The sequence below is a fragment of the Mixophyes fleayi genome, chromosome 12 (assembly GCF_038048845.1).
Source record: "Mixophyes fleayi isolate aMixFle1 chromosome 12, aMixFle1.hap1, whole genome shotgun sequence".
Classification (NCBI taxonomy): Eukaryota; Metazoa; Chordata; class Amphibia; order Anura; family Limnodynastidae; genus Mixophyes; species Mixophyes fleayi.
In genome coordinates, this window is record NC_134413.1 from 45,678,371 (window position 1) to 45,750,459 (window position 72,089).

The following is a 72,089-nucleotide window of genomic DNA, read 5'->3' on the forward strand; positions in this document are numbered from 1 at the left end:
TAGGATGTCTCAGAACTGGGGCAGACACAAAAGCACGTTTCAAGGTTTCAAAGGCAGAAACTGCAGTAGGCGGCCAGACTTTAGGATCAGTACCCTTACGGGTCAAGGCTGTGATGGAAGCGACAAGGATGGAAAAAGCACGGATGAACTTCCTGTAATAATTAGCGAATCCCAGGAACCTTTAGATGGCCTTTAAATTAGAGGGTTGTAACCAGTCGAGAATAGCTTGCACTTTTGTGGGATCCATGGCGAAGCCTTCAGGAGAAATGACATATCCTAGAAAAGTGACTTTGGAGACTTTGAAGTCACATTTTTCTAGTTTTGCATACAGATGATGATGACAGAGCTTCAGAAGCAGTTGTCGAACGTGTTCCCGGTATTGTTCTAATGAGCGGGAATAAATCAATATGTCATCTAAATAGACCACTACGAAGGAACCCAGGAATTTGCGAAGGACATTGTTGATTAAGTCTTGAAAAACAGCTGGAGCATTGCTGAGGCCGAAGGGCATAACGAGGTATTCGTAATGACCCGTTTGAGTACTAAAGGCGGTCTTCCATTCGTCGCCACTTTCGATACGTATCAGATTGTAGGCCCCCCGCAGATCAATTTTGGAATAAATTTTGGCTCCTTTTAGTTGATCGAAGATGGCTGAGATAAGTGGCAAAGGATAAGTATTTTTAATGGTTATTTTATTTAACCCTCTGTAGTCGATACAAGGCCTAAAGCACACCATCTTTTTTAGCCACAAAGAAGAAGCCTGCTCCGGCGGGAGATTTGGAAGGCCGAATAAAGCCTTTTTGCAGGTTCTCCTTTACATAGGATTCCATGGCTTGGGTCTCTGGAATAGATAAGGCATATAATCTTCCCTTAGGTAACCTGGAACCAGGGACAAGGTCAATAGCACAATCGTACTCCCGGTGAGGAGGAAAAACATCTGCTTCTTTCTTAGAAAAAACGTCAGAGAATTCACGGTAAGGAAAAGGCAAATGTTCAGGGCAGATCAGAGTAATTCTGAGTGGTAGAGACAAGCATGAGGAAGAACATCAAGGACCCCACTTGATGATCTCACCCTTGGTCCAGTCGATACAAGGATTGTGAAGAACAAGCCAGGAGTGGCTCAGAATTAAAGGAACCGAAGGGCAATTAATTAAATACAGAGAGATGGTCTCAGAGTGAAGGGCACCCAATTTTAACTACAGGGGAAGTGAGCGATAATGTATTTCACCCTTATCTAGGCGGTTCCCATCCAAACCAAAAACAGTGATGACGGATTCCAGTGGAACGGCTGAGAAACCCAAGGATTGGGGCGAGGGCAAGTCCAAAAACGTTTCCGGCAGCTCCACTGTTCAGAAAGGCTGGAACGGAAATATCCCGTCCGTTAAAAGTGAGCTGAGCAGGTACAAGCAGGAAATTTTTAGGAGAGATGACTTGTAGGCCTAAGTGGACACTCTCCATGTTCACCTGGCCTGGTCTTTTCCCGGTTTAACGGGGCAGAACCAGATCAGATGTCCCTTCTCTCCACAGTACAAGCAGAGACCCAAAGTACGCCTCCGGGTGCGTTCCTCAGACGACAGTCGATATATACTCCCAGCTGCATAGGCTCGACCTGGTCAGTGGATGTAGTTTGGGAAGGAATAGGAGAATAGGATGAAGAATTTTCCTTCTCAGCTTTCCTTTCTCGAAATCTTCAGTCGATCCGAATGGCTAACTGCATGAGCTCCTCGAGAAATCCAGCAGTGGGATACTGGACAAGAGAATCTTTAATTTGTTCTGAGAGCCCCAGCCAGAACTGACTACGGAGCGCTGGGTCATTTCATTCACAATCTGAGACCAACATCTGAAATTGGAGCAGTATTCCTCCATGGACCGCCGTCCTTGTACTAAAGATCGCAGCTGTGCTTCTGCAGAAGCCACTCGGTCCGGGTCGTCATAAATCAACCCAAGAGCAGAAAACAATGCATCCACTGATTGTAATTGGGGACTGTTGGAATCCAAGCTGAAAGCCCAGGATTGAGGGTCCCCTTGTAACAGAGAAATCACTATCCCCACTCTTTGTTGTGGTGATCCGGACGAGCGTGGTCTCAATTTGAAATAGAGCTTGCAGCTTTCACAGAGTTTGCGGAAGAGTCTACGGTCCCCAGAGAAGCGATCTGGCAAATTCATTTTTGGTTCTATCACAGAAGGCTGAGCAACTTGCGAAGCTCTTGAAGCCTGTTCTTGGGCAGTCTGCCGCTGAGACAGTTCTTGAACCATTTGGGACAAGGTTTGGATTAGTCCTGCCAACACTTGCGCCGGGCTTGGTTCCATAAGACCGAATACAATGCAATTCACTCACTCCTAGAGTATATATATATATATTTTTTTAGGCCGGTTATAATATTAGGAACCCCTCCAGCCAGTACATCAACACCCGGAGTCTGCTCTGAAGTCTGGTGTTCGCTGGAGCCCCTAGTAGTGGGGACAGACTTGGCCGCAGACAACAGAGGGTCGTGAGTTGTGCACTGACTGGGGAGAACCGAGCGATAGAGTATAGGAGCAACCAGCAGAGTGAAGTCCAAGCAAGGGTCGAGGGCCAGTAGCAAACAGAGTATCCAGTAGACAAGCCGAGGTCAGAGGTCACAGGCAAAACATCAGCGTCAAAGTCCAGGCAATAAATTAAGGGGCACAGGCAGACAATCGTAGTCAAATATTCAGGGAAGGGTTGGCAATGGTAAACAGGATCAAGGATAAGCAGGTACAGAGAGAGAGCAGGCTACAGCACTGGAGCAGGAACTATAACCGGCAGGGAGGGCTTGTTCTGTTCCAGCCTTATAAACAAGTAGTGGACAATGAGAGGTGTCCTGCACAGCAGGAGGAATTAGCTCAGCTGGGCTTAAACTAAACTACTTTGGCGCACGCGCCCGGCTGCCTAGATGCCGGGACGCGGCACTAACAGCTGAGAGCGTCCCGACCATTGCCTAGGCAACGGCCGGGACCCGGGGGAAATGACGTCCCGGTCGTCATGACGACGGCCGGGATGCAGAGCCTGCAGGGGAAGTGAGTCGCAGCGGTGCCCGGAGCCGCCGCGGCTCATAACAGTGGGAACTGTGAATATATAATATTATTAACTAATGGTTAATGGTGGATATAATTATTTATATTGCACAATTTGTCATTACATATTGTCCGAATAATATAATAATTAAATAATTTTATCCCGTTAATATAATGATTTTTTTTTCCCCTTCATAAGTTATTATTTAATTCATTCATCCCCTTAATCAATAAATAATTATTGCCAACCTAATTTAACTGTCACTGGTGCTTCTCTTATGTTCTGAATGGCAAAATAGTTCAAACAGCATGTTTAAGCTATCCAGCCATTCTGAAGCAGATATTAAAACTATCCTGTGCTGTCTTTTGCAGGGGCACGCGCAGGATTTTTAGGTTTCCCCCCACCCAAAAAAAAAAAAAAACAGCGAGAGAGCTGCTTCGGCAGCACTGTACTATACAGCAGCCGTGGCGCTGTCAAAGAAGCGTATACAATACAGCACCGCAGAAGACGTTTCTTTGACAGTGCCTCGGCTGCTGTAAAGTACAGTGCCGCTATGTGGGGCACTTCGATAGCGGAGGGGAGGGGTTTCTGGAGACCCAGAACTCCCCCCCCCTGCGTGCGTCCGTTTTGGATGGCGGTTTTGACGGTGGTTTCATCCAAACCGCCGGCAGTTTAGCTTTTTCAATCCACCATACATCGCCAGTCATTTTAAATTAAAGCCTCAAGCCGCCCTATAGTAAATGCGGCAGTTTGAACCACTAAACCACCAGCAATGGGTGGTGGTTTCAAACAACCACCAAACTCGATTCTTAGTAAGTCTAACCCTTGAAATTAGTTAGGACTCTATAGTGTGTTTTTCTGCTGTGGCTTTGTATAGTGCATACTTACCAACTCCTGGAAACTTGTTTCCGGGAGAGGGGGCATGACTGGAGGGCGGGAGGGGCCGGGACGAGGCCAATCGCGTCATTTTGGCCAAAATGACGCGATTGGCCTCGCCCCGCCCCCTCCCATCCTCCAAAATGGTGTGATTCACAGAGAATCGCGTCAAATGACGCGATTCTCGGTGAGATTGGGATGCGGGAGAAATGGCAGCTTGCCTGGGAGCCCGGGAGACTGACCCGAATTTCGTGAGTCTCCCGGACTTTCCGGGAGAGTTGGCATGTATGGTATAGTGGTCTTTTACTTCTATTGACAGGTATATGTTTGCTTACTCTTTTATAGACACTTTACATATTTGTAAGGTATGTTATGTTATGCAATAACAGTGCAACTTTATTGTCATATGTAATGTGCATTTTAATGTGTGTTGTTTGTCTTTTAAATTTTAAACCAATTTTTATTTTATTGTATTTTTTTTTGGGGGGGGGGGGGGTGTGAAGCTTTTCAATCGAATATCTATTAATATAATTCTTATGTGGTTTTTGAACTTTTTCATGTTGCATGTTTATCCAACAGATCCCCATCCCTCCAGGAACTGTGGAGGCAGGACACTTCAGGTTCAACACTGATTTGCAAGGTAAAATATATTAGAATATGGTTTATATCACACTTTTTAAATTCTGACATCCTAAAAAAAAACAATTGTTTTGTGATGAAAGTAAAGGCCTGTTTCATTTTTCTAAACATATACAAATGCAGGCACCAGATAGTTTGGAATTAAACAAATGTTTACCTTTGAAATAGTGCTGTAATGGCTGCCTTTGCCCCTGCTGAGATTATCAGATGTGACTTTTATAGCCATAGCACTTAGAAAATTAATGATGAAGCTTGATTGGTAGAGTTTTGTTTAAAATAGACATAACTCAAGGCTTTCATTTATGTACTACCAGGCCTTAACTGGGACATGTCTGCCCACCTGAAAAATAATCAGTAATCAAGGAGGTTTTGCAAGGTTCTTTTCATGCAGAAAGATCAAGACATGGAGGAGTTGCCCTTTGCAGCATGTAAGTATCTAATTAACAATGTTATTCCTTTTAGGTTTTTGGGGACATGTGTTACAGTGAAGGGAACAAATATTAGATTTTACTGCTTGAAAGTACAGATGTGTACAAAGTATACAGTCAACTAATATTTTTTTTCAAAATGGCCTAAGCTTGATTGTTTTTTCTATTTAATTTTAAACAGAGAAAGAAGACAGGCATTATAGGTTCCAGCATGACCTGCCTTGCAACACTTCTAACCAATGGGATGAAACCAACACGCATATGTTTATATGTTTTAGTTTACAAAGGAGTTGGCATTTTCAGTTTGTTTTCATGTTGTTTCATTTGATTAGTGTAACTGTGTCTATAAATAAATATTAATATTTTATTTTTGAAAAACTCAATCTCCTGTAACTCTTTGCTGCTTTGGACACTGATTAACACCCTCTTCTCCTATACATCCTTCACTCCATTGTTCATCTAGACACAGTTCTCTCCTGGGTCACTTGCTACCTCTCTAACCGCTCCTGTAGTGTACCCACCTCTGGAACATTCTCCCTTCCACTCTCACTCTCTATTGAGGTGTCGTAAGGCTCCTTTTAGTGCTAAATGGTGTACTTTAACATTGTACATCTCTTGTCTTGGGTACTAATTTGGTCATTTGCCCTCCAATTCCACCTCTACGCCGAGGAGACCCAAATGTACATAGCTTTCCCTGACCTATTTCTTTCTGCACTATCTGTTGAACAACACTTTCTTTCTGCATTCGCCCCATGGATGTCACAACGATAGCTAAATCAAATCATGTTCTATACAGAGCTCATTATTGTCCCTCATCCCAGAGTCACAAATTGCCCTCCAATCTCACTCACTGTCAATAACACCACTATACCCTCTGTGTTGGCTTAAATTAAATTCATCAATAAGTTTGTGAGGTATATTTGGGTACCAAAAATGTATTACTTTGAATCCTGTCAAAACCATATCACAAAGTTATGTTTAAAATTATACATATTTTAAACTGTAAGTAAACTACTGTCTGCTTTTTGAGGTAGTTACCTCAAAAAGTTACACTTTATTTCTACACTTAAATTTACAACTCAGCTATGCAAAAAGCTATCACACTTATAAATCTAGTGCCGGTTATCAGGTGCCTGCAATTAAAGGTTCCTGTTATAAAAGTGCCAGTAATTGCGAATAGCGGAGTACATTTACCATCAATCCGCCCCCTCTTTGCTAGGATACGATGAATGAATGACAGGCAGACATTTTGCACACAGGTGTAGAAAAGATCTGCGAGTGACGTGAGCTCGCCCACACGTGCTCTGAGAACCAATCACAAAGCAGAGTACTGAATTGTGACTGATAAGCAATTGCATCTGATGAGCAAGCACGTTTGCAAAACAGGAGCTCAGGGTGCTGACCGAGGGCATGGACAGCATGCCCTCCGGTCGGTACATTTCTATTGAGGTCAAGATGTGGGCCTACCAAAGGGTCCGCAGTTAAACCGCTGCCGCTCGGTTGTTCAACTATAGCGTCTCTGGAGCGACCTACGGCGGCGCCAGCCCCAGCTCTTAGCGGAACTTAGAGAAGAGATTAGGAGATGTGCGTTCTCTATTATTCCGATAAAATACTGAAATACACATACTTGGTTTACTTTTAGAAATCATTTCAAAGTTTTATAAAGACATGGCCTATCCTAAGTATAAATGAGCCTCCAGATTAGAAATGTAACTCCCCCTCCAATGCCACATGCTTTGGCCCCTGTATCATACAATTTTGGGGGAACATTTACTTTCCTTAATGATTGAGGCCCAAACTCCAGACCAATAAGGCATGTTTGGAATTCAAACTCATGAGCCCAGGGCTGTGAGGCAGAAATGCTAACCACTAATACAACATACTAACATAAATTTCCTGACATTTCTGTTACAACAATATCAGATGTGTTATATTGCAAAAATAGATGGACGCCATCTTTGGGGACAACACTCACAGGTGTCCTAAGCTGATTTTCACACATTACAAGGCCTTACCAAAATACCTCCTGTAATATGTCTCCTTAATCTGTCACTAATTAGATGTTATAATTAGTTTGCAAGAAAATAATTAATACTTTAGTACTAATTCAAACAGTAATAATGACATTTACACATCCCTAATCCCAAACCAAACATTGTTACAGGCCATCTGAAAGTGGTGTGCGTCTGTCAATTTTATTTCCTTTTGTTAAAGATTATCTTTATATCTGTTTAAGTTTGCATGTTTCACAATGTCAGTTCAGTTTTATCTGGCTAGATGTTTATTATTGAGAAGCAAGTTGAAGTTTATACAATAAGCTTAGGTGTAATATTTATTCCAACAGATCATAAACATTGTAGCCGACAACAACAGGCGTTGGAGGAGGCACCTGAAGAGGTAGAGGAGTTGGTGGAGGAGCCGGGCGAGGATCTGCAGGAGGAGCCAGCGTTAGAAGTGGACAGGCAGTTTTGGAGGTGGCGATGGTTGAATGTAAGTTTTGAAATTAAACCCTTTTCCTAATTTTATTCCTTTTGAGGCACATTGTAGTTGAGCAAAAGTCATGATTACACACATGCCATTTTCACAATAGCTAGTTATCCATTCCACAGTTTTGCTTGAAGCCGCCATGCATCGCGGCGGTTTTCCGGCGGGTTTGCATTGCAAACAGCCGGATTTACTAATGGGCGCATTTCATCTTCAATTTGAAGCCTCCGGCGATGTAACGGCGGGATGTAATGCTCAAAGCCTTAGATTGTACGCTCCTCTGAGCAGGGCCATCTCTCCTCCTGTTTCCACCACTTCTAACTCTGCTCTCCAGCTACTTAGCCCTCCTCCTCAAAGGTCCTCCACCCCACGTCCACTTTCGCTCCCTCGTCCCCCCTGGGGGTCTCCCTGTCTTCCGTGCCCCCCTTCTTGGGCCCCGTCGTTTTCGGATCCTCCCTCCCCTTTCCCCGCCCTCTCTAGCTGTGCATTGAGCGTACTGAGTTGCTGTGTTTACTGTACTGTGCTGTCTCCCATTGTATTGTGATTTTGTTTGTCTCTGTACGGCGCTGCGGATGCCTTGTAGCGCCTTATAAATAAATATTAATAATAATAATAATAATAAAGCCGCTAGCGGCTTTGAATAGAACATGGCGCTTTTGCTTGAAATGACGGCGCTTTCGTGTAAAGGCTGTTTTTTTGAAATTTACACCTGTCTCCTGGCCTGTTACTATTAGCTATTTTCAAAGTCAGGAAATTTGACATCACAAGCCCTATATAACCCACTGGCCTGACACTTTTTTCTCTGATAGGGTTTTGAGGAGTTTTGTGAGAGGAGTTTGGAGGATAGTGCTTTGTGAGAGTTGGTGAGAGTTGGAGTTTGGTGGATTGGTGGAGCGATATCTGATTGAAGTGTGAGTAGTCCTGTGGTATTTTTCTGTTTTGTACATTTATTTTCTCATTTCTTTTCTGTCTTGTATTTTTTGTATTTGACTTGTCCTTTGTCTGTGTTGTGTGTGCCTGTGTTGAGAGTGTGTCTGTAGTTAGTCTAGTTTGTCCTTTGTGTTTGTAAGTCTTTCTGTGTTTTGTGTTTCTCTGTGTGAAAATGTCCAGAGATAGGAGGGGAGAACAGGCTGAGGAGAGGGAGATGGAGGTTGAGGGGTCAGAGGAGGGAGAGGGAGAGTTTGACAGGACAGGGCAGGAAGACAAAAGACAGGGAGGGATGTGCGTTTCTCACATGATGAGAATTGTGTGCTGGTGCACAATATCGTTCCCTGTTATGAGGTCATCCTAGGCAACCTGGCAGCCCGGACTCCTCTAAGGCGGCGTCACCAATTGTGGGGGCGTGTCTGTGATTCCGTGAACGTGGTGGGCCCACTAAAGAGGACAGTGGCGCACTGCCGCAAGTGGTTTTCTGATATTAAAAGGAGGCTGAGAGAAGATGGCCCAGAAAAAGAGGGCAACCAGGCGCACTGGTGGTGGCCCCCCTCTTCGTATAGAGTACACAACGTACGAGGAGGAGCTGCGCCAGATAATGCCGGCAGGGATTGTCGAGGGGATAAACGTCCAAAACACGCATTCGCCCTCTTTTGGCCAAGTAGTTGGTGAGTTATTTGCATATTTTACTCTAACAGTATTTAAAAGGTTTTTTTCTTTTTAAAAATGCTTTTTTCTTTTTTGAAATGCTTTGTGCTTTTTAAAAGTGACTTTTTTCTTTTTCAAGTCTATTTTTTACTCTAGTAGTTTGTAAAGGTTTTTTTTTTAAAAAAAAAAACCTGTTTTTTTATTTGCAAACACATTTTTGAACTAAACTGTATATTTTGAAATTGTTTTTTGCTGCAAATACATTGTGTGCTTTTTCAAATACATCCAGATTCGCCAGGACCGCAGTACAGTCCCAGTCTGAGACCTACACCTCCACTTTCAGTGAGAGATTCGGGCACAGACGAGCAAGCAGGTGCGTGATTTCTGTTTAGGAGAAAAATAATGGCGTTAATTGGTTTTCTGTGCAAATGTTGCTGTCAATGTTTTTTGTTTTGTTTTTTTTGGTTTGCAATGTGAACGTAGGGCTACATTTACTTAACTGACATGTTGCCTATAGCAACCATTCTGAATATACCTTTACTTTATTTATTGCATCACACAAAATGACAGCTAAAATCTGATTGGTTGCTATAGGCAACATCTCCACTTTTTAAAGAACGCAGTTTAGTCACAATACCCCAGCATGTACTACACAGAGGGAGTACTAAAATAGTATTAGTTTACCCCAAAGCACAGTCTAGCAGCATTTGGATGACTACATTTTCATATTTGTAGGTTAAAAACACTTTGCTTATTTAGCCTCCTCAACCATACATAGTCCAAATGATAATGGGTATTAAAAGGATAATAAGTGCATCCTGAAGCAGGTAGCATAGGACAAGCAATCAGGAATGCAAACATTGTGAAACAATCTGTAGTTGCTAAAGATTATTCTTTCCTAGCCAGTGTTCAGAATGCAATATACACACATATTATATCCTATATACTTACCGTCATTTTTCATACACAGGGCCGTCTTCATACCAGGCACCTCACCCGGAGTCCCTGCAAATGTCCCCTGAGCCAGATGATCAAACCATCACACTGGACCCCTGTGTCTGGCCTTCAGGGTGTTTCACCTGGCCCTGCTGAACAACCAGAACACCAGCAACCTGCACCTCCAAGTATGGACCCAGCCAGAGAAATGTAATAAATGTAATAAATGCTGTTTAATTTCAATGCTCTCAGTCTTTCTTTTCATCAAATTAAACAAGAGTATACTGCCTAGGGGAAAAATGCACTAATTTCACTTACACATTGACATGTGCCTGTAACTTTCTAGGGACGTTCACATTTACTACATGATGAATACACACTATCCTCTGTTTAAAAGTTAACATTTGGGCTAAAAAAATAAAATAAAACTCACATCCAACACATTTTAGATCAATACATGTTTCTCATAGTATGCACTTACATGTAAAGTAAAGCTGCTTGTAATGAGACGGTCTGTATTGTGCCTCCACCCCTGTGTGCTCTGCACATCACCAGATGTGACACGGACTTGTTCACTGTCTACTGCAATAATCGGTGGGGTAAGTTGATGTAATGCTAGATTATGTATCAAACAGCCAGCCAGGATAATATCAGACCCCTTTTCAGGTGCATACATAGCCACCCCACCAGATTATTCTAGTAACCTGAACCTGGTTTGCTAGAGTACAAAGGTACGCTATAACACACCTCTACTAGTGGGTATGTGCCTCATTGAATTTGTGCTGTGCAGATGTCTGAGGATGCAGCAGAGGAGTCATTAGCCAGAAACCCATTCTTTATTTAGTAAATTTAGATTTGCTTTTACACTCTGTTAAGGGATTTGTTGCAATATTAAAATATAAAACAACAAATGTGGAAATCGGTTAATAAATTGCATGGTGGGCAAACACAAGAGAAAAAGAAACCCAAAAAACACTGCAATTACAAGACACTGGCCTTTTAACATATACAATCCCAAAGGAACAAACTTTGTACATGAAATGGCCCTTTCCCTTCTGTTCTGATTGACCAAATACCTCTAACAGCACACTGTTTGAACAATCTCACCGCTCACAAGCAGCGCTTTCATTTTGGTCTTTCGCATGGCGGTTTTCCGGCGGCTTTATAAACCCCCTAATAGTAAATCCTGCTGTTTGTATGTTGAACATTGTTGAAACCGTCATGGCGCTTTATACAGAGGCGGGTTTGAAAACATCATTTCTGGTCGTTTGGACAGCGGGTTTAGCGTTAGTAAATCCGGCGATGGCTAAACCGCCGCCAAACCCGCCAAAAGTCGGTGGGTTTACAAACACGCCTGTTAGTAAATCTAGCCCATAGTCTTAAAACGCCCTGTACGTTAAGTTATGCTCTCCCAAAAAAACAGAAACACGGTGACATTTTAACTTTAGATTATCCCTAAGTTGCAATTTTTTATTATTTTTTTCTGAAATTTGTCATGCAGCACTTATGGACGGTTCTCCTTTGGCATGCCAAATTGCAGCTCAATAGCTATAATACTCTCACAAATTTAACATGGCGGAATGCTGTTTATTAGATTCAACCTTAATAGGTCACAACTGTTCCCTTATAATATATGTATACACACATACATATATATATATATATATATATATATATATATATATATATATATATATATATATATATATATATATATATATATATATATATATACATACAAACACATACATACACACACACACACACACATATACATACATATGTACTTACACACACACACACCGATCAGACACAACATTAAAACCATCTGCAAGTGAAGTGAATAACATTGATGATCACGTTACAATGGCACCTTCCAAAGGATGGGATATATTAAGCAGCAAAAGAACATTCGGTTCTTGAAGTTGATGTGTCGGAAGCAAGAAAAATGGGCAAGCGTAAGGATCTGAGAGACTTTGACAAGGGCCAAATTGTGATGGGTAGATGACTGGGCCAGAACATCTCCAAATTGGTAGGTCTTTTGGGGGTTCCCGGTAGACAGTGGGTAGTACCTACCAAATGGGGTCCAAGGAAGGACAACTGGTAAACTGGCTTCAGGGTAATGGGCATGCAAGTCTCACTGATGCACGTGGGGAGCGTACTATAGTCTATCTGGTCCAACCCTACAGAAGAGTTACTACAGCAGAAAGTGATGAAAAAGTTAATGTTGGCTATAATTGAAAGGTGTCAGAACACACCGTGCATAACAGCTTGCTTCATATGGGGCTCCATAGCTGCAGACCGGTCTGAGTGCCCATGCTGACCCCTGTCCACTGACGAAAGTGCCTACAAAAGGCACGTAAGCACCAGAACTGGACCATGGAGTAATGGAAGAAGGTGGCCTGGTCTGATGAATCACGTGTTCTTTTACATCATGTGGTCAGCCGGGTGCCTGTGCGTTGATTACCTGGGGAAGAGATGGCACCAGGATTGACTATGGGAAAAGGGCAAGCCAGCGGAGGTAATGCGGAGGTTATGTGATGCTCTGAGCAGTGTTCTGCTCAGAAATCTTGGGTCCAGGCATTCATGATGATGTTACTTTCACACCCCTTCATGGAGACGGTATTCCCTGATGGCAGTGGCCTCTTTCAGCAGGGTAATGTGCTCTGCCACACTGAAAAAAATTGAATGGTTTTAGGAACATGACAAAGAGTTCAAAGTGTTGAATAAGCCTCCAAATTCCCCAGATCTCAATCCGATCGAGTATATGTGGAATGTGCAGGCAAAACAAGTCGAAGCCATGGATGCCCCACATTACAACTTCCAGGATCTGCTTCAACGCCTTGATGCCAGATGCCACAGGACACCTTCACAGGTCTTGGAGAGTTCATGCCTCGATGAGTCAGAGCTGTTTTGACAGCACAAGGGGGGCCTACTCAATAGTAGGCAGGTGGTTCTAATGTGACTTTTCGGTGTATATACACACACACACACACACACACTATAATTATATATATATATATATATATATATATATATATATATATATATATATATATATATATATATATATATATATATTTACTCTTTCAATCCAGCTGGCATGTGTAGCTAATCAATCCTTTTAAGTTAAGAAAAGATCCCGTCATGTATGTTACAGGGACCCGGATAAAATACAGACATTGTGAATGCCGACAGTAACAATGCCTGCATTAACAGCATTGAGAGCCGGTCCAATGGTACCCGCCGGCAGAAGACACTGATCAGATTGGGGCTGGGTGGCATCAAGGCAGGGGGACCCCCTGCTGTGGATTCCCCAGCTATAGTGCCACCAGCTACAGATGGGTAAGTCTAGGGCTGGTTGGTTGAGGGTCGGGGGGACCCCATGCTGTTTGTTCCCCTGATTTTCCTCTGACCAGCACTAGGCTGGCAGCACTAGGGTTAATATGATTTGGGAGGAGGAGGTGCGCTTTTTTTTTTTCTTTAGTATTTATTTTTATCACTGTTTACAACCCGTTAGCATCTTAGGCATTTTCACTGTCTGCAATCACAATCTTGGTATTTTATCTGTGTAAGAGTAATTTTACATGACTGTATTATTTCCATCAGTAACAGGACTACCACCGCTATAGATAAAAATATCTATGTAATCATGGCATAACACGGGGTCCATCACAGGAATCCATAAATATAACTGGCATATTAGGGAGTGATGGCTTAGGGCCTTACATTACCAAAAAAAGTTTAACATATATACCGTATATACTCGTGTATAAGCCGAGTTTTTCTGCATACTTTTGTATGCTGAAAAAGGGCACTCGGCTTATACACGGGTGAACTTACCTTGTGTCCGGTCCCTCGGCTGTCAACTTCTGCATATGCGTTCCAACAACAGGAAGTTCGGCGTTCCAAATGCCGAACTTCCTGGTGTTGGAACGCACTGCCTTGTTAGTGATCTCTCTCTCTCTCTCTCACACACACACTCTCTCTCTCTCTCTCTCTCTCTCTCTCTCACACACACACACACACACTCTCTCTCACACACACTCTCTCTCACACACACACTCTCACACACACACACTCTCACACACACACACTCTCACACACACACACTCTCACACACACACACTCTCACACACACACACTCACACACACACACACACACACACACACACACACACACACACACACACACAATGAACAAACAATACAGCCACCATGTTCATACATTTATATCCCTACCCCTTATATACCCCTTTATTTAGGTTAGGTTGTACCCAATGATTTTATAATCATTTATGAATGTTCCTTGTCATCTAGCTAAAAATGATTTCATAGATTGAACCTATCATTTTTATTTAGGTTTTTAAATTAGCGCTCTTTTCCACCCTAGGCTTATACTGGAGTCAATAACTTTTCCCAGTTTTATGTAGTAAAATTAGGTGCCTCGGCTTATATTCGGGACGACTTATACTCGAGTATATACGGTAACTTAGATAACTGATATTTAAGGGCACTTTCTACTTTTTAACTGTTAATTTAAATATCACTTTTTATTTGGTTTGCAGCGTGTTTTATATGATTTTCAGATATTGGATGTTGTTAGTCAGTATTTATTTTTTTTCCTCTTCCTTCATAGTCATAAAGAAAAAATTTGACCTTCAGACTACATAGATTTACTATTGATGTACATGCATTGTATATTTCTTTCACTGAATAAACAATTGTTATGGTACATTAAATATTAAAAAAAGGATAGGAATATATTTAATTGAAAGCAAGAAGGTGAGCGTTATCTTTAACACAATGATGAATATACCCGCGCATAAGGTAAATAATAGGAAACAATGCCTGTTTTAGTGATATTTATTGATATTATATATAGCTTACAATACTTGTGATATGAATGGAACTATAACAAAAATACACTATAAAATTAGGTTATAATGATATAAGGTTGAAGAACACTTTAATACACAAATCCTATACAAAATGAATACAAAAACGAGACAGGATTATAATATTCAATGGATTTATACTATAAAGTGAATAATTGGCAAATATTAATAATCAAATAATACAGTTGGCATAATTGGTTTGCAAATCTAAATTTCATTAACAAGAAACATTAAAGAGCCTGTTATTTTAAATACATATTATATGTAATGAACAGATTAGGTATCATATAATTGTAAATATAGAGCTCAAGCTTTTTTTTTTTAATTAGTGACATGTCAACATTTTTATTTTACCCATTTTATCAATGTAGACATTTAGTCCATACGGACATTTTGTTTGTAACCATTTTATCAATGTGGATATTTAGAGCATTTTGATTGTGCCCATTTTATCTTTTGCCATTATATACATGTTCCCATATTCCGTGTGAACAGATTTTGCATCTAAATTCTCATCTCGCAGAATGTGTATATTGACTGCGTTTAAACATTATCGTGTAGACATTTTCAGCGGCTATATTTCCCAAACTGTACAGAGATCTAGTAACTTGCCTTCTACTTTCCAATAAAGGTCCACCGATGCTAGGAGTGCCTTCCCAATAAATCTGAAGTTACCGGAGGCAACGGAGTCCATGGATCATCAACTCTCTTGGGTATCGCCCCCCTGCCCCCGGGTATTGTGACAACAGAGATCACTCTTGAAACATTTAATTACAATGAAGCAAAGTCAATTATTTCAATTCTGGAACAAGCAACTAAGAAAATAGCTTACTAAACAAAAGACTAAGCGTTATTTACAAAGGGTAGATAGCCACTACATATGACAATATGGATTTACAGAAAATTACAGAATATTAGAACCTGTTACCAGACCACTATAGGGAATAGTGTAAAAAAAAAAAAAAAAATAGATCACATATTGCCAACCAACATCTAGCACATGGGGCCAAATCCCAACCCCCACCCCACTCAATATTTTATTCAGGCTATTCCTTTACAAGATGCCCCTTCTTACATTTTCTTTTCTCTTCTTTAAATTATGCTAAAACAAGAAGTCTACTTGATTGGTAATAACAGATTTTATAACCCGATTTGTGCACTGACCACATATTTGCATGTCATGCACTCTTATTTCACCTACAGATTCAATATATAAAATAATTTAAAAAATTAGGTACAAAATAAAATCCAATTGGACCTAAACATATTCTATTAATCACTGTGCAAATCAACAGCACACAATATATAAGGTATCTGAAAACAGACCAGCAATGAACTTCAACTTGCATAGAAAGAGTGGCAGCTATAATACTTTTCTAATGTCTAAGCTATTACATATATTTTAATGTCAGATCAATCATGAAGTACCTCTGTGACGTCAATGGTTCCAAGGCCATTTTGTGATGCATTCCATAAAATGGCTGTTTCAACTGTTTTGAACTGGACATGCTAGAATAACCATCATACATTTAGTATTATAGCTATAGTAAAGTAAAATCACCACACACTTTTGTGAGATGTGTGCCTGTGTGACTTAACCCAAAGCTGAGTGTGATAGTGATTTACACTTCTAAAATGCTCATTGAATTTATTCTTTTGTACAATTTTTTAATAACATTAGAATCGTCCTCGTTTGGGCACAATGTCATTGTTTTTGTGCATCTAGTTTTGTGCCTTTCTTAATATGTATGCTGCCTGTCTTCATCCATGGCATAATGTAATAATAGTGTTCCAGACCACACATAATATATCCAGCCCATTGCCAGAATTATATATTATTCACCACCATATATAAGAACAATGTGGTCTCGTTATTCTATTAGATATCATCACTTTTACAAATGTGCTCTTTGTCCCAGTTTTTTGTTGGTGACACATATACTTATGTATGTTGATTGTAATTAAATTCTAACATGTTAATATATACTGTATGACTGGAGATTTGAACTGCCCTCCGTAAGTCAGTGATGTCAAATTACCTTTCAACATAAACTATGTAAATATATTTTAAAATGTACATTAATAAAATTAACTGCTTTTCACAATACTTAAGGAGTATCACAGCAACCTTGTTTCATGTTCTATTGCTTTTGTCATGCGTAAATTGTCTGATTTGTGTCTAAACCATCTCATTGAAATGGTTTCTCGTCTGTGTGAGTTCTCTGATGTTTAATAAGACTTGATTTGTGTGTAAACCCTTTCCCACACTCAGAACATGAAAATGGTTTCTCACCTGTGTGAGTTCTGTGATGTTCAACAAGTTTTGATTTCTGTATAAAACATTTCCCACATTCAAAACATGGAAATGGTTTCTCACCTGTGTGAGTTCTCTGATGCTCAACAACACTTGATTTATGTGCAAACCATTTCCCACATTCAGAACATGGATATGGTTTCACACCTGTGTGAGTCCTCTGATGTCTAACAACACATGATTTTTTTGTAAACCATTTCCCACACTCAAAACATGGAAATGGTTTCTCACCTGTATGAATTTTCTGATGTTCAAAAACATTTGATTTGTGTGTAAACCATTTCCCACATTCAGAACATGGAAATAGTTTCTCACCTGTGTGAGTTCTCTGATGTCTAATACGTTTTGATTCATCTGTAAAACATTTCCCACACTCAGAACAAGGAAATGGTTTCTCACCTGTGTGGGATCTTTGATGTCTAATAAGTGTTGACTTGTATATAAAAGATTTACCACACTCAGAACAACATAATAGTTTTTTACCTATGTGCGCTCTCTTAGGTTTATGAAGAGATGATTTAACTAAAAAACATTTCTGACCCTCAGAACATGGAAACATATTATCACCTACACTGTGTGTAACAATATCTAAGTTATCAGGAGAACATTCCTCATGATTAGAGGGATCCGATGATTTATCTCCACTGTGAAGTATTGGATCTATATTTAGGTTAATGGGACACTCTCCTGAAGAATTTTGTGTGATATTGTTGTTATCTTCTACTACAAAATCGGAAGAGTAATGACGCTGTCCCTCCGAAATATTCCTGTGTTTACATTCATCTGCTGGAAATAAAATAAGTGTATAGATTATAATATCCAACATTTTCATACTATGAGGCAAGATGTCCTGTTGTATTAGTTTCTATTGACAAACTACAAACACTATGCTAGGATTCTGATCCTAATTTGTATCTGGCCTGTAGTACCTCTATGCTACCAGAGGTGCTGCAGTTTTGCCAATGGACATTTCCACCTTGCCTGCAGTAGTTAGCCTCCTTCCCTGATCATTACCTGCACCTGTTCCACTGCATTATATACAGGTCCCAGACATTGCTCCAGGCAGTCTATCAATTGTTTCCTGCTTCTGGTCCCTGTCAGTACTCCATTATTGTGCCTGTTTTCCTGATTATTTGACTTCTGCCTGTTCCATTGTTTTGCACCACTGCCTATGACACAAGATCCCGGCTTCATCCGGCCATGCTCCTCCTTACTCTGTGGTATCATTGTTGATTTTCAGGCTTTTGAACACTGGCTTGCCTGACCCTCCTGTGCCTGATTCTCCTTTGGATCATCTGGTGCCTCCTGGCTAAACCTAGTAGCCTCCATCTGCACTTCCCCATTTGTGTCAGACATCCAGTGCCTCGTGACTAGCCTTGTATTCAGGATCCTTTGTGCCTGTGCCTCACCTGTATACCTAGACATCAGTCGCTGCTAACCTGGTAACCTGCATCTGCATTTCACCATTTGTGCCCGATATCCAGTGTCTCCTTGCACTGCAATCCATCTAATATACCTGGACACTAATATCTCCTGCTCCAGTGGTTAAGCCAGGTAATTCAGTCTTCTTGTACCTGTACTCCCTCTGTTATTCCTGGATACCAGTGTGCCTTTGTATCGTGATCGGATTCTGTCAAATACATTCTGGTATGTCACTTCCTGCTACCGTGAGCTGCCCTCTCCTTCAGACTAGTACCAGACTATTCTGCATTAACCTCTGCCTGTCTGACTTAGAGTTCTGTAATACATCTAACCAGCATTACCTGTTGTGCCTATGGACTTGTGATACATATATTAACATTGACTGCATTTTGACATTACCTGTGTGACTTGTGTTCAAAATAAGGACACTCAGTCTACAGTAACTACCAATAGTTTCCATTGCTTTCAAACTGGGAGAATTAACACACTACAATGATACAATTGTAAATCAGCATTATGAACATTGCATAGACTCATCCACAGTGACACACAGGCATAGCCACATTGTCCAAAAAGCCACTGCCCTCAAACACAAACACTGGAGCCTTGGAAGCAGGGCAGACGGGAGTTAAATTAGCAGCAAGACCTGGCCATAGGTTATACTACTCTTAGGTCTCACTCTCTTGCACAGAGAAGAGAATTAGGACATATGAGAATGGAGCAGAGTGCAGATGGGCAACAGCACAAAGCTTAAAAAAGCAGAAGGAAAAATAAGGTTATAGAGGCAGATCAGCAGATGAAGAGCATCCAATAGCATTGATTGGATGAGGGATGTTGTGCAAGATGGGTTTGTGGTTGTATTTGTACATATGCAAGAAGGTGAAGTTTGTGCGACGTGTATGTTGGGATAGGGTGGGTGTGATAATCTGGTATTTTGCATTAGTATTACAGTGTTAATGTACACCTAATTGAGGATCAGATTTTCATTGATTATTACAAAGGGAAACTAATGTGTAATGTCACATATGGTAGTATACAGAGAGAGTTATGGATACTGTCACAGAATGTAGTGTACAGGAGGTTCATGAGTAATTTCCTGGAGTCTTTTCAGACAGAGATCTCTTGAACTACGCCAGAAAGTGTGACAAGATTGGTCAGATCTCTGGGCTACTAGCACACAATGGTATAATGTGAGGAGGAGAGCAGGAGTCTAATAGGGGCTGATGGCTCCTGACTCCCCCACTTAGGCACATACATTTTCCTCATTAGATTGTACAGGCAAAAGAGAAAGTAAAACAACATTTTTAGTGACTAAGTAAGTGGAATGTGTGACTTTTTTCTGTTTATTACTCACCTGCGCCGATATCTATGAGGATTTCCTCCTCCTTACACTGCTGATCACCCCTTGCATACAGCTCTTCCTCTTCATCTATAATTTCTACTTTAATATCAGTCATTTCTACTTTAATATCAGTCAGGACGTTATCCTAAATTGTCCACAAAAAAAATAATCATTAAAATTATACTGGGTTTAATACACTCAGATAAAGCAAAAAAAATATATCAGTGTTTAAGATGCACACAGTTTGTTTTTACAGATTACATAATGAAGTCACTTTACTATTCTGATATTTAGAAATAAAATGTCATCTACCTGATACTCCTGTGAGATACTTTGATTATCTACTGTACAATCCTGTGTATAAAGAGGATGGAGATATTTTACTGGCGCATTTCTGTTATTGGATCCATCTGTAGGGAACAGACACTGACTGAATACATTGTTTGCATCTATATACAAGTTAATGTGTGTATCTAGTTGGCCCTCAAAACTTCTTTGCAATAAATCAGTCTGCTCTTACCCAGTGATGTGAGGATCCGGTGGGTCTTCATTATTACTTCCTTACAAAGACCTTTTAAATGCTCCCACTCCTGCATGGAGAAATAGACAGTGACACATTCCCTAATGTTACTGGATAATGTCCCATTCCCAGCAGTCACCTTTCCAAATTATCTTGTCGGTCAGTTCCAGAATCTTCAGGTCAATGTTTCATGTATCAATGAGTTAGGTGGAGGTCTGAGTCCTGCTGTATCCTACTGAGCCATGTGGGCAGCTCCTGAGTGTAACACGTTCACCAGATCTCTATATCACTACTGTGTAATCCTGTGTATTGAGACATCAATATTTGGAATTCATTTTTTTGTGTTAATTGTGCAAAATATACAGTAATGGTCTATTTTACAAATATAACCCCCTATCTAACATGTAACAGATTCCAAGGATACAAGCAAGGTATTCTCGTAAAATAACACCTAGAGAACTAGTGTCTCAAATTGAGGACTAACACTTGTGTACACATGTCATACTGCCGAATCTCAAGAGAGTATAAGTATATTCTATATTCCATCAAAACTGTGAAACAAGAGGAATCCACGAACGGACATATAGATAGAAGAACTCTTACATTTTCTTATACCACAAAGCAATTGTACCGACTAGATCTGTATTGACACTTAGGATTCTTCTGTTGCATTGTTTACTTGCCTCATAGCATCACAAGACACCAGTGAACATTTGAGAACTAGTTACAATTTGCTAACTTTTGTAAAGAGTCCTTACAGGATGAAAGCATTTTACCAAATGTGTGTTTATTTCTGAAAGTATTTTTTGTTCTGGTTTCTTATTTACCGATCAAGGTCTCTGATTAAACATAATGACTGGCATTCAGCAAAATTTACCTAACATATGGCTTTATGAATTACACATGTGTTTGTGTGGAATAATACTTGATTTCTAGCATTAAATATAGGAACATTGCTTTTCACTCCAAGTTTTTGCTGTATGGAAAGGGCAATAAAGGGGACACCAAACCTGTGTAGGCATACCTTGGCCTTATCTGTGTGGAGTTTGTATGTTCTCCCCGGGTTACCTCCGGGTGCTCTGGTTTTCTCTTACACTCCAAAAACATACTGGTAGGTTAATTGGCTGCTATTAAATTGACCTTAGTCTCTCTGGGTCTGTGTGTGTATGTGTGTACATTAGGGAAATTAGACTGTAAGCTCCAGTGGGGCAGGACTGATTTGAGCGAGTTCTCTGTACAGCACTGCAGAATCAGTGGCACTATATAAATAGCTGGGGAGGAGGAGGATGATGATGATGATGGTGATATGCAGTTATTTGGGAAAAATAGATTACCGTATCTTAATTACAATTTCAGACAACCCATTGTTCCCTTTGCCCAGAGTTACACTCTTATGCCAACCATTAATATGTAATATCATTGTGTTGACAGCTTTCCTGTTTGCAAGGGGAAAGATCTATCCTTGGTCTATATAAGGAGCATGTTATTGTATCTCTGCCTGTGTATATGAGTATCTTCACTAAATATTAGTGGTGTTTAACAGCTCCTTTAAGAGGTACTATTGATTAACAAACACTACTACTCTTGAAGATCCTGTTCTATTTCTGCAAGACAATTCACTATACACAGGTTACACTAATCGAACATACATGACATACAGTGATCAACATAAACCATTACATATAGCCATGGACTGACAGATGGATTGAGCTTTTGAAATGATTTAGAGAAAGCCTACGCTTTTCCTCAATGTTTTGAGCTCCAAAAGGACTACACTATCCCACTGAGAAGCTTTTACCAGTTTTTTGCAGTTCCTCAGAAAAGGCTTCATGAAGTGAACATGTGCAGCTTAGAGGAGAGAAGTCACAGAGGTGACATGATAGAAAAGTATAATTAGAAATCAGGAAATATTTTTACATATAAGGGAATTTATTGAACTATGATACGTAGTGTGAAAATGGAGGGAGGAAAGCAAAAAAAAAAAAGAATAATTATTTTACAGAAAGGGGAGTAAATTCATTGAATAGTCTCACATTAATTAAGATGGGAACTCGTGCAGTTAAAAATAAATAAATCAAGAATCAATGGGACTGACATATGGCTTTTGTTACGCATTAACTAGTTTATATCAGGCCTAACCAACCAGTGGCTCTCCAGATGTTGTGAAACTACAAGTACCAGCATGTTCTTCCAGTACATAGCTAGCTGTGCATGCTGGGACTTGTAATTTCCCAACACCAGGAGAGTTACAGGCTGGCCAGGCCTGGCCTATATCAATAACAAGAAACACAAATTTGGGCAGACTAGATGGGCCTTTTGCCTCTACCAAATGCTATGTGGGGAAACTGTTAATATGTTATACATACAACAAAGGAATATCAAGCATGTAAATGTGATGATTCATACATGCTTTGCTATTAGCACAGTTAGATATCATCATCAACATTTATTTATATAGCGCCAGCAAATTCCGTAGCGCTTTACAATTGGGAACAAACATTAATAAGACAATACTGGGTAATACATACAGACAGAGAGGTAAGAGAACCCTGCTCGAAAGCTTACAATCTATAGGACAATGGGAGTTAGAAACACAAGGGCATGTGCTACATCATATTGCACAATGAACCAGCCAGACTGCAAAGGTAAAAGTACTGAGTGGGCTGTGTGTGTTGCAATGTTGGTCAGAAGGTTGTTGTCTTGCGTTAGCAGTGTAGGAGGATGGCAATAGGGTAATCTAGGGAAATTAAGATGATGGTTGAGGAATATCATAACCTCGTCTGAAGAGGTGGGTTTTCAGTGAACGCTTGAAGGTTTGAAGACTAAAGGAAAGTCTTACTGTGCGAGGGAAGGAATTCCACAAAGTAGGTGCAGCCCGGAAAAAATAATGTATCCGAGAATGGGAGGATGTGAGGAGAGTGGAGGAGAGACGTAGATCTTGTGCAGAACGGAGGTGTCGAGTAGGGAGATATTTCGAGACAAGTGAGGAAATGTATGTCGGTGCAATTTTGTTGATGGCCTTGTATGTTAGTAGAAGAATTTTATATTGGATTCGTTGAAATACAGGCAGCCAATGTAGAGACTGACAGAGTGGCTCAGCAGAGGAATAACGGTTTGTAATGAAAATCAGTCTAGCCGCTGCGTGCAAAATAGATTGTAGGGGTTCAAGTCTGACTTTGGGAAGACCAGTAAGGAGGGAATTGCAATAGTCGATGCGGGAGATGAGGAGTGCATGAATTAATGTTTTTGCGGTGTCTTGTGTCAGATATGTGCGTATTCTGGAAATATTCTTTAGGTGTATGTAACATGATTTAGATATAGAGTTGATGTGGGGAATAAACGACAGTTGTGAATCAAGGATTACACCTAGGCAACGAGCTTGCGGGGTGGGATTTATGGTCATGTTATCGACAGAAATAGAAATGTCAGGCAGGAAGCTTCTGTTCTTGGGTGGGAATATTATTAATTCAGTTTTTGAAAGATTGAGTTTGAGTTGGCGAGAAGACATCCAAGATGAAATGGCAGAAAGACAGTCAGTAACGCGAGACAACACAGATGGTGAAAGATCAGGAGAGGATAGATAAATTTGTGTATCATCCGCATAGAGATGATACTGAAATCCAAAGGAGCTTATTAGTTTTCCAAGAGAAGTGGTGTAGATAGAGAATAGCAGAGGACATAGGACTGAGCCTTGTGGAACTCCAACTGATAAAGGAAGCGGAGCAGAGGTGGATCCAGAGAAATTAACACTGAAAGAGCGATTAGATAGGTAGGATAAGAACCAGGATAGGACAGTGCCTTCAAGACCTAGGGATTGCAGCGTTTGTATGAGGAGAGAGTGGTCAACAGTGTCAAATGCAGCAGAGAGATCCAGGAGAATTGGAAGAGAGTATTGGTTATTATTTTTTGCTGTGATCAAATCATTGACAACTTTGGTCAGCGCAGTCTCTGTGGAGTGTTGAGAGCGAAAGCCTGACTGAAGAGGATCCCGGAGGTTGTTTGCTGTAAGAAAGTGTGCGAGGCGTGTGTAGGCAATTCTCTCGAGAAGCTTGGAGGGGCATGGGAGCTGGGAGATGGGGCGGTAATTTATGAGAGAGTTCGGGTCAGAATTCTGTTTTTTTAAAATGGGAGTAATCACTGCATGCTTGAATATAGATGGAAAAATACCAGTGGAAAGAGATAGATTACAGATTTTAGTTAGAGGGGGAATGAGCACAGGAGACAGGGACATACCCATTTGTGAGGGAATGGGATCAAGAGGACAGGAGGTAGAGTAGGAAGATGAGAAGAGAGTAGAAACTTCAAATGAAGAGAGTGTCAGAGGGTGCTACAAAGGAATTGAGCAGATTGCTTGTCAAGGGAGATACCATTTCAAGCCTGATCTTATCTATTTTGTCCTTGAAATAGGAAGCAAGATCCTGTGCACCGATGTTAGTTGGAGGATTTGGGGCGGGAGGATTCAGAAGAAAGTTAAATGTGTTAAAGAGGCGTTTGGGGTTAGAAGCCTGAGCATAGATGAGAGATCGGTAGTATGCTTGTTTAGCAGTGTCCAGAGCATTTCTGTAGGAGTGGTAGATATCAGTATATGTGATGAAATCATTAGAGGCACAAGATTTAAGACAGTGACGTTCTGCTTTACGAGAAAGTTTTTCTAGAGTTCGTGTTACTGTAGTGTGCCATGGTTGGCAACGAATTCTACGCGAAGTATGTAGTGTCGCTGGAGCCACTTGATCCAGAGCAGTTGCTAGGGTTTGATGAAAATGGGGTACTGCCCGATCAGGGGAGGAGAATGTAGAAATTGGGGAGAGAAGGTGTTGGAGAGAGGTGGAAAACTGTTGAAAATCAATAGTGTTGATATTCCTGCGGGTACGAGGAGGCTTGGAAGAGTTTGACACCAGGGAGGGTAAAGAACTGGGGGTGAGCGCGTAGCTAATAAGGTGATGATCCGAGAGGGGGAGAGGAGTGTTAAGGAAATTAGAAACTGAGCATAGTCTAGAGAAAACAAGATCAAGACAATGGTCATCCTGATGAGTAGCAGATTCAATCCACTGGGAGAGGTCAAGTGAGGAGGTTAGAGAGATTAGTTTGGAAGCAGCATTGGAACGTGGATTAGAAATAGGGATGTTGAAATCACCCATGATGATGGTGGGGATATCAGTAGATAAGAAGTGAGGGAGCCATGCAGAGAAGTGTTCAAGAAATTGTTGGTGTGGACCAGGGGGGCGATAGATGACAGCAACACGCATAGAGAATGGGTTAAAAATCCTAACCGCATGTACTTCAAAAGATGTGAATGTGAGTGAAGGGATACTTGGTAGAACTGTGAATGTGCACTGTGGGGAGAGAAGTAGTCCAACCCCCCCTCCTTGTCTGCCTCCTGGTCTGGGGGTGTGGGTAAAATGGAGATCACCATGTGAAAGGGCTGCATATCATATTTAGTTTCAGAAATAGATCAGGGATACCCTGATTTCACTCACTGCTCATTTGCTCCAACAACCCTTTACTCTCTGCTTCAACTCCATTTTCTTTCCCTTGGTGCCTGCTGATCTTATCCGGTCTCCTTTACATCCAGCCCATTCATAACCACCAGGCTTCTGTCCAGTGGTAACTTCAGCTGTGTCAGCTATAAAGAAATTGAGATGACCATGCAAAAGTTTATATTGCCTTGTTCAAGTTCCGATGTTAAAAGAAACTGGGAAATTCTGGTGCAATTGCTCTTGCTGTCCTCACACTGCCTGCTCTTACTGTGCATGTCCTGGTTTAATATTACACTTATTTCTGCAAATAAGAACAAGCAGTACTAGAGATCATATTCTCTGTTTCCTTCTCCATCCCGTCTTCCCTCCTACTTGGACAGATCAGGAGTAACAGGAGATCCGTAGAGACCATCTGCAGCTAGGATGATGATGAAACCATGCACAAGTATAGACACAAAACTATTTGTGGCCGGGTCCATCTTGAAATGTGCGCCGGGAGGGTTAATACCCAGATCCAGAAGGATTAAACCACAGCACTAGGGGATGTAAAAATGTATTAAAGGGAATGTTTATTAATTTAAATGTATATATTTAATGTATGGGTCAGTAACCGTCATGCAGCGCCATAAAGGTTACGCACTGGGAGTGTAAAAAAGTGCATTTATTTTCATATTGGTCATGTATTGTTTTTTTATGAGATTTTGGAGATTTGTTTCTGCAACTGTCTGAAGAAAGGATCTGTGACAGGATGGACCTTCTATGGCACCCTGTCCGTTGTTGCTGGGGACCAGCTGGGCTTGCCTTGCCTCTGTCCCCTTTCTTTAGCCTAAATTGTGCCCTTCTAGCCTCAGTAGGATGAGCCTACTGCCACCACTGGGCTCCTACACCAGCGCCTAGAACAGATTAATTCTGGGTAACTCTTACTGCTAGGGTACACCCTTGCTGGGCACCTGGGCTGGTACACCTGACCTCTTGCCTTCAGATCAGGGATGCTGTGGATGGTTAGCCCGGGCCTATCACACTGGTCAGAGCTGCAGGGTAGCAGGTAGAGCATTGGTACTGGATGCTGGGTCCCAACCTCAGATTAGATTGTTTAATCTGTAGGTCACAGGAATTACAGCAGGTAAGTAGGCATCAAAGCAGGATCTTGAAGCAGTGATGTTTATTAACTCAAGTCTCCTAATAAGGTCAATTATATACACTAGTTTAAGGTAGTAGTGATCTCCAGAAGTACAGATGGTATAATACTAAATGGTCAAACAGTGTTTGTTTTTATACCATTTTGGACACAGCCTAGCAGGAGGTAAACCAGCCCTTATTCCCAGCCAAGTCTGAAATATTTCATTCAAAGATTAAAATCGGGATGTGATATGTTTTTTAAACTTAGATTTTAAATACAATTTAAACTTAACAAAATTTACACTAAGCTGTGGTTTCCCACATCACATGGATGTTAACATTGTTCAGACAGGTTCTAACACACAAGACAAAAGGCCACATAGGAAAGAAAGAAATGCATCAAAATGCCTAATTAACTTAAATGAGGATGTCCTCTCGAAGTTACACAACAGATGTTCTCAAACATATGCCTATTGAATCAGAAATCAGTACATTTCTACTACACAGTATCTAAAATCAGTACATTTGCAATGCTGTAAATTGTTGCACAGCGCTAATAGTTTAAATTTATTTATAAGTGATCCAGCCACATGATCCCATGCTAATTAAGTCTTTTCATGTGAGGTGCCAACACACAGCAGGGAGTCGTTACCCGTTATCCTGTCTTGTTAAAAAGATAGACAAACTACATGAATAATGTAAACAGCAAGTGAATAAGGAAATCACAAACTGGTATAAATGTTCTTCAGTATAAATTGCATTTAAAACCTAATTTTAGAGAACATATTACATCCTGATGCTAATAATTTAAAGTAACATCTCAGACTTTTTGGTACCTGGTCGGAAAAGGGGTCTGGTTTACCCCCTGCCAACATATGAGTCAGAAACTGTATATAAAGAGCACTGTTTGACTATGTTTTGTATTATTCTATCTGTACCATCTGGAAGATTGCTAATACCTCAAACTAGCATGTAACTGTCCTTATTAGGACTGCTTAAGCTAATAAAATATTACTGCTTCGAGATCCTGCTTTGACGAGTACTTACCTTCTGTAATTCAAGTGAGTTACAGATTAGACCAATCTAATCTGTTATCGGCTGTTCTGAGGTTGGAACCCAGCATCTTATAGCAACGCTCTGCCCACTACCCAGTAGCTCAGGCCATTGTGAGAGACCAGGGAAAACCATCCACAGCAACCCTGTTCTAAATGAAGAGGTCAGCTGTAGCAACCCAGGTGCCCAGGAAGTGGGTACACTAACAGTGAGAGTTACCCAGAATGAAGCGGTTCTAGGCACCGGTGAAGGGCCTAGTGGTGGTAGCAGGCGCCTTCTACTGCGTTTAGAGAGGTGCATTTGGGATAAACAAAGTGGACGGTGGCAAGGCAAGTCCAGCCTGTCCCAAGCACCATGACAGGGTGGCATAGGAGATTTATCCTGTCACACTAATTATCTATCTAGTAATGAACACATATGTAGCATTTCACGTTATGGGAGAACCTGGTGAATACATTGTAGGATAACCTTCTATGGGTACCTTAATTGCCTGAAAAATCATGGGGTGAATCATGGAAAAAAAAGTTTTTAACTGTTCTCGTATGTTGTCCAAATAAAAAGAAAATTACATTTATTTTAAAATGCTACCCAAAATAGGTCTATGTATCCGCCATCAGACGGGACATGAGCGGTTCAATTTACAACATGCTTTTAGTCTCAAATCAGAACTCCACCACAGACATGAATCTAAGTGGGAGTTGGACACCCCCCTTCCCCCACCAGAAGAGGAATGCTGGCAGAAGATGCAGGAGAGAAAATCCCACACCATAATTTTGACAGTGATCAATAAAGCAAATAAAGTGTACAATTGGTGATACTATACCCCAATAATAAAATGTTCCCCACAGTTGAACACACATGCTGTATGATTCGCGGCCACAGGGGAACCATCAAACATATATGGTGGACCTATCCCCACATCTCTTTGTTCTGGGACAAGATCCACAGACTACTCAATTCTACAACGGAAGTTCTGATTCCTAAAGATCTGTGGATCTTTCATCTATCTTACACAACCCAACACATATCTGGGCACTCCATAAAATTTACCTTGTATGGACTTGCATCAGCCAAATTGACCTTTGCGTTCCATTCAAAACAGACGGACCCTCCATTCCACTCAGCTGTAATGTTGGCCCCCATGGCATCTTGAGTAGAACAAACCCATCATTTCGACACCGAATACTTAACCTATCGAGTCTCCCCCTTCTTCTATTAACCTTACTGTCACGGTTTCAGAGTCAAGATGGGCCTTGAAGCCTGCTCAGGTGGATACTACCCCCCGAGAGGAGCAGAGTCTAATGGACGACAGATTATCACCAGGGATCCCCGCAAGGGGATATGGACTTAGCGGTACTCTAACCGCAGATAGCGGTCCTCTAGGGGAGGCAATGAGGGAGACTAGATGGATGGTAAGGAGATAAAGGTGGCAATGCGGATATGTCAGAGCACTAAGCCGGTTTAACAGGTAAGTGGTAGTTCTAGATAACAAGAGAAAGCAACAGTCTATGGGGTGCTGCTGCACCGAGATTCTGGTGAACAGGATGGCCCTCGAGTAGGAGGGCCATCATGCAGAGAGACAGCAGCGTCTAGACCTTGGAGAAGGCGAGTCATGTATGCACAAAAGAGGAAGGCTGCAGGATGATGAAGCGCTGAGGTCCTGATGTACTGGAAGCCCTGAAGCAGATTCAGAGATGATGCGCAATGCTCTGCAGAGTAGCTACAGCATCTTGACTGCGGAGGTAATACAGAAGATATACAGGAGAGCAACAGGCTGCAGGATGGTGAAGCGCTGAGGTCCTGATGAGCTGGAAGCCCTGGAGCAGGATCAGAGTTGATGTGCAATGATATGCAGCGTGGTTGCTGAATCCACCAAATAACAAGGTAGAAGCAATAAATAGGAGCCAGAGGAGGAGACATCTTACAGGTAAGGAGACCTGGAAATCCGGCACCTTAGTAGGGAGGCAGGTGCTTTAAATAGACAGGGCTGACAGGCAATTAGCCTATCAACTGAATGCAGGAAGTTTTGAAAGACCTGGTGTGCGCATGCTCAGTTCAGACCAGCAAGTGAATGCAGGGAGTGAAAACCAAGGGAAACAGGTATGAACAGAAACCAGAATGAATGGTTAACTGGTGCGATGTGTGACACTTACCTTTCCACATAGCTGGAACAAAGATCTCCACTAGCCCTGACTAATATGCATTATGTATCTACTACCTGTTCCATGACAGACATCCTCACCCCACCCTCTCCTTAATATTTCCATCAGCCCATGTATCATTTGTTTAAATTCTGATTACATTTGTTAATCTGTGAATTTTGGGTTTGTGCTCTGACTAAAAAGTTAATTTGTTAGAAAAATGATATACAGCAAAACAGTTCTAGGTCTCCATAACAGGTATTACAGCAGGGTCAAGAGCCCACTCGCAATGGGGTCCAATTTGTCTTTCATCTGTCTATAATAAAAATCCTTCATATCTATAGGTGGAGATGTAGGATAAGGGCTGTCTGCGCTGTAAGGATATATCAGTGGAGCTGTGCTTGGTTGCTACCCTATGGAGAGGATAGGGGTACCAGTCCTAAGTGGAAAGTGAAAAAGGTGTTGTGGCATAGCCTGGTAGGATCTATAGGTTGTGTGGTGTTGTACATGTTTGTCACTTACTTCTTAATCCTTTAGAGTGAAAAATTTGTTGGGCGATATATTCATCTCGTTTGGTTCTTTTTGTCCTGTACTTAGTTTGGTGGGGTGATCCCAGAGAAGCTACTTTTTGGTGTTCCTTTTGAGTGAAGTAGTTACTTGGCGATATCCCTCTTGTTGGGTATTGGTGCACTAGTTCTGTAGAAAACTCCTGAAGTAGTTTGCCCTGTTGAAGAAACATACGGAAGAGGAGTCATAGAATGTGGGTGGTGTTTTGGAACCCCAGAAAAAGATCAAAGTGGTGATGTTCAAGTATACTTAAAGCACTTCACTCTGCTTATGGAGCTTTGTGTTGCGAGCACCCAAACGTGACAAGCAACTATTTGGCAGTACAAAAATACAATATGGCAGCCTCCTTTGTTATGTTCCTACTTCTTCCTACCTCTCATTCCATCCCGACTGTTGCCCTGGCAGCCAAGACGTCATACCCATGCCTAACGTCGCGGCTGTTGCCAGGGCTACCGTGACGCTTTCTCACCTGCGCCGCGCTCGGCAAGCTGCCTGGCAGCCAGGTGTGCATGCGCAGTGGGAGTTCATTTAATTAGCAGCCTCCTGAGGCTGATTAATACAGATTGGGAGCCTACATCCTTACTGGGCCACAATCGCTATTAAAGGCAGGGAGGGCTTATAGCTTCTGTCCTCACACCTGCTGACCTGCTCTATATTCTTCCAAATACTCTGCTTGTTATCTGAGTGATATCCGTTGAGACTTCAGCTGCTGTTTGCTGATTGCCCCTGACCTCTGCCTGTTATTTTGGATTCTCCTTGCAACCTGCCCTGACCTTTGGCCCAACCCTGGTTATTCTGATTGCTTTGGACCCACGAATGTTTTTGGTTAGTCTTGTTTTCCTGTTACTCCTCCCATCTCCTGCGAGAAGAAACAGGAGAAGGGAGGATTACATCAGCTCCCACTACACTCTGTGTTTTACACCTGGGGGCATCCAAGAACCTGTGAGCGTACTGAGATCTATGGGAAAGGCGACTGCTAAGGATGAAGACATCTACCATCTGTTCTGAGAGTTCATGTCCGTACCTTTAGCCTTAACAAAGCATATACAAATGGTATCAAACAAATTAGTGAGAAGTAAATTATGTCAGTATAGACAAAAGACTGCACATTGCATTTTCAAGGAGAAAGAACAAGAATGCACAAAAAGTAAGACAAGTACGTATTATATGTCAGACGCCGTCCCCGTGCCTCCCCGCTGGCCGGGGACAGACGACTTCCTCTGACTAAGCGCTCCCTTGCAAGGCAACGGAGACGCTCCTTCCGGGGGTCACCCGCACCCGTTGCCATGGCACTGGGACGCGCTGCGGGACTTCCTGTTGGCGGTCAGCACGTTTGACCGCCGCTCACTGTCCACCAATGAACTCCTTCTCCTCCCTATTTAAAGATGGCTCTGACACCCTTAGGGTGCCAGAGCAACTAGTTTACCTAGCCTCCAGCGCTCCATGTCCCAGTGCATCCAGTTTCATTCCCTGTGTACCGACCCGGCTCCCATTGACCTCGTTTTGGATTACCCTTCTGTCTTATACCACTCTCTCTGGATTGACCCTTGGCTCCTGATTCTGTACCTTGTTTGCCCGCACGTTGCCAGACCACAGCCTGTACGACCACAGTTCTCATCACCGCCTTGTGGATAGCTTACTGGGAGGGCCGCGACCTTCACGTCGCTTGCCGCGAAATCCAAACTTCCTTGCGGGGGCCCCTAGTGGAGACCGGTGGCGTGTTAGATTACGCACCTCCTAGTGTTGCAGTGTCAATATCTGCAGGTAGCTGTATTCTCATTGTGACAGTTTGCTCTGGCCCAAAAATGTCTACAGAAATGCCAGGTGAACCATCGGCCCGGGACCTACTCCTCCATCTTGCTCACATAGTAGAAAAGCAGGAGTCCGAACAGGCGCAGCTTCTCAAATGCATCCAAGGAGTCGCTGCACGACTTGAGTCCCTTCAGGTCTCAGTGACCTCCCCCCAGGCCATACCGGTAACTACCTCTGGAGCCGCAGTCACTCCCTCTTCTTCTGTAGTGGTGTCCACCACTCTCAGACTCTCCCCGCCGGACAAGTTTGATGGAGAACCTAAGAAATGCAGGGGATTCCTAAACCAGTGCTTGATTCATTTCGAGTGTAATCCTGCATCATTTCCCTCTGAACGAGTAAAAGTGGCAAGCCCTAGCCTGGGCCTCTCCCCTGTGGGAATGGAATGACCCTCTCCTCTCTAATGTAGCTTCATTTATTGAGGCATTCCGGAGAGTTTTTGACGAGCCCGGCCGGGTATCCTCTGCCGCCTCCAGTCTTCTAAACCTTCGCCAGGGGTCTCCGACAGTCAGTTAGTATGCGATTCAGTTTCGCACGCTCTCTTCCGAACTAAAATGGAACAACGAGGCGTTGGTGGCAACATTTTGGCAAGGACTGGCAGACCGCATCAAGGACGAATTAGTGTCATGCAAACTCCCTGTAGATCTGGATTCCTTGATTTCCTTATGCAAATCGCATTGACCTGCGCTTCCGGGAGCGAACTCAAGAACGCTCTGCTACTAGCCGGGTCTCTCCACACCTTGCTCCCCTTTTCCAAAATCCTGGACCTTCAAAAGAACCCATGCAGTTTGGCTGTTCTCGCTTATTCTCCTGAAGAACGTCAAAGACGTTTCAAGCAACATCTTTGCCTGTATTGCGGAGAACCTGGACATGTTCTAGCCTCCTGCACCAAGAGGCCGGGAACCGCTCCTTCCTAATCGGTAACAGGGAGGCCGACTTAGGAGTTAGGTTTACAACTCCCTATACGAATTCCGGTTCTGACTTCCTTATGTCTATATCTCTGGATACTCCCGTCGGCCCCTATGAGACCTTTGCCTTTGTGTACTCCGGTGTGGCAGAATTTCATCTCTGCCACACTGGCATCGCAACTCTAATTATCGATCCGAAAATTGCCTCAGCCGCTTTATCTCACCGCTGTGGATGGGAATCGTATCTCCAATGGTTCTGTTTCCCACATTTCCTCTCCTATTCGGCTGACGGTAGGGGTGCTACATTCTGAAGAAACTGAGTTCCTGGTTCTTCCTCGGTCTGTGAATTCCGTTATTTTAGGACTACCGTGGCTCAAGCTTCACTCCCCCAAGTAGGCTGACTTGCCTACTCCCTACACCGCCTTTCAAGACGTGTTCCGCAAGGCCGCTGCGGAGAGTCTTCCTCCTCACGGCCCCTGGGATTGCGCCATCGAATTACTGCCGGAAAAACCACTACCTAAAAAGGTATAATCTATCCGTTATCCCTTCCTGAGAATCTGGCGATGTCCACCTATATCTCGGAGAATCTTCAGCGAGGCTTCATCAGGAAGTATACATCTCCCGCAGGTGCGAGTTTCTTTTTTGTCAAGAAGAAGGATGGGACCTTACGGCCCTGTATTGATTACCGGCGACTGAATGCCATCACTGTCAATAACAGGTATCCTCTGCCACTTATCTCGGAACGCTTTGACAGGATCAGTGGATCCAGGATCTTCACTAAGCTGGATCTACATGGGGCGTATAACCTCATATGTATACATCCAGTAGAGGAGTGGAAAACGGTCTTCTGTACTCGAGAGGGTCACTTTGAATACCTTGTCATGCCCTTCGGCCTTTGCAATGCCCCAGCAGTCTTTCAATCCTTCATCAATTAAATTTTCAAAGACCTTTTCTACGTCACTGTTGTTGCTTTACCTAGACGACATTCTAATATTTTCTCCTAACTTGACCTCCCACCGTCTGCATGTCAAAGAGGTCCTATCACTTCTACGTTCGAACCATCTATACTGCAAACTCGACCGTTAGGATTAAAGGCAGTGCAAAGATTTATTGGCTTCGCCAATTATTACCGGCAGTTTATTCCTCAATTCTCCTCTATAATTGCTCCCATCACGGCTCTTACTCGGAAGTCGACCGATCCCCGGAATTGGTCCTCTGAAGCCATCACTGCGTTTGAACTTCTAAAAAAAGCCTTCCTCTTGGCTCCGGTGCTCGCTCAAGCAGACCAAAACAGACCTTTCTTATTAGAGGGTGACGCATCCTCTCTTGGTGTTGAGGCAGTATTATCTCAAAAATCCATCTCTGGTAGCCTCCTGCCCTGTGGCTTTTTCACGAGAAAATTTTCCTCCTCTGAAATTAATTATGGCATCGGTGATAAAGAACTACTCGCAACCAAATCTGCACTGAAGGAATGGCGCCACCTCCTCGAGGGCGCTCTCCACACGGTTACTGTCTTCACTGATCATAAAACTCTTATCTATCTTAGAGATGCCCGTTGTTTAAATCCCCGCCAAGTCAGATGGTCTTCATTTTTTGCCAGGTTTGATCTTAAACTTACCTACCGTGCCGGCTCCTTAAACTCCAAGGCTGATGGTCTCTCCAGGTCGTTTGACATTTCCGATGTTCCATCATTGTGGAACCCCCACCTGTGATTGAACCTTCTTGCATCGTGGCAATCACTCGTACCCCCCTTGTCGGTTGTTCTTTCCTGGAACCCCAACTCTGTCTGAAGACTCTTTGTTGGGTGCATACTTCCAAGTTCGCTGGACATGCTGGGGTTAAGAAGACTCTCTCATTACTGTCCCGATACTACTGGTGGCCTACCATCCGTATAGACATCCGGGAATTCATAGCCTCTTGTGCCACGTATGCCCAAAATAAAGTTCCTAAGCAACTCATCCCTGGTTTACTACAAACCATTCCCAACCAGCCATGGTTAAGCTTTCCTATGGACTTAATCACAGATTTACCTCCTAGCTGTGGTTTCAACACCATCTGGGTAACAATGGACAGGTTTTCGAAGATGGCCCAATTTGTTCCTCTGAAAGGGTTATTAGCCTCCGCCTCCAAATTGGCACAAGTCTTTGTCAAGGAGATCTTTCGTCTCCATGGGTGCCCTCGGGAAATAATCTCCGAACGTGGTGATCAGTTCATATCCCGATTTTGGAGGGCATTTTGCAGGGACTTAGGTGTTACCCTCAAATTTTCTTCTGGTTACCATACACAAACCAACGGACAGACTGAACGGGTAAATCAAGATCTGGGGGTAAATGTATCAAGCTGAGAGTTTTCCGGTGGGTTTGAAAAGTGGAGATGTTGCCTATAGCAACTAATCAGATTCTAGCTATCATTTTGTAGAATGTACTAAATAAATGATAGATAGTATCTGATTGGTTTTTCAAACCTGACAAAAAACTCTCAGCTTGATACATTTACCCCCTGGAATTGTTCCTCCGTTGTTTTTCATCCCACAATCAGTCTAACTGGAGTCTCCTGTTGCCTTGGGCTGAATTTGCCCATAACAATCATCAGCATTCCTCCACAGGATCCTCCCCTTTCTTCATTGTTTACGGTATGCATCCTATTCTTCCCACATTTTCCTCATCATCTCCCACGGTTCCTGCCGCCCAGGTCGGAGATGATGTGTAGCTGTCCTCTAGGAACCTCAGACTTCGGGTCCATTCTATGAAGTTGGCACCTCGGATCATTGGGCCTTTTCCGATTATTCAAGTTATTAACCCTGTTGATATTAAACTCCGGCTTCCCCCTAACCTTAATACTTTCCACATTTCCTTACTCAAACCAGTGGTACTTAAAAAATTCTCTCATATTTCTCCTGTCCCTCAGGCTATTTCAACTACCACTGGAGATGGATATGAGGTCAGCCAAATCCTGGCAGAACACAAACTTCAGGGACGTTTTCAGCATCTTGTTCATTGGAAGAGCTTTGGACCCGAGGAGAGGTCGTTGGTCTTTAAAGAGGATTTACATGCCCCATGATTATTGTCTGCCTTCTTGAAGAGACAGCGGTTCACTTGTGATTTTCCCAATAAAGTGGGGGGGGGGGGGTACTGTCAGACGCCGTCCCCGTGCCTCCCCGGACGTATTCCTCTGACTAAGCGCTCCGTTGCTAGACAACGGAGACGCTCCTTCCGGAGGTCGCCAGGTTGCCACGGCACCGGGACGCGCTGCGGAACTTCCTGACGGCGGTCAGCACGTCTTACCGCCACCCACTGTCCACCAATGAACTCCCTCTCCTCCCTATTTAAAGATGGCTCTGAAACCCTTAGGGTGCCAGAGCAACTAGTTTACCTAGCCTCCAGCATTCCATGTCCCAGTGCATCCAGTTTGATTCCCTGTGTACGGACCCAGCTCCCATTGACCTCGTTTTGGATTACCCTTCTGTCTTATACCACTCTCTCTGGATTGACCATTGGCTTGCTGACTACTCTTTGGCTCCTATTTCCGTACCTTGTTTGCCCGCACGTTGCCAGACCACAGCCCGTACGACCATGATTCTCATCACCGCCTCGCGGATAGCTTCCTGGGAGGTCCGCGACCTGCACGTCGCTTGCCGCGAAATCCAACCTTCCTTGTGGTGGAGACCGATGGCATGTTAGACTCTGCGCCTCCTAGTGTTGCAGTGTCAATATCCGCAGGTAGCTGTATTCTCATCGTGACATTATACTTTTATGCATAATAATTTGCCCAGTACTATTGACCGATATACAACACAGAGACCATCCTAATGCTGGCCATTGGGAATATGTATGATGATTATACGTGTATATGATGACTATTGCAAATATGTATGGTAATCAAAAATGTATATGATGGGCATGGGAATATATGTGGTACAAATGGGGCTGTATAACTGGATCTGCCAAACATAGAATTTTTGCTGAACTGCGCGCACTAAATATTTACTTTTTTGCAAGGCAGTTTATCCTTTCCAGCACTGATTGGTGGCCTGCTAGTAACCCGGGGCATACTCTCTCATTATTAGTTCATAATACACATATACCGCTTACTACATCCACAATGCCCTTTTGCTGTTTACCGACATTGGCCAACTGCCTACCTAGTGTTCACTAGTACCTATCTGCAATAAATGTTTATTTCTAATTAGCATTCATTCAAAAAACATTTCTACTGGCGGCTAATAATAATAAACTTTGAGGTCTAGGTATGAACCTGTGTTAAGCCTAAACTCCGGCAAATACGTCTGTTTTCGCCAGAGAAAGGGTCTGGAAACACAATTTAGCACATCAAATCAAATACTTCTCCGACGGTAACATAGTTTTTGCTGATTATCCAAGTCTATTTAATATGTGTTGAAAATCAACGCTTGTATTCCTAACCACATAAAAAGTTGATGCCATCTATGCATGGCATTAACCCAGTACCTGAATGCATTTCTGTTGAATGCATTAACCCCTGTCAGGAGGGCAGTGACTGCAATTGTTTGCTGTTACGGGACGTAAACGAGATGGTAGTATGTCTTTATAATTGTTTAATTGGGGACAGAATCAATAGCACAGGAATAGTGGTAGACACATACTTACAGGTGCTGTGTAGTGTCCCCAGTGTGTGGTCCGTATAGTCAACGTATATGTGTGACCAGTATACCTAACCTGTGATCAGAGACACTCATCCTGGAGTTTCCAAATGGACGTGTTGTCTCAGAGATATGGGCGGGTCACAGGTTAAAGCCAATCTCCTTCCACTGACAAGGTTGAAGTTAGATTCTTATTCGGCCAGCTTCTTATTCAGAAAACCTTATTTTTAAAGGATTAAATCAAGTTGGATCACTGATTTCACATCAGATTAACACTAAAGGGTGTCCCTTATACAAACTGCAAAAGTATTAAGCCTGACCCAACAAGGTTTTGGGCATGAAAGCAGGGGGCAAAGTGGGCACAGATAGCATTTTCATTATTTTGAATAAGTAGCTGTAGTTTTGCAAGGGTGATTTTTTTTAAAATAAAACATTGCAACAAAATTAAATTCCATATCACTTTATACAAAATAAAGTAGACTATATACAACATTTAAAAGGTAAAAAGGACCAATAGGAACGAAACTTCACACACCCATCCTACAATCCCTCCACAAAAACTACTGCATCACTTCACAAATAAGATAACTATTTACACAAAAGAAACATGACATCCTCTAACACAATACTCTGCATTACAACAACCCCGCCACCAATCTATAATACCACCCATACACCCTTTACTTTCAGGAAATGAAAACAAACTTCAAATGTATGTAAACCTTACTAAAAAAAAAAAAAGTTGGATTTCCACAAAATATAACAGTGAAAGAACAGGACAGATCAGTGTTGGCTAACCGATGACACTACAGGTGTTGTGAAACTACAAGTCCCAGCATGCTTTGCCAATATATAGCAGCTTATTGCTGGAAGGGTATGCTGGGACAACACCTGGAGTGTCACAGGTTAGCCAACACTGGAATAGATAGCTAAGAATCGAGAGACTGCCAGATGTGAGTTACCACCTAGGGAGGTCTCAACCTCCGCCCGAGTCTTCCCTAGCTCATAGCATCCATTCGGCCCCTCTCCATATCCCCCACCTCACTACAGGGAAGGGGTTTTCCCCTAATGTGCACTAAACACTGTGCACTCACTCCACGAGTAAAATATAACAACTGTACTAACTAAAATCCGAGTGCTTTCCATTTGGCCCGCCCCCCACATCACTTTCTACCCCCACCCCACCCGCTTTCTAATATTTTGCAACAAAAAAACAAAACCCCACACTCTTATACAACTGTTAGAGGCATTATACTAGGGATGTGCACCGGACACTTTTGGTGTCTCGTGTTTTGTATTCGGATTTGCTTGAGGTTGTGGGTTCGGATTTGTTTCGCAAAACACCTGACGAAAGGTTTTGGTTCGGATTTAAGGTTTTGGAATCGGATTTATTTTGAAAAAAACATAAAAAGTGCTAAAAACCAGTTTTGTGTGTTTTTTTTTTCACTCCTACGCTATTATTAACCTCAATAACATTCAATAGCAATCATTTCCACTAATTTCCAGTCTATTCTGAACACCTCACAATATTGTTTTTAGGCCAAAAGGTTGCACCGAGGTAGCTTGAGCACATAATGCCAAAAAAAGAGGTACAAGATGGAATTGTTCTGGGCCCTCCCTCCCACCCCTCGCGAGATTCGACGCGAGACTTGGACGACAGAGCCTCGTTTTTAATTTTTGCCCGCCGGAATTATCCGAACAGTGCTCGGATCCCGTTCAGATCCGCACTGTTCGGGTGGGCTCGGATTAGCAGAATCCGAGCCCGCTCATCTCTACATTATACTACAATTTTCTGCACATTTCAGTCCAACTAAATGTATATGTAACTTGCTTGTTCTTATGTTTTTCTGTGTATTAGGTCAGACAAGTGCACAGTCCTTGTCGGATTTATACATTGTAATTTGCTATGACTGAAACGAATGCTTAATATCACGACCTGGAGCTACCTCTCTCCACGTCCCGGTATTCTGACAGTCAGTCGGGACGTCATATCCCAACATCGGGGCAGGATGCTGGGCACGTGTGTGGGGGCATAATTAATCATTCGCCGCCTGTTGCGAATTCTGGGCACTCCCTGGACCCCATTCTATTGGATAACAGCACTATTTCAGGCAGGGAGGGCTTAGCCTCCCTGCCGGTTATAGCTTCTGTTTACCTAGTTGCTGTCCTGCTCCAGGTTGTTCCTGTGTATTCTTGCTCTAATTGACTGACTCCCATTGTGACCTCTGTCTGAATACTGGACCTTGCCTGCTTGTCTGTTACCTTGACCTCTGCCTGATTACCAGACCTCGCCTGTTTACCAGTTGCCTCGGCTCGTATCTTGGACCATTCCAGGTTGTCCTGTCTCCAGGAACTCCTCCTACCACCAGCGCTATGGTCTCCAAACATAAGTTCCTACTACTTAGAGTTAAGACCTGATGGCATCCGAGTACCTGTGAGCAAAATCGGCTCTTCAGGAAAGGTGGCTGCTATATGTAAAAACCTCTACTGTCTGTTCTAGGAGTTCATGTTTGGGACACTAGCCGTAACACTTAAATCAAAATCCCCATATCTTTAGAAACAGCATTTAACCCCTGCAAAACTACAGCTACTTATTCAATATAATGAAAATGCTAACTGTGCCCACTTTGCCACCTGATTTCATGCATTAAACAGTGTTGGGCCAGGCAAAAGACAAGTGTTTTATATGTAACTGACCATTCTTTGTTGTTTCCCACTGTCTAATTGCTGGCCCAACGGCATTGAGTAGGCCTGCTTGTGAGCTCCTGACTTCCATACCGTTGTTTGCTGTCTACCCAGATTTGATGGAGCCTCCCTGGGAGAGTCCCCTGGCTGTTGGGCCTAGTCCAGGTCTAATCACAGAAACACCAGTGAGTACCAGCAGCCAGGGAGTAAGGCCTGGTGATGAACCTGATCGTGGTTACCCCACCGGGGGTAGGAAAAAGGGAGCTGAAAGTGCTTCAGGGATTTCCAAGAAGCCCCCCATATCTGGGGAGGTAAAACCTGGAGGAAGAACTCAGCCTGTGCAAGCAAAGAAAAAGGGGGTTAAGGCCCCAGAAGATTTTGCGGTGGCTAAAGGTACTGATGTAATACTGGGAGAGACAGTGCAGTATAAAGAGAAAGATAACAACACGACAGAGTCCACAATTTCAGCAGAGAATGCCCCTGTAATGGACACCGACTGTGAAAATAATGAGGAGAATGGTGCTTCTGGTGACTGGGGTGATACCATGGAATTGGAAGAAGTGAAATGTAAACTAGAAGTAGCCAAAAGTGAGGTGGAGAAGTTAAAGGGGCAGATACTGTTGCTTAAAAAAAGAAAAGAAACAAAGAATTTAGCTCAAATAGAGCAGTTTTTTTCTCAAGAAATCAAGAACTGGAGAGTGTGCAAAAAGACTAAGTGCCTGGATAAATGCAGAGGAAGCTGAATCTACAAGTGCAGAGGAAGAATCAGTGACAGGCATGCAAAGCTCTCAGAGTACACAGAGATAACAAATTCCACCTAATTTGCCTGTTCATTCAGACTATGTACAAAATACAGACAATGTGACTTTAGAACAAATTCATTTATTGGTAAACAGTATACAAACGGTTGTGCAGTCAGGGGTAGCTGTGGAAGATTCTGGCAGTATGAAAACTGGATCTGGCAACATGGATGCAGCAGGGAGAGCACTTCCAGGTTGTGTCCTCATCCTCTCTGGGACTGAGCCTAGCAGTGTGTCAGCATGTGATTCACAGAACATCCAGCATAGGGAGAGAGAGAAAATCCCTGCAGTAATTTCATGCGAAGAAGTCTCAGAGACTATAGTCCAGCTGCCACTGAATAAAGGGATTCCCAGGCCGATAACATCCACAGAGAAATCTGCAAGGGGTGATCTGCAGCCGCAGTACAGGAAGATTCAGGGGGTATCTGCAGAAATGTTGCTGGCTGTGGTAGACTTTCCTGCGTCGGTTGCAAAAATATGTGAGAAGGCATCCCCTTTCCTGGACATGACAGAGATGAGGCAGATGCACTAAGCATAGGTGTGCGAGCAGCAGGGGACTCAGGCAGTCTGTGCAAATGGAGACTGCAAGCGATATCATGCCTGGTGCAAATTATGCTAATTTGTCTAACCTCAGTTTGAGAAGCAATTTAATTCGTATGGTGACCAAGGACTGCCTAGCAGCCAGAGACAAGTTAAAAGCAGACTGGGATGTGCCAACGAGAGTAAAAAAAAGTGACTGATAGCCTGTTGGAAATGGGTATTTCTGTTAAGGATTCTGAAATTACTTATTGGCTTTTTTCTTTAGAAAATGAGCAGTAAATAACAAAGGCTAGGGAGGGGAATAAGAGTATGAGTGGAGGAATAAGGAGTGAAGGGGTTAACGATGTGGGAGGGGGAGGTCAGGAAAAGCAGCCATACATTTCATATGCCAGAATTCTGGGGTGGCAAAAATCAACCCCAGCACAGCCACATTTGGGAAGATCACCAAATAGAAGGAATGTAGTCCAACTGAAATGGAAAGGGGAGGGTTCCCCACCAGATAGGGGTACTTTTCTGGACCACTTATTTGGGTTGGGATTTGTGGCCAAGGATCTCTTTGCCTGTATTCACCCAGTGGGGACAGCTGAGTATGACCTAAGTTTTGAGACCCCCTATGGCCTCCAGAATTTCTGGGCACGGTGGGGGGAGTGTCAAGAATGTGTCCCCTTGGGTGGATTATGAGGCTTCAGCCATTACCAAGCAGAATAACATCAGAATGACTATATTAGTACGCAATGAATCCTTATTAGTGGAAGACCTTTCCTAATGGGTAAAACGGTATGCAGTAATGGAATCTCCTCTAGTTAAGGTTCCATATTCAGAGAGGCATGTCTGGAGTGGGGCCTGAATGGCTGTTATTAGCCTGAAGCAACTGAATTCTGGACTAGTACACCTTCCATCTGCAGCCTATATAGGCAGGGACAGAATCCAGTGCTTCTATCCGGGCCAGCCCCCGCACATGTTATCGCTGCGGTTCTTTCCGCAATTTTAGCAGGGATTGTGATGTTAGGTGTGCGCATTGCCAAGAGCTTGGACATACAGCAAAGGTTGTAAAGTAATCAGAAGTAACCCGTGTGGTGAAGTGGGACATTCTTTCACCAACTGTCCCCACGCAAACCACAATAAGGAATCTGATGCGGAGATGGCGGAAAGGGCTGAGGAGGTGGAGAGAGAAGAGAGGAGACCTCCTAAGGCAAAACCTAGGAAACAGGGTTTATTCTAATCTAAGCCTCAGTCAAGACCTAGGTATGGGATGTCTGTTCAGCTACAGAATGAAAAACCGCAGCCTAAGCCAAGGTCAAAGGTGGGCTCAGGCCAGCCTAGTACTAGTAAGGAAGGTGGGGAGGAGGATATGGAAAAAGGTGGAAGCTGGAAGGTGGTAAAAAAGCGGAAAGGGGGTAGGGCGAGTCCAAGTTCTCCTGAACCAGTTGTTATGGCCAACAGATTTTTGTCCCTGTCTAGTGATGAAGAGGATGGGGAAATTGTGTGTACTGCTGGTGCAGAGCTGGTCCCGAGGCCCAAAGCGCAGAGAACTAGGGCAAAGGTTAGGGTTAGGCAGGCTGATCCCTTTGTTCAAAAGGTGGTGTGTACTGAGGTCGGAACAGGTGGTGAGAATTGTGGGGAGATCAATATTGTGGGTGTAAAATTTCCTTGCAAGTCTGTAATTCAAGTAGATGGGGAACCTACTAAGGTTTTTGAGGCTACTGACACCATCTTTAAGGTAGTTCGTAGTTCAGGTGGAGGGAATCGGGGTCATAGGGAGGAGGATGTGATGGAACCAGGGGGGGGAGAGGGAGGAAATATATCCAGAAAGGGAGGACCCCGGGGGGACAATTTCTGGGATTCACAGTGTGGTTCGGTCAGACGGTTCTCTGGCCAGAAGTGATGGTGTACAGGATCCAGGGATAGGATCGAAGGTCTTATAGGTGTTAGGTAATATAATGCTGAGAGGTAATGAAGGCAATGTCGATGCCTATAATCTTTAATGATGGCTCCCCAACCCATACAGTTTTCCACCATTAATGTGGCATCTGTGCGTTCCGATCGAGCCCGTTATTTGGCATTTTTTCAACACGCTTGAGGTTGATTTTTTGTTTTTGCGACTAGGATTGGGCGTCTCGCGGACCTCCACAAATGCAAACGGGAGTGGAGGCGAGGTCCCTCCTATTGGTCTCTTGCGGCCGAGACGTACGGTGGAGTGGCAGTCCTTTTTACTGGCATGGTAACCATTCAGCAGATTATAGAAATAAGCATGGGCAAATGTATGGTTATGGATGTTTCCCTAAGGGGCCAGGTCCTGAGGTTGATAAATATTTATGGTCCACAGACAAACGGGGCAGGAAATGCCTTTTCAGGGAAATTAAACCTTACCTTTTTACGGGCCGGCAGAATGTCTTCGGGGGTGATTTTAACACCATTGTTAGGCCAGAGGATAGGGAAGGCTCGTGGACATCGCTGGGCTATGATGCAGGCTTTTTAGTTAATATGGTAAGTCAGGCTGGGCTGGTAGATGTGCATATTCGTCACTCTCCAGACCTCACGGGGTTCACCTTTTCTAGAGGTAGAAGTAGGTCAAGAATAGATAGGTTTTTTGTTAAAGGGAGCTCTGTCACATCAACTCCAAAGTTGATGCCGATAGAGTTCTCGGATCACGTTTGCCTTTGCGTTTCTTTGAACACAGACACCCCTCAGAAAGGCAGAGGCCTGTGGCGTCTGAACTCCAGCCTTCTGGAATATGAGGAGGTTAGACAATCCTTTAGGGACTTCCTTGAAACCCAAGAAACACTTTTAGACACAGGTTGGGCTAGGCCAGAGTGGTGGGAGGAATTCAAAGGTTCGGAGGTTCTTTAGGGAACTTGTAGTTCAGAGGAACTGGATAAAAAAAGAACGTCTGCCATGCCTTGAGACGGAAACTCGATTTCCTGATTTCTGAGGGTGGAGATAGTAGGGAAATCTCCTGGGTAAAATCCCAGATAAAAGAGTGCCAGTATGACCGTTATGCCTCTTTGGTTTTGGAAAGGGACTACGGTAAGTACCACTCTCCGGATCCCTACCTTAACTGTAAGAGTTTGGTTGAGGCGAAGGAGGTGAGGGAACTGCACGATGACAGAGGGATCCTCCGGAAAGACCAACGAGGTATCTTGTCAGTCGTGCACTCCTTCTACTCTGGCCTTTTGTCTGGGAAGGTACTTATCAGAGAGAAGATGGAGCGGTTTCTGAGGGGCGTGTCTGGACTTGGTGGCCATCAGGCTTCTCTTGAACCCTTGGATTATGAGATAACGGTGGACGAGGTCAGGAGGGCGATTGATAGTTTATCAAATAAGAAATCCCCAGGCCCGGATGGTTTAACTTCTGAGTTTTATAAAGCCTTTGTGGACCTCCTGGCCCCACACCTAGTGGCGGTGTTTAACGAGAGCTTGGGTAGAGGGTTACTCCCTCCCTCCATGAGGCAGCCCGCCCTTATTTTGCTATCCAAGGGGAAAGACCCATCCAGGATTGAGAATTGGCGCCCCATCGCTCTTCTCAATTCAGATAGAAAGATTCTGGCAATGGTCATTTTTAACAGGATTATGGAAGTATCAGGCCTGTTCCTTTCCACTTCTCAGCACAGTACAGTGAAGGGTCGAAGCATCTTTAATGCTGTCCTTGGCGTCCGGGAGGCCATGGAGCGGTGCAGGGCTGAGAAGTTGGGTAAGTACCTTCTGGCGCTGGATCAATCTAAGGCGTTTGATCGTGTCAATCATGAATATCTGTGGGCACTTCTTCAGGAGGTATGGTCTGCCAGGGAGGTTGGTTGATTGGCTATGTACCATTTATAGGCAGGCCGAGAGCTTCCCTCTTGTAAATGGTTGGGTGGGTCCTACTTTTGCGGTGCCATCTGGAGTCAGACAAGGTTGTCCCTTGAGCCCTTTCCTCTATGTATTTGCGATTGATCCTTTTATCAGGAGGATTGAGAACGGTGCAGTGAGGGGAGTGCAGCTGGCTGTGGATGTTTCCTTGAAGGTAGCGGCCTACGCTGATGATGTCACAGTCGTCTTGTCAGACATGGCCGATGCGCGTGGCATTGAAAATCTAATCTGCGACTATTCAGAGATAAACCAAGAAAAGAGTGAAGTTCTCTGGTTAGGGGAGGAAGGACGGCAGTTTGTCCTTCCGGATGCGCTCCCTCAGGCCAGTCAAGAGGTTAAAATCTTAGGCATTCTATTTGGTTCGGGTGATTATGCCCAGCGAAATTGGGAATTGAAACTAGCAGATGCCGCCTCTAAGGTGGATAACTGGAAGAAGTGGAAGGTGCCCTACAGAGAACGGATTGATTTGATCAAGACTTACTTGATCCCAATTTTGTTGTACGTCAGTTACATATGTCTGTTGCCAGAGTTATTAAGGGTCAAGGTCAGTTCCTTGTTCTTTCAGTTGTTATGGGGGAACTGTCACGGGCACTAGGAGTCTTTACCCAGTATCACCCGCTGATGGTCTTATCAGAGCAGTAGAGTTGGTATATGATACTCTGATGGCAGGGTGATAATGGAACTGGAAACAGCAGATGGTTAGAGAATGCTCAGAAAGTCTATGACTAGCAGCACTGGTAAACAATAGGTAACTGAACACGAGGATCTGGATGGACAAGGACACGTGAGGGTAGTCAGTGGTCTGCGCACGGCAAGTTGTACCACTGCTATAGTGAGAAGAATGTCCAGGAGTAATAAGGAGGTGGAAGTCAGCGGTCTGCGTATAGCAAGTTGTACCGCTGTCTGTAGTGAAGGAATGGAATCCAGGTGAAGGTAACGGGGAAGTCAGTGGTCTGCGTGTAGCAAGTTGTACCACTGCTTATGTGAGAGGATATATGCAACTGGTGACACAGGGAAACAGGAATCAGTGGTCTGCCTCTAGCAAGTTGTACCACTGAAAATATATGTGAGGAAGGACACGAGGAGATAAATGCAATGCAGAGTCTACACGGGTACACTGAACTTGATCCCACGTTGAACTGCACACAATAATAATAATGAATGAACAGCACTGCACAGATAAACAAATTCACTAGAATAGTCCAGCAAAAGGAAACACAGTCAATAATAGCAATAGTCTCAGAGGATGGAAACTCCGGAGGAGAACAACTCAGTCCAGATGGATATGCAATACACCAGCACAGTCAATGAGAAGTATGCATACCGTGGTTCAGATGAGCAGGCTGTTAGAGATAGGTGCAGGGATACCTGAGTGGCAGGGAACGGACGAGATGAGAAGTCCTTGCAGAATGGAAGCAGCAGGCAGGTGCAGCGCACTGTAGGTAGGCCAGCAAGGACGACAAATATTCAGGAAGCAGTAGTATATCGAATTGAACAGCAGGAGATCACGGGAGAGCTGAAGCGATGTAGCAGAGCTGGAAGCCGAGGAGCGTAGACTCGATGCTAAACAGGCAAGTTGACACGAATGGACACACTGTAGAAGCAGTAGGCAGCGGGTCAGCTGACGGCAGGTGGAATGCAGACTGGAGCGCTGAGACGAGCAGGACTCTGTAGACACGCTGAAGTAGCTAACAGGAATCAGCTGGAACCGTAGCGATGAAACACAGGAGAGTTGGAGAGATCTGTAACTGTAGATATACGGAGGCAGCAGATAGGAATAAGCTGCTGGAGTCACGATGAAACACAGGAGAGTTTGCAGTAATCTGTAACTGTAGATATACGGAGGCAGCGGATCGGAATCAGCTGCTGGAGTCACGATGAAACACAGGAGAGTTTGCAGTAATCTGTAACTGTAGATATACGGAGGCAGCAGATAGGAATAAGCTGCTGGAGTCACGATGAAACACAGGAGAGTTTGCAGTAATCTGTAACTGTAGATATACGGAGGCAGCGGATAGGAATCAGCTGCTGAAGTCACTAGGAACACGAGGAGTAGAAGTTGTCTGGAAACCACAAACGGCAAACAGGAATCAGCATAAGCTGAACACACGAGGAGGCACTGGAACACCTTCAGAGACTCATGAGGAATGAGACTCCAAGATCAGGCCACGTGGTATTGACCACAGGTGCTTAATATAGGGAGTGTTGCCTGATCTGCCAATTAAGTTAAAGGAACAGAACTGAAGGTTAAAAGGGACTGCACATGCGCAGTACCTCATAATAATGGACGGACACGGTTCCTAGCTACCTTAGAAGTAGCACTCACAGTCCGGTGAGTGACAGGAACAAGTTGAACTTCATCAAGAGGAATGTGACCTACAAACCGAAGGATGAAGGTGGCCTGGGAATGGTAAACCCAGTGCTGTTCTTTAGTACTGCCTTCTTGAAGCTTCATCTAGGGAGTCTCTTTTTGGAGTCTACCCCTCGGTGGGTAGCTGGCTTTCGTGTTTGGGTGCACCCCTTTCTCAACGCATGGTTGGATGGGGGTCCTGTAAAAAGTCTTTGAGTTAAGCATGGATACCTCCCGGCCTATGTGGTTCAGGGTTTAAAGGTGACAAGGAAATGGCAGATTGAGGTGGGTGAGGCAAAAAACTCCTCTAGATGGGTGTTGGAGAGGAGGATTTTGCGTACTCATTTTGATGTGCCCCTGTTACCAAAGGATTGCCCAGGTGATATGAGCTCGAAGGGTCTGTCTTTGGTGAATTCCAAGCGGATTCCTCCAAAGTTTAGAGATCTCACTTGGCTTGCATTTCACAGGAGGCTCTTTGTTAAGGGGAACCTGAAGCATAGGGGTGTCGATGATCGTGGTTGTCCACGGGAGGAATGTCATGGGGAGGTGGAGACAATGGACCACTTCTTGCTTCAGTGTCCTTTTAATATAGACATTTACAAGGGAGTGTCCCACGCCTTAGGCCTTCCGTGTATTTCGGGGCTAAGTTACCCTGAGTGGGTGTATGGAGCACTCAAAAGGTGTGGGGATTTTGATTTAAGCACTCGTTTTTTAGTTAGCGTAGTTGTTAGGTTTTACACATGGAGCTCACAGTGTTTAGTGTCCATAAGGGGCAAAATCCTTCCCTGTACTGAGGTGGTGGATAGTATTCTGCACGAGGTTTGGAAAATAAGGGAAATGGAGAGGGGCCGGATGGATGCTGCGAGCTGGCGTAGATTTTGGCGGGGGCTGAGACCTCCCTAAGCGGTAGCTAACACCTGGCAGTCTCTCCATTCTTGGCTATCTATCCTGTTTTATCACCATTAGATTTTGTAGAAACCCTTTTTTTAGTAAGGTTTACATACATTTAAAGTTTGCTTTCATTACCTGACAGTAAAGGATGTGTGGGTGGTATTATAGATTGGTGGCGGGGTTGTGGTAATGCAGAGTATTGTGCTAAGGGTTGGCATGTTTCTCTTGTGAAAAGTTTTTGATTTGATTTGCGTTTTTTATATTTGTGAAGTGGTGTATTAGTTGTTTTGTGGTGGGATTGTAGTAGAATTGGGTGTGTGGAGGTTTGTTCATATTGGTCCTTTTTACCCTTTGAATAATGTATATAGTCTATTTTATCTTAGACAAAGTGATATTGGATTTATTTTTGTTGTAATTTTTAATAAAAACATCAACCCTTGCAAAACTACAGTTACTTATTCAAAATGATAAAATATGGTGACTTTGCCCCCTGATTTCATGCCCAAAACCTTGTTGGGTCAGGCTAAATACTATTTCAGTTTGTATAAGGGACACCCTTTAGTGTTATTCTAATGTGAAATCTGATTTAATCCTTTAAAAATAAGCTTTTCTGAATAAGAAGCTGTAGTGTGAATAAGAAGCTAACTTCAGCCTCATCTTCCACTGTCGGTTCCTGATCTATGCTGTAGACTAGTTCCAGTCTCTGGAAAGTGTCAGCTCTACTCGCTCCACCTCACACTACTTGATAACATACTCGGGGGTAAATGTATTAATGTCCGGATTCTTCAACTCCGGCGTGTTCAGCGTCTTCGGCGATTAAATTTAAAGCGGCGCTGCATTATAAAGGGAAGTTTCCCTTTACAATGCAGCGCCGCTTTAAATTTAATCGCCGAAGACGCTGAACACGCCGGAGTTGAAGAATCCGGACATTAATACATTTACCCCTCGGTGTAGCTGTAACACCACTGTTCAAGGTGCTGAAACACTTCTGCCACTGCTGTAAGACAGGGAAAGTGTTCTCTTTCTAGCCAGAACAACCAATGTTCATTTGTGCTCTTCAGAGAAAAAGTTCATAAATAGAGGCAAAACTGTTATAAGCTGTGAGAATAAAAAAATAATGGTAAATATAATCACAATCCAAAATAGACCCCTTTATCTGATCACTAAGATTCAACCACATTTCACAATTATTCATCAATAATATACATACACAGTATAATATACATTCACAGTGCTCATTTACTTGCCCACCAATAGTCAGACAATGCAAGTTTAATCTTCACTAACATCCATCAAAGGTTTCTCTAGGCTCACTAATGTACTTACACTGTTGCATGGCAGCTGCAAAATCCAAAACAGAATATAACCGAGACAAAAACAGAGCTGACGCATGAAATGTTATTTGTACGTTGACCTCACCTTGTTCTTCTGCTTACAGCACAGAGCACAGTTAGCACCATTCTCTAAGAAACCACCGCACTACAGACACTGTGGGACTCCTACTAGGTACTGCCGGATGTAGTTGTTGTCTATGGACTGATGGCACCTCTCCAGGTTCCAACATGGCGCCTGAGAGATCACTTGTTCACGCCCCCTCTGTAGCGTCTCTGGTTATTTATCTGTAACACCGATATTGTGCTCGGGGAATAAGGGAAAATGGCCGCCGTCGTTCTGTATTGACAATATAGCAATAGTAACTATTTATTTTACTTTAAGGATCAAATTGTTACAATAGGTAACAATGTAGGTTCTGTTATTTACGAGACACCCTTTACATTTTTCTGCTGATATAAAGCATACTATTACTATTTCTTCATCAACAGATATTCGCTGTCTGTACTAGTTCATCTAGTGGTTTCCCTGTTTAATTGACCGCTCAGATTTCCCTGTATTTCGTATAGAACGATGAGACAATGATATTTAGTGACACATTTATGAAGCCGGAAAACAATCATTACTACAAGAAAATGGCCGCACACATTGCGGCCAGATGTTATTCATTTTATGTATAATAGGTCACTAGATATGTGGACAGTGAAATCCTATGTTAATGTTGTACCGGGGTATTCCTCTTAACATGTTATATGAACATTGAACCTATTGTATGTTGCTATCTATCAATCTCATATCTATCGTCAAACTCGTATCTATCTCCTATCTATCTGTCCATCTCATTATCTATCTCCTTATCTATCTATCATCCATTAACCTGATATATATCAGCTCCGTCTGATCATTTAGACATGATCTAGTAGTATTTATGTTCTCGCTTTATACAGTATGGGAAATGGAGTTATGTTTATTATGTGATTGTATTCAGGGGCAGGGGGTCATATGCCCCTACCGGATCTAAAATTCTGTTCTGCGTTTGACTTGTGGTGTCAAGCATGTCTGGAAGAGCTTTAGTCAGCTGGAGAGAATAGACACAGACCAAGGTTCTTTATGCTTGAAATATTCTCTGTTTATTGATACAAAGATAAAAGATTTTATAGCCTTCTGAATATATGAATCCTACGTCATAAGCATACAATCATCTATGGCAGCGTTTCCCAAAGTGTGCGCCGCGGCTTCCTTGGGTGTCCCGCGGCGCTGTCACAGGGGTGCCGCGATCATCCACAGAAGAAAAAGAAAAAAAAAAGAAGAACTTACCTATACAGTGTCAGATCCTGCTCACTGTTCTCACTGACTGCCGGGCATGACGTCATCACGCGCTACAGTGTCAGTGAGGAGCAGCAGCTGCAGCAGAGAGAAGAGAGCAGAAATGAGGACATCAGAAAATGAGGAAGAAGGTAAGTAAAAGAACGGAAAGTGAAGGGGGCACAGAGAGAGAGAGAGAGACACTGAAGGAGGGGAGGGGGGCACAGAGAGACGCTGAAGGAGGGGGGGGGCACAGAGAAAGAGAAGCTGAAGTGGGGGAGGGAGACACAGAGTGAGCTGGCAAAGAGGGGGGGGGACACTGAGCTGGCAGCAAAGATCGGGGGACACTGAGCTGACAAAGGGCGGGGGGACAGAGTGAGCTGGCAAAGAGGGGGACTCAGTGTGTGAGCTGGCAAAGAGGGGGACACAGTGTGTGAGATGGCAAAGAAGGGAATACAGAGTGATATGGTGAAGGGGCGCAGTAATATGATGAAAGGGCACAATGTGATGGTGAACGGGTCTAAATACATCTTACGTCATTTTGACCCAACTACTTAAAAACGGGACTACCCGGTAATCATTTTTGCTTAGGGGTGTCTTGGAAATATTATGGTGACCCTAAGGGTGCCTCGAACTGAGAAAGTTTAGAAACTACTGATCTATGGGATGCGCTGAGCATTAACTATTTCACATATTTTTGAGGTGTTTAATGTTCTCCCCCTTCTCAGACAGATGTGCCAATTATTCTTATCCCAAGGGGGGCTGGAGGTTTATCTCCTGTCTGCCATATCCAAGGCCATGGGCGCAGCATTTACATAAACCTTGCTACATTCTCACAGGAATTTTCTATGTCAGCTTAACTTCAAGGCCGTGGGTTTACATCTTGCAAAACTGTATATTAGCAGAAAATGAATAACCTCTAATATATCTAAGCAAGTTACAAAAATGGCTGAACAAAGGCTTCATGAGGCCTTAACAAAAAAATTATATTTAACACCCCCTGGGCTGGTCCCATAAGGGCTACCTTAGGCTGGTTCTCCTACATTTGTTTTTCTTTAAAATGTTTCTAATAGACTGCTGAGTCCAGTCTTGCAACCTGGGCTAAAATTTACCAGCCCCGATTGTCATTGATTAAAGTGGGAGGATTCATATTAGATTAGACTTCAGCCACTCACGTGGAAGAATCATTTCATCCACTGCTTCTCCGCACCTGCGTGTGCCGTGTCTTCTCCACACATCTTCGGGTAGGAAATAAGAGTAGTGAAGTGAGAGTTCCATTCAAAAAGGACGGCAGACAAAATCAACAGTAAGAAGATCACAGTGAAAGCTTTTAGTTGACACGTTTCGTCCAGCCCGTGGACCTTCTCAAAGCTAATTTTGTAAAGCCCGTTTATAAAGGCTAGTAGGTGAAGTCATCTTAATAATGAAATGTAATAATTAGATAAATACAAATATATATATATATATATATATATATATATATATATATATATAAAACTCCATTATAAAACACAAAAATATATATGACAAGCCTTTCCACCTTCAGAGTAATCACATAATCACACACTTCCGGTAACCCAGCTGCACGGACTGCCTCACCTGGAGCCCTCCGCTTTAAATTTAAGCGCCGAAGACGCCAAACTCGCGGGTGTTGAAGAACCCGGAGGTTAATACATTTACCCCCTAGTGTTTCTTCACACATATTGTAACTTACAACTACATTCAAGTACATATACTATCATCATTAACATTTTTTTATTTAGCGGCAGAAAATTCCGTAGTGCTCTACAGTTGGGAACAAACAGTAATAAAACAATACTGGGTAATACATACAGACAGAGGGGTAAGAGGGCCCTACTCGCAAGCTTACAATCTATGGGAAAATGGTTTGATACTCAAGGGTATGTGCTACATCATATTGCACATTGGTCCAGTGATCAGTCACACAGCAATGGTGGTCAGAGGGTCTTGTGTTAGGTGTATAGAGAGTGGTAATAGGGTAACCTAGGGAGATTAAGATGGTGGTTGAGGAATATTATAAGCTTGTCGGATGTGATGAGAGTGGAAGAGAGACGCAGATCTTGTGTAGAACTGAGGTGTCGAGTTGGGAGATATTTTGAGACAAGTGAGGAGATGTATGCTGGTGCAATTTTGTACATATTCTGTATCACAGCTTATGAATTCCTTTATAGGATACTTTACTCCAGACTTAGTAGAGGTTATCTCAATAGTTTTATTAAGAAGATAATTACAAGTGAGACAGACAGGTTGTTTCCGGTGTTAAGTTATTACACCGGAAACAACCCTTAGATTTTTCGGGATTCCAGGATTCTTCAGAGAGTACTCTATTGGATTTTAGTGTACCTAGTTTTGAATAATTGAGTTTGAGTTGGCGAGAGGACATCCAGTATGAAAAGTAAGAAAGACAGTCAGTAACACAGGACAACACAGATGATGAGGGATCAGGAGAGGATAAATAAGTTTGGGTATCATCCGCATAGAGATGTTACCGATATCCAAAGGAGCTTATTAGTTTTCCAAGAGAAGTGATATAGATAGGGAACAGCAGAGGACCTTGTACTGAGCTTTGTGGTACTGCAGTTGATAAAGGAAGTTGTCACAAACACGCTCCCAGCTGCCGTGACTTTGGGGTGTTCGCTGTATGAGGTCACACACGATTTCAGCCCGCAGTCTCTCACTACCTATCACACAGGTTATAGACCTACGGAATCGCCCCCAAACACAGTGCTCTCACACCCCCAGACACTTCAGGTTCTGCCATCACCTATTGAGAACGGGCAATAGGACCCCAATATACTGCCCCACACTGGCACGCAGGCTTCTAGTTCCACAAACTAGCAAGACCCACACCAGCACACACATGGTTAACTCTTCACACCTCCAGACTGTTACACAAATGTAAATACAAGCACACACAGCTTGTAAATCAAATGTATCAACAAATCACACACTGGCATTCCAAGGGTTAACTTGTTCGAGCTCTCTTCTAAACAGGCTAATGGATTCGTTAGAGTATCAAGGACGCAACTTATTAAATTATAGATTTAATATACAAAAATACAGGGCATACAGATAAAAAAATAATGAATAACAATTAATGGACATAGCAAGCAAAACAGTTTAAAATAAAAGAGATAAACATACAGAGCATAATTTACTTATAATCTGTGTGCCTGGGGCAGGCAGAGAAGATGGACAGTCCTTCAATTAGATTGATCCCCAAGAAGCTGACACTTTGTCCCCACAGAAAACAAATTTTTAAGCAACCTCAAATGAGAAGGCATTCACAAGGGCAGTGTGAATGCTAATGTGGGGGCGGAAATGTCCCCTGGGTGTCACCTAAGGTTTGTTCAAACTATTCCTAAGTTTTGACCGGTCTTAGCTTTCCTCAGATATCAGAGACATAATTTTCCCTTCAATAAACCGATCATAATTTCCCGCATATTTAAATACCAAATATGATGAGATTACAACAATATCCAATCTCATCCTGAAATACATGTGACTATGGCTGTTCCCTGTGTAGTTGGTATCTATGTTTTAAGACCCTTGTGTGGTTTTTGTCCCTCAGTACGGAGTGGCATCCAGATTTCCCAAAATATGAACTATGACAACATTTTCCTTTGAAGGTCATATTTCTGTATACCTGTATAGGCTTTCACATGCTGCCAACCAGGATCTCCAGCTGTGATTGGCCTCACAAAGTCTATTCAAGTGTCTAAAGCTAACAGTGAGACATCCTGGAAGCTGCTAAAAGTGGCAGGCTTATCTCCTCACACGGGGATGTGCAAAGCCATCAAACACTATTACATCAGACTCTGTAAATTTTACACTTTAACTTATCAATGGATTCATTTGATACAACCTATTTACACTGCAGTTATGAATTATCCCTTTTAAATAACTGCAAGCTCTCTATGTTCATGACACCTTCCCTTAAGAGATGGCATGGGCAATGACTGACAGGTCATTGCCCAAGCCATCTCCCACAGATCCCACCTGGTTCAAATGCAATAGCTGTTAGCTGGGTCTCAATAGGTTCTCTGGGGAGAAGGGTTAAGAAGGGGTTAAGTATCTAATTTAGCTGGGACTTCTGGTCCTGCAATAGCTGTGGGCTAACCTCTGCATTCTTACCTACTGTCACGAGCCGCGGCGGTACTCACAGCCAAAGCGGCTCGCTTCCTGTGCCCCCTGGCGACCAGGACGTCATTTCCGGATCCTGCCCGACATTTGCCAAGGCAACGGTCGGACGCTTCTTGTTCTGCACTGCGTCCCGGCAATGCAGGAAGCCGGGCGCGCACGCACAGTAGGGTTTAACTATTAGTTCAGCCCGTGGGCTGATTAAAGGTCATTATTAACTGCTTTTGTGTAATTTCAGAGCTAGGCTCTGATTGGATGACTGTAGTATTTAGGGCAGTGAGGTCTATAGCCACACTGCCGGTTATAGCTTCTCTGTTCCAGTCTTGCTGACCTGCTCCTGCTTTCCAGTCACTGTCCTGTGGATACCCTGTTTGATTCCCTGTGTATGACCCCGTGCTTGGATTATTGGACTCTGCCTGTTTTGCTCGTAACCCTGACCTTTCTTGCCTGTACCTCCGGCATGTTTATCGATTTCCCTGCTTGCCTGTGACCCTTGACCTTGGCTATCGTTTTGACTACCCGCTGCTTTCTACCAGTCTACTGGCCTGCCGCTGTGGTCCTGTATTACCAACCCACACTACACTTGGAGCTAAGTCCTAGGGGCATCCGAGTACCGGTGAGCGTGTCAAGCTCTAAGGGAACGGCGGCTGCTATAGGCGAAGATCTCTGTCATCTAGTTCTGTGGGTTTGTGATCAGGGCCAGCAGTCTAACACCTACACACTCTGTACCTCTCACTGACCGTGTCTCTTTGTGGGTGCTGCTTGAGAGAACGCCTCCAACAAAAACTCCTGTAAGTGGGAACCCCTTAATTCTGGCACAGCAGAATACCTACATCCACTCTGCCCTGCTTCCCCGCTACCAGATTCCCTGTCAGTGGGATACACTTTGCGATTCTGATCTGAGGGTCTAAGGAACAGGACACTCCCCTCCCCCTTGGACTCATCTATCTGGGGGTGTAGAGTAACAGGGAGTTTGGGCCCCTCATCTACCTCCTCTAAGCCGTTAGACGGCTGACTAAGTGAGTGTGGGCTAGCCATGGACCCCCCTGTATCTATAGAAAACTCAGATGAATGGTCAGAACTCAGATCTAGATCTGAGTGGTGAACATTCGAACTACAGGTCACAGCAACAAAGTAAGGATTGCTGTCACTCGCTACTTCCCGTTGGTCAGGACTATGTGTCTCCCCCACATGCTCAACACCCCTGTGTGCAGCTGGTTCAGGCCCAGAACACACATCTTCACTGTGCCCTCTCTCCCAGTTACCTTGTACCACATCTTCGGAGCATATTACCTGGGTAGAAACATTGTCTTTCTCTAGCACAGCAGAATTAATCACATTGTCATCTGTCCCATTTCTACCAAGTACATTATCTATACCAGTATCAATGCCAATATCTGCAATCACAGTATCCGCTGTCCCTATCTCATGACAAGATGTCAGTCTAAAAACAGGTTTAGATTCTAACGCAATACTGTTATTGGCATTATCCTCATTATACGCATTAGGTACACTAAGACATTCTCTGCCCCTGTCCCACCTTGGCACCTGGAAACAACCATGGGTATTCTCAGTAGAGTCTAACACAGTTGCATTAGCATCATTACATACATCAGATATAATACGACATTCCCTTTTCCTGTCACATCCTGGTTTATACATTTCAGGTGCAACTGAGCAGACCTTTTCCTTGTCACATCCTGCTACCTGGGAACAAACGTTGGTACTTTCAGTTGATTCTGACACAGTAACGGGTGGCATTAACATCATCATTACAGACATACTGAGACAGCATTCTTCTTAAATCTGTCCCCAGTAACACATTTATAGGCATATTATCCGATACCCGACATCTCTTAGACCTCTTCCAGCACCCCAATCAAGGTAAACTTTGGCTGCAGGTACAGTACAGTGAATTCCACCCACCCCTTGCACAGAAATACACTTTCCTGGAATGAAGTCCTCTAACCCTACCAGTTCTGAACGCACTAACGTAACATCCGCACCAGTGTCTCTTAACCCCACAGTTACCTTGTCACCTACAGTGAATATTTGTAGGTTGTCCTTCCGGCCCCCTTCTGGTCCAGCAACACACAGGACAGCTGGTGAAGATTGCAGGGAAGGTACCCCCCAGAGGAGGGTGAGCTTGTCTTCTTTTCTGGACAGGCGGTACTAATCTGCCCCACCTGGTTGCACACAAAACACAGGCGGGTGTTTCCCAAAACAGGCTTGGCCCCAACCCTCCCAAACGATGATGAAACAGTGGGTGATGGTGATGATGGGGGTAGTGTTGATCCTCTTGGCCGTCCCCCTTTCCAGGCAGACTGCCCTGGCACAAAAGTCCCTCTTTTAGCTGCAGGTGCCCGGGAGACAGTATACTTGTCAGCCAGTCTAGCTGCTTCCGCAGATGATTCAGGGTCCCGATCCACTACCCATTCCTTCACATCAGCGGGGCACAAAGTAAGAAACTGCTCTTGGATCATTAAATCTTTCAGAGCATCAAAGGTGGTGATCTTTAACCCTTCAATCCACTGTTTGAAAGAAGTAGACAGTTGCGTCACAAGTCCTGAATAAGTGTCCAGAGGCACTGCATTTTAAATCTCGGAATTTCTGCCTATGCGCCTCTGGCGTGATATTAAAACGCTGCAACAGGGCATTTTTGATTGCCTCGTAATCTCCGTCCATCTCAGGTGGAAGATCTGCAAAGGTCTCTAATGCTTTCCCTCGCAAAACCAGGGGTTAAATACTGTGCCCACTGACCTTTAGCTAGTCCATACTGTCGGCACATCTTTTCAAATCCTCGCAAAAAAGCATCCAAATCCCCATCTTTTTCCAATGCAGGGAAATTCTCTGGACGGGGTCTGCTAATACCAGCTTCTCTGGCGTCTGGCTGGCGTTTGAGCTTGGCAAGCTCCAGCTCATATCTCCTCTCTGACTCTCGCTTGGCAGCTTCTCTTTCTGCCTGGCGCTCCGCTTGGCGTTCTGCTGCCTCCATAGCAGCATGCCTCTCTGCTGCCTCCATAGCAGCACGCCTTTCTCTCTCCCTCTCCTGACGATCAACAGCTTCCTTCTGGAACTGCTGTATAAGCTGCATTTTAGTTGTAATGTCCGCTGGGCCCAAATATTTTAGGGCAGTTTGCAAATAAACGTCCATAGCAGTGTCCACACATGAACTATTAGAATCGTCCGAAATTAACAGTCCACCATTTTGAGTAATATCCAATATCCACAGTCAGGTCCGCTTCTGAATCCGGGCTATGCACTTCCTGGGACACCACTACGACTTGGTGCTGATCTCTCTGCACGAGAGCCTCAATCAATTGCTCCTTGCTTTTGCCACTAGTGGGAATTCCTCCATCCTCACAATGCGAAATCAGCACCTCCTTTGTCATGCGTTTATATGCCGCAGCCATCTCCTCAGTTACGTTGCAAAATAAAAGATAGAAAAGATAAACAGAGAGAAGGGAAGGGAACTGCTTTGCATGTATGTCTTCAAAAATAAAGCCCTGAGTTTTGTCCTTGTAAAACTATTGTATTCCTCGCAAGGTTACAATCAGTTTATAAGTGCAAGGGTTAATTGCAGCGGTTCCCAAAGTGTGCGCCGCGGCTCCCTGGGGTGCCGCGACGCTGTCACAGGGGTGCCGTGATCGCCCTCGAAAGAAAAAAAAAAAGAGAGAAGAACTTACCAATCCAGCGCCAGATCCTCCTCACTGTTCTCACTGACTGCCGGGCGTAATGTCAGTCATCACGTCCAACAGTGTCAGTGAGGAGCAGCAGCAGAGAGGACGTCAGGAAAGAAGACAGCAGAAAATGAGGAAGAAGGTAAGTAAAGGAATGGAGAGTGAAGGGGGGCACAGAGAGAGAGAGATGCTGAAGGAGGAGAGGGGGGCACAGAGAGAGAGAGACGCTGAAGGATGGGAGGGGGACACAGAAGAGAGAGACGCTGAAGGAGGGGATTGGGACACAAAAGAGAGAGACGCTGAAGGAGGGGAGGGGGACACAAAAGAGAGAGACGCTGAAGGAGGGGAGGGGGACACAAAAGAGAGACGCTGAAGGAGGGGAGGGGGACACAAAAGAGAGACGCTGAAGGAGGGGAGGGGGACACAAAAGAGAGACGCTGAAGGAGGGGAGGGGGACACAAAAGAGAGACGCTGAAGGAGGGGAGGGGCACACAGAAGAGAGACGCTGAAGGAGGGGAGGGGGACACAGAAGAGAGACGCTGAAGGAGGGGAGGGGGACACAGAAGAGAGACGCTGAAGGAGGGGAGGGGGACACAGATAGAGAGGCGCTGAAGTAGGGGAGCGAGACACAGAGAGAGAGACGCTGAAGGAGGGGAGGGGGACACAGAGAGAGAGACGCTGAAGGAGGGGAGGGGGACACAGAGAGAGAGAGACGCTGAAGGAGGGGAGGGGGACATAGATAGAGAGGCGCTGAAGGAGGGGAGGGGGCCACAGAGTGAGCTGGCAAAGAGGGGGACACAGTGTGTGAGATGGCAAAGAGGGGGACACAGTGTGTGAGATGGCAAAGAGGGGGACACAGTGTGTGAGATGGCAAAGAAGGGGATACAGAGTGATATGGTGAAGGGTCGCAGTGATATGATGAAGGGGCACAATGTGATGGTGAAGGGGTCTAAATACACCTTACGTCATTTTGACCCAACTACTTAAAAAACGGGACTACTCGGTAATTATTTTGACTTAGGGGTGCCATGGAAAAATTATGGTGACCCTTAGGGTGCCTCGAACTGAGAAAGTTTGGGAACCACTGCTCTAAGAAATTAAATAATCCCACCGCTGTGCCACCAATTTGTCACGAACACGCTCCCCGCTGCCGTGACTTTGGGGTGTTCGCTGTATGAGGTCACATACGATTTCAGCCCGCAGTCTCTCACTACCTATCACACAGGTTATAGACCTACGGAATCGCCCCCAAACACAGAGCTCTCACACCCCCAGACACTTCAGGTTCTGCCACCACCTATTGAGAACAGGCAATAGGACCCCAATATACTGTTCCACACTGGCACACAGGCTTCTAGTTCCATAAACTAGCAAGACCCACACCAGCACACACAGGGTTAACTCTTCACACCTCCAGACTGTTACACAAATGTAAATACAAGCACACACAGCTTGTTAATCAAAAGTATCAACAAATCACACACTGGCATTCCAAGGGTTAACTTGGTCGAGCTCTCTTCTAAACAGGCTAATGGATTCGTTAGAGTATCAAGGACGCAACTTATTAAATTATAGATTTAATATACAAAAATACAGGGCATACAGATAAAAAAAATAATGAATAACAAATAATGGACATAACAAGCAAAACAGTTTAAAATAAGAGAGATAAACGTACAGAGCATAACTTACTTATAATCTGTGTACCTGGGGCAGGCAGAGAAGATGGACAGTCCTTCAATTAGATTGATCCCCAAGAAGCTGACCCTTTGTCCCTCCAGAACACAGATTTTTAAGCAAACTCAAATGGGACGGCATTCACAAGGGCAGTGTGAATGCTAATGTGGGGGCGGAAATGTCCCCTGGGTGTCACCTAAGGTTTGTTCAAACTATTCCTAAGTTTTGACCGGTCTTAGCTTTCCTCAGATATCTCCCAGAGACATCATTTTCCCTTCAATAAACCGATCATAATTTCCTGCACATTTAAATACCAAATATGATGAGATTACAACAATATCCGATCTCATCCTGAAATACATGTGACTATGGCTGTTCCCTGTGTAGTTGGTATCTATGTTTTAAGACCCTTGTGTGGTTTTTGTCCCTCAGTATGGAGTGGCATCCAGATTTCCAAAAATATGAACTATGACAACATTTTCCTTTGAAGGTCATATTTCTGTATACCTGTATAGGCTTTCACATGCTGCCAACCAGGATCTCCAGCTGTGATTGGCCTCACAAAGTCTATTCAAGTGTCTAAAGCTAACAGTGAGACATCCTGGAAGCTGCTAAAAGTGGCAGGCTTATCTCCTCACACGGGGATGTGCAAAGCCATCAAACACAATTACATAAGACTCTGTAAATTTTACACTTTAACTTATCAATGGATTCATTTGATACAACCTATTTACACTGCAGTTATGAATTATCCCTTTTAAATAACTGCAAGCTCTCTATGTTCACGACAGAAGTAGAGCAGTGAATTCAGAGAAATTAACACTGAAAGAGCGATTCGATAGGTAGGATGAGAACCAGGGGCCCGATTCATCAAAGTTCGCAAACGCATACGCATCTGCTAAATGGCTCTGCGCATGCGCGAAACAACACTTAAGCAGCGCAAAACACTACATACGCTACTCAAGCACGGCAGATACAGCTCTCAAAAGGCGACTCAATCTCAAACTCCAACGCAAATAGATTTGAGATGACTGCTGACCACTTGAGAACATATGGGTGGGAATGGGCGGAGAGTAGGCGCGGACTGGGCGGAGATGAGATAGTACTTGAGTAAAGTAGGCGTTATGCTTTTGCACTTGAGAATAGTAGGCGTTCCCTCTGCCCAGATGAGTGAAACTGACGTCACTCCTGTCTCAAATCTTTCACAAAAGTTAAGGAAGGCCAGGGTCATGTTTAACTCCAATACAGCTAGCTAAAACCACTATTAAACGCCTTTAGGAGCATCTTTTGCGTTTAAAATGCAAAACGAAATATGCACAACATACATACATATCAATACAGACTGCCTGTGCCATTTTTTTTTTTTTTTTGAAAAATTTTTTTTTATTGAGCTTTTACATATCTTACAAATGTTCCATTAGTATGTTTGTGTAAATTAAGCTTTTTTTGCTTTACATACCCCTTTCTAATCAATGCAATTCGCAAGTGCAACATGTTTGATGTTATTTTGGCCCTTTGGCCTCAATCCGGAACTGCCGGAATGCCGGAATTAGTTAGCTGGAAATAGCACCCTCTGCTGCTTACTGCCTCTTCAGTAAAGAGGACTGGCTTTTATAGGCCTGTACACTGCTAGCCACATATCTTCTCAGCATTATGGGGAGAATCCAGGTCACAGTGCATTCCGGCTGCCGGAATGGTTGCCTCAGTGCATTCCACATTCATTCCACTGCCGGAATGGTTGCCTCAGTGCATTCCACATTCATTCCGGCTGCCGGAATGGTTGCCTCAGTGCATTCCACATTCATTCCGGCTGCCGGAATGGTTGCCTCAGTGCATTCCACATTCATTCCGTCTGCCGGAATGGTTGCCTCAGTGCATTCCACATTCATTCCACTGCCGGAATGGTTGCCTCAGTGCATTCCACATTCATTCCGGCTGCCGGAATGGTTGCCTCAGTGCATTCCACATTCATTCCGGCTGCCGGAATGGTTGCCTCAGTGCATTCCACATTCATTCCACTGCCGGAATGGTTGCCTCAGTGCATTCCACATTCATTCCACTGCCGGAATGGTTGCCTCAGTGCATTCCACATTCATTCCGGCTGCCGGAATGGTTGCCTCAGTGCATTCCACATTCATTCCGGCTGCTGGAATGGTTGCCTCAGTGCATTCCACATTCATTCCGGCTGCCGGAATGGTTGCCTCAGTGCATTCCACATTCATTGCACTGCCGGAATGGTTGCCTCAGTGCATTCCACATTCATTCCGGCTGCCGGAATGGTTGCCTCAGTGCATTCCACATTCATTCCACTGCCGGAATTGTTGTGCACACTGCATGGGTAATTATTTCATTTTATGTAAAATGTTTCCCAAACAATAGACTTTGTCATAAATATTTTTTATAAATCTCCAACCATTCTGAACAATTACCAATATCATTAGTCTCAATATGTTCCATGCCTGATTTGACAGTTGGTGATGGTGCGTTTGCAATAACAAATAATATTAATAGACATATAATAACTCGAAACGATATTTTAGGGTTTTACACACATGATTTATGCAAATTTAAAACAAGTGTACTATTACCACAGGGACACTTTTAACAGCAACACAAATAGTGTAAGGATATTAATGATCCCTAAGAGCCGAGAGAATTGGTGAGGACTCGAACCCACGTAGCAAGCTTGCAAGGTGGATTGCCTAACTGCTACACCACTGTACAAGTGGTGATGTCAAGGGAATAGAATACAAATTAAAGATGACCAGCAACTTCTAGCATAAGTTGTTTCCCTTAAAACATGGGGAAAAATGGCAATACTTGGAAATATTATACCCAGAAAGATTTGGTGCATGCAGAGTCACAATGTATGCATATCGAAATATATCCATGTTGATAAATACAAATCTCAAATAGAACATTTATTGCTCCCATTTCTACAATTTAATTTGGTGGAGCACTTAGCTTTTTCCACTGTTGCCAGTACAGAATTCCTATGTCTTTGAAATCCAAAGTCTTTGCCAACATTTGCTTTGCTGTGTTGTAGCTGATAACACTGTTGAACATTACATATAGCCACCTTACACACCAAAACATATACTAAGTCACAGAGTGGAATAAATACCCTCAAACTTGTAAATATACCAAGGTTAGCCACATACACGCATCATTCAGGGTTCAAACTCATTACCTTGTTGTTGTAAGCTCATTTCTTTATTCACATTGAAACACCAACACCAAACTGCACATTAACTAGTTAGCACAGCTGAATGACTGTCTTAGACCTGATAAATTGCCCATGTTGCAATTAATATGAACAGCATGATGGATAACGTGGTATTAAAATATTAACCCTAGATAAACACACACATGAATAAAAACACTGTTTTACTAAAGCAGCAGGAGCTGCAAAAATGTCACCAAACAAACGTGAATTAAGCGCGTTTGCAAATCCTATGCTAAATACAAGCAGTTGCATATATTTTTTTAATTTTAGGAGTATGCTTAATAATGTGTTTTATTAACTCACTTGGTGCTTAGGGTTGACCTAGGGCCTTGAACTTCTGCACTTAGTATTGGGGGGTGAAATACATAACCACTACACTATCGTGGCACATCTAAATGTAGCACATGCAAATGAATCATACGTCATATAATTGTACTTAAAACTATTTTACCCATACTATTGCCACAACACTAACAGCTTAGCTCATTAATGACATCTGTAATAATCGTTATAATCTGTACTTACCCTACAGAAAATAAACGTTGCTCACATGTCAGGTCACTTTTACACAAAACCACACTTGGCTAATTAGAACGCACTTGCGTGCTCCTAATGACGTGTCCGGCATACTCTCCGGCCTACTCACCTGCATTTAATTCACTAATTACAGTGCTACTTAAAAATGCCTTGCTTGGCTTTCTGTGTTGTTGGGAGAGTCACAGTTCTGGGTAAGTAGCCCTTAATGGTGAAATGTTTCAGAATCTCTGCAGTTTATTGCTGTACCTTGCTCAACACTCATGTTTATTTTTTGGAAAAGATATTGGTGAGATACAGAGAGAAAATTATGCTGAAAGGTCCTAATGGTAAAGAATTTTATGTTGAAGGTTAGTGGAAAAGTCTTTAATTAGCTGCAGAGTTTGAATATTGAGGCAACTGTGTAGACCTGGGATGTGTCTTTGCATAGATACCTCTCGACTGTAGTGACACACATAAAGATTATCCATCTATATTGATTTATTTTGTACCTGTTTACCCTCCCCCCACAGATCTTGGTCCTGGATTGTGTTTTTTGGGTGTCTAGTGCTTGCTTATTGACATTCCACATTTGTCTGTGTGTGTGGTAAGTAGAAACCAGATATTGTTTTATTACATACCCCTTGTTAAAACACTTTGCATTAAGAATGTCCATGCTGTTTTTTTTTTCTTTTTCTAATACCTTTATTTGAAGTGTGGTTTTTCAGACCCTACCTTAAAGGCACATTAACACTCTGTGCTTGAGTCATTAAGGAGAGCAAAGGATAAAAAATAAGTAAATGTTCTAGTGGACAAAGCATGTTACAATGTAATGGGTCAATGTATTTTTTTGGTTATTTTTGGAACAAAACATAAATATCTTCACATTTAAAAGATCAGTGGTCAAATCATGTGCAAGCTTAGTCAAGGGTTGATTATCTAAGGTATGGTAATTCAAAATGGGAATATGAATAGACATGGTCTGGTGTGTTAGTGAAATGGTTTATATGTGTAATAATAGTGGAAAAACCATGGCTACCTGTATTTTACCTTTACAATATGTGTAGAAAGTATAGCTTCATGCCTCTAAGTTTAGCCTTAATGTCTTTAGCTAAATGCACGTTAATGGGGTAGTTTAAATCTACAGCCTAATGTGGCAACATAATTGTTTGGTTTTTCTACAGTTTATTGATCAGCACATATAGTGTTGAGGAGTGCACATTATTGACACTTTATTTGTTTTTCTTATATCTACAGCCTTTAGATTACACTTGGCCTGCAGTGCTGGCTTTTCTGCCATTGCACTTCCTTTTGGAGTTGGTGGATGTTGCCATGGTGAAGGGTGTTGTCAAATGTAAGTAGTATAGTGCTATCTGCACTAAAATGTGATTGGCCAGTGAGTGTGCACCATACAATGTCGTCGTTACTAAGCCTGCAATGTGTGGTTGCACAAACAAAACATATGGGCAGATGCTAGCTATGTAACATATGGGTTTGGTGTTTCAAATTAAGTCAAATAGTGCATTCAGAATCCTAGGTATAGTCCAAACACACAAGCCATTATTATACACTATAATATTACCGGCTTTTTTACACATGCCAATACATTGCTCAATCTCTTGATATCAAAATGCAAGTTGTCTGAGCTAATATTGCCATATTAATTTGTTGCCTTTCGTTCAACAGGGTGTGTTGGCGTGGATTTTGGATTTGTGCAATTCGTGTCTCATTACATGTTGAATTTCTCCAGAGCTCCAAGCCTGCTTATGTCTCTCTTCAGTCTGGCCAGATTGTCATCTCTTAATCCAAGGAACTTTTACACACACAGACCATTACCTTGTTTGCTTTGTTTTTGTCAGCACGTTTTATTACATATATGAATTCAATCTAGCCTATGCTGCAAATGTGTCAGCAATCGGTTGTCATGCCATTTTGTACCATTACTACAGTGCACTGATTAATATTTTAATACCCATAAATCCATGTGTAGTGCTTTCAAAACTATTGTGGAACAGGTTTTATTTTAAATGAATACCGTATATACTCGAGTATAAGTCGACCCGAATATAAGCCGAGGCACCTAATTTTACCACAAAAAACTGGGAAAACTTATTGACTCGAGTATAAGCCTAGGGTGGGAAATGCAGCAGCTACTGGTAAATTTCAAAAATAAAAATAGATACCAATAAAATTACATTAATTAAAAATAAAACAAATAGGCTAATTAATATATTGTATCGGTGCATAGATGGATCATAAAATGAACAAGCACAAATATCAGCGCTGACAATGAGTGCACCCCATCAACATAGAATGATCCGTTGTATAAATAAAAACAATTTATTGATAAAATATATTATGACAATAACAGAGCTATCACTGGCCAGTAAAACAATAAAAAACTGCAGAATACCACTAGATATAAGTCACATGGATAAAAAACGTTACAAATCTGAAGCCACAAAAAATTGAAACTAGTCATAAACACGGGTTGTTGTGAATAACTGCAATAGTCCTGCGAACACTCCAATAAACATAATCCGGAGTAAAAGATATTACTGGTGTGGCCACACCAAAAACATTTAGCTGATATGTTCCTTAAATGCTGATGATGATCTTAGCTCCGGGGCTGAATGCAAATTGATTCTTCAAATACAAGTATGATAAGTGTAAACAGAATATTACCGTCAGTCCCCAGATATGAAACCTGGAAGGTGAATGTCCCGTTATCCATATGCCGCGGGTTCATCAGTCAGACCTGGTTGAAATAATCAGTTCCACGTAACGGTCTGCGTGAACATCGATCAAACAAAAAAAAAGCGGTGAAGTTCCACTAGTCCCAGACGTTGCACAGAGGCTGTAATCCGTATGGTCTCACTCAGCATGGCATGCGTTCCACAGTGGAACGCATGTGACGATATCCGGAAGTGGGCGTCTAATCAGATGCTATTGGTTGGTTCTTTTCATTGTGGTCCTGGAGCTTCACTCGAGTATAAGCCGAGGGGGGGCTTTTCCAGCACAAAAAATGTGCTGAAAAACTCGGCTTATACTCGAGTATATACGGTATATGAAATCTAGGTGTGGTTATTTTCTCCTTTGCCACAGATACACCATAGCCTACAAACACGCTCAATGGGGTAAATGTATAGTTTTAGAAAATGTCTATAGTGTGGAGGTTTGTATGTGTGTCTGGTGCTTAGTAGTAAATTGTTTGGACACTTTCAGCTTTTAGAGCGAACATGTGCTGTGCGTAGGAATATAGGCATCACATTACAGGTAAATGTATATAAAGAAAGCAAAAATGTTAGCAGTGTCAGGTCACACACTACCAACTTTTGGCCCTTGGCCAAATGGGATAACAATATTTTTCGCTTGTGCTCGTGGCACTTTGTTTCAAAGGGGTCCAACACCCACATGCCAGACACAAACCCCACACTAACAATTATGGGGAATGCATTAGGGCACTAAGCTAGTGGAGTCTTGCTACAAGGCCATAATACCATCACCTAGGGCCTGATTCATTAGTAATCTTCTTATCTTGTGCAAAAGGTAAGATGCTTATTGTTACGAAGAAACAGGGAGATAAGAGTGAAGCAAAGATGGATTTTCATCCTAACGTAAGAAATTCTTCACTTATGCAGTGGATTTTGCTTCTTATCTCCCTTTTCTGAGCATGAACAGAGTGGATAAGCTTAAGATAAGCAAAAAATGACAGATAAGATCCTTAATGAATCAGGCCCCTAGTTTGCTAATTGGTCAAGGCAGCTATATGTAAACTTACAGCCAACATATGTTCTCCACATGAGAACTAGTTACATTAGTCTGATTACACATTGTTAGGCAGCAGTCACTTGACATGTTTGCTGAACATGATAATGTAGGTCTCCAATGTTATTGTGGTGTAGAAATGTGAAATTTATTCTCAATACCATTTTCATGTAGATTGCCCTCTGAAAGTGGAAAGTAGTGACAAATTCACATTCCACCTTTTGTTTCTCTTCAAAGTGTGTGGCGTAATACCACCTATGTCTGTTTAAACATGCTAGTCAATGTTAACAATAATTTGCAGCATTTGTCCATGCCTTGGGCAAGGGAAGTACAAAGCCTTAATGTACAGATATCCTCCCTTTAGGATTATGGCTCCATGTTCAAATTCCTTTACCACCATCTAATCCAGGGGTGGGCAAACCTGTCCTCAAGGGCCATATCCAGTTCATGTTTTTAGGATTTCTTTAATCATGTACAGCTGAGTTAATCTATTTGGCTGGGTCAGTAATTATCCCACCTGTTTCTACAGACAGAAATCCTAAAAACATGAACTGGATATGGCCCTTGAGGACAGGTTTGCCCACCCCTGATCTAATCCAAGAGTGTTGGGCCGAGCACACAGTATTTTGAGGGATTAATGTCTGGTAGATATTGTTGATGTTTACATTGTTAGGTGAGGCATCCAGTGTTTTTGGCTTATAGAGGGTGAACGTGTGCAATGGGTACCTGTGTCTGTATTGGCAAGAAATCACAACATACCAAGCTTCAAATGATAATATGTTGCCCGTTATATAAAATAGCTTGGCCTTGCATAAATGTTTTCCAAAACTGGAAGGGAGCCAAATCCAAGTGACGTGCCCACTTTAACAATGAATGAATCAGTGTACATTACGTAAGAAACTCTAGGGTCTGTTTGTTATAATAATGTATTCAAGGTTCCAGATTGGTTTAAACTATCATGGATTGGGGGGATCAGATCATAGAGTTTGGAAAAGTCTTACAGGATAGAGGAGTTTGGTGGACAAACTACCTCTTGGAGTCTACTTACTTGTATTACAGAGTGTGCTTCTTTGCCTGACCAAACCATATCTATACTCCAAGCTTTTTCATTTGCGTCTTACATGATTAGTCAGACACACAGCACTACATACACCCTTATAGTGTGTCAAACTGTCACGTTAGTCTGTATTTCTTGATCCGAATCAGGGACCCTTGGGATTACCTGCAGCAGGTCTGAATCTGAACAGAGCAGCCTGGATGATCTTCCTGCTCATGTTCTTGCTGATTGTCCAATCTAGCAGGGGAATGAGCAGTCTGAGAATGTGGACACAAACACTGATTTTGTAATGCAGCCAGAAACACTGGGGCCAATAACTATCCACTGGAGAGAAGTGTGTTGTTCAGGCAATGAACAGATCACAGCAGCAGCTTTAAATAGTTTGTCCCAAGCAACTATTGCCTGAGCACTTAATGGGATCACAGGTGCTGAATCTGGTTGATCTGGAATGATCACCTGACTGCATCCAAGATGCCTGTGCACATGCAGCAGAACAAACAGTGTGTGTTTGATTACAAACGGAGCTGTGGAGGACGGGAATGTTGCTGACGACCAGAAGGCACCCAGGTAGCCGTGATATGACAGCGGCTGATGGGGTAAGTGCACCTAAGATCCAAATGTGAGACCCAACCTATATGTGCTTAGTGCAATAAGGTCATGAGGTTACATGTAAACAACTGTTATGCTAAATGACGTCCAGTGTACCACACACTGTGCATTAGCACTATTCTTAAATACAAATCCCTTATTAGATTTTTAGAATTAGCACAGAATCTTACCTGTACAAAATAGTTGTTAACAATATTTGTCCTGTGCCATCATGGGAAAAAAAAAAATTAAATTTATTTTGGTTACCTTAACACCTGTCTTTTGTGGCTCCTTTGTGTCAGGTTACAGTTTGCAAATGCAATACTTTCTTGACAGAATGATTTGCCCTACCTCTAAAGGGGCACTGTAGTTGCACATTGTGTTTGCAATTATTTCGTCAGGCAAATAAAGAAACACTGTGGCAAAAGCATTAAGAAGCTTACCTTGATACACTTCTTGTTTAAGTCTTCTTCAGCAAACCATGGGCCAGAATCATTCTGGAAAGGTAAGGCAAAGTAACTAAGCAAGGGCAAAGCATGTGAGTTTGGAGGGGGATGTAAACCAAAAATGTCATTGGAGATGTAATTTTGGGGTAGGAGAGGTCCTACCTGACATGAACATTTCAGTGTACAAATAAGCTATCAAGTATTTGTGCGATACATTAGGATACAGACATTTATTTTTTTTCGTGCTCTAAACCTATTGCTAATTTGCACCACTTGCATTTTAAAAGGCTTTTGAGCAGCATTCAGAAATATGTATCCTTGACATCTAGGTTCATTACTCAATCAGGGCCATGGCATGGTTTTGGTCAGCACACTGATATTAGATACATATTTGTTTGAATACGTTAATGAATCAGCCAGTTTGTTTGGAGATTATACTTTGGTTAGACTTGATAACAAGTATTGTTATTAAAAAAAACATTATGGAATCTGCCATACAAAATAAATACACATTTCAGTAGTAGGAATTTTTTTATTACAAAAAAAAAAGATATACATATTTTCGTCATATATTAAACTATATTTTTAGGTTAAAACAATACAAATTTTTTTTTCCGAGCCTTTTTAAAGGGGGTTGGAAGGGAGGCTCCCCTACTCCGACTTCTTGTCACCCGTGATGTAGAGGAGTCAGAGGAACCAGGCAATGGGGCAAGGCAAGCGGGTTGTGTCCGACGAGGTGAAGGTGCAGGGTCAGGGGATGGGGATGGGGCCACGACAGGCGAGGGGGAAGTGGGCACAACAGGGGATTGGCCATAGCCACGAGCAAAGGCTAAACACATAAGATGACATAGTTCGGGGTCAGGGAGGGCGGAGGCGACAGACACATCAGGGAGGGCGGAGGCGACAGACACATCAGGGAGGGCGGACGCGACAGACACATCAGGGAGGGCGGACGCGACAGACAACTGGGTATGGGGGCTGCCGAACAAATAATCTGAGCTGGGTGAAGGGATTGTGCCGGAGGTGCGTTGGGAGTGGGCATGCAAGATATCA

The 72,089-nt window shown here is 43.1% G+C and overlaps 1 protein-coding gene across 7 annotated transcripts; it reads right to left on the reverse strand.

Annotated features, from left to right (window-relative positions):
• Nucleotides 1-14,993: 14,993 nt before the first annotated feature.
• LOC142109330 (uncharacterized) lies at nucleotides 14,994-50,811 on the reverse strand. 7 transcript variants are annotated; one of them, XM_075193478.1, is made up of 6 exons: nucleotides 50,703-50,811; nucleotides 30,790-30,991; nucleotides 20,478-20,547; nucleotides 20,270-20,367; nucleotides 19,970-20,102; nucleotides 14,994-17,979 (listed from the first exon to the last, which is right to left on the reverse strand). In XM_075193478.1, the coding sequence occupies exons 3-6, from the start codon at nucleotides 20,506-20,508 to the stop codon at nucleotides 17,069-17,071; spliced, it is 1,173 nt and encodes a 390-aa protein (XP_075049579.1). In that variant the 5' UTR covers nucleotides 20,509-20,547; nucleotides 30,790-30,991; nucleotides 50,703-50,811; the 3' UTR covers nucleotides 14,994-17,068. The 7 variants fall into 7 exon arrangements, with proteins under 7 accessions (XP_075049579.1, XP_075049578.1, XP_075049575.1 ...); XM_075193477.1 differs by having other exon boundaries at nucleotides 14,994-17,976; nucleotides 20,478-20,779; XM_075193474.1 differs by having other exon boundaries at nucleotides 20,478-20,779.
• Nucleotides 50,812-72,089: the final 21,278 nt, after the last annotated feature.

Excerpts from the sequence above, each read along its gene's own strand:
- LOC142109330 (XM_075193475.1), bottom strand. The coding sequence starts at position 20,553 with ATGCAGGAGTGGGAGCATTTAAAAGGTCTTTGTAAGGAAGTAATAATG. Across the intron at positions 20,368-20,477 it reads CCGGATCCTCACATCACTGG|ATGGATCCAATAACAGAAAT; the intron begins GTAAGAGCAGAC and ends TGTTCCCTACAG. Across the intron at positions 20,103-20,269 it reads GTATCTCACAGGAGTATCAG|GATAACGTCCTGACTGATAT; the intron begins GTAGATGACATT and ends TGGACAATTTAG.